The sequence below is a fragment of the Cajanus cajan genome, chromosome 8, assembly GCF_000230855.2.
Source record: "Cajanus cajan strain Asha chromosome 8, NIPB_CcT2T_4, whole genome shotgun sequence".
Taxonomy (NCBI): domain Eukaryota; kingdom Viridiplantae; phylum Streptophyta; class Magnoliopsida; order Fabales; family Fabaceae; genus Cajanus; species Cajanus cajan.
Window position 1 is genome coordinate 14775795 of NC_138524.1, and position 61816 is coordinate 14837610.

The 61816-nt window shown below is 32.3% G+C and overlaps 1 protein-coding gene across 1 annotated transcript; it reads right to left on the bottom strand.

Moving 5' to 3' along the window:
• Positions 1-25769: 25769 nt before the first annotated feature.
• Positions 25770-28183, bottom strand: LOC145950258 (uncharacterized). The gene is made up of 6 exons (XM_083061326.1): positions 27914-28183; positions 27676-27840; positions 26670-26897; positions 26335-26597; positions 25922-26261; positions 25770-25842 (listed from the first exon to the last, which is right to left on the bottom strand). Exons 1-5 carry the CDS (start codon positions 28169-28171, stop codon positions 26165-26167), a joined length of 1011 nt encoding a protein of 336 aa, XP_082917452.1. The 5' UTR covers positions 28172-28183; the 3' UTR covers positions 25770-25842; positions 25922-26164.
• Between the last annotated feature and the right edge of the window lie 33633 nt (positions 28184-61816).

Here is a 61816-nt window from a genome sequence, read left to right on the forward strand (position 1 = left end):
CTTATTTTCAACCAAAAATTCAAGATGCAATCATCATATGACCAAATCACCAAACTCACCTCAACCTCATTAAGAACACCATATATCATAACTTTCAAATTTCCATCTCAAACCCTAAACTCTAAACAACAATACAACCGCTAATTCAGTGAAAAATCAAGCAAAATACAACATCATAAATCATCAATGAGTTAAGTCTTAGCTTCTCTTAGTTCAAATCACTAAGAAAGAGGAAGAATGGAACCAAGCTCCAAGTTATTTCCTAGAAGCTTCGCACCAACCCTGTTTCTTAGCCTTCAAAGCTTAAAATCTCTACACAAACAACATAAATTCACTTATGAAGGAAATCTGAACACTTTAGGGATCAATATGAAAAGAAAGAACTCTCGAGTTTCAAAGCATTTCTCTCTAACTCTCTTAAGAAACTAAACTTATGAAGTTCACTTCTTAAGAAATACCTTATGTAACTTTTCCCTTTTGTTCAAATTTAACCTCTACTTAGAGACACTCCTAAGTAACTAAAACTCTTAAGAATTCTTAAATTCTTAGAGTTTCTTAACAAATGAAGAATTCAACACAACAACATCTATTTCAATACACTCAACAATAATTAATAAAATGTACAACGGTACATGTTCGAATTCCACCGTGTGTGAAAATTCTTTGGGTTGGTGCATGAAAAAATGATGGTTAATATTGTTAGTTTAATAAAAATATATATATATCTTAGAATATTATTCATAATAAAGTAATAAACTTTAAATTGATATAAACTTTTAATAAATTTAAAATTATATATTTTTCATATTCAAAGGTTAATTGTAGTTACATAGGTTTTATAACTAGTAATTTTGTAAAAGTGGCTTGGTAGATTTTTAATATGTATATATTAAGTCAAAAGACAATCTTAGATCTTACAAGTTTTAATGATAACAAACAAAAGTTTTTTTTTCAAATAAAGTTAAATATCTATAAAGATATACTATATCAAACGAAATATGAAAAATATATATCATCTATAAGATGAAGGAAATCAAACGAAGCATATAGTCTATCTCATTGCATTAAATGTATACTTCCAAATGAAAAAACATTAAATGTCATTGTTCTTACCGGGAATCCGAGGTAGGGATGATTCGCTAGGTAAGATCGGTGAGCCTCATTTTCTTGGTACGCTTGATGTTCCAAGATGGGGGTGGTACCTGCAAAAGAGACTCTGATGCTAAAGTTAGGGTTTGTATGAGTGTATGTCTCGTATAAGTAATGCACGTACCTTAGTGTGGATTAGGATTGCGTTGGGCCTTGGGCCCGAGATCAGTTATGATCTGATTAGGTAACGGATCTCGTCTGGACCGAGATCTCCTAAGATCAGTTATGATTTGGTTGGATTGTGGACCTCGTCTAGGCCGAGATCTCCAAATGCGTGTTCCGAGGTCATCCTAGGCTGTGATATCGAGCTCGAGCTCGGCATGGCAGTACGGATAGTACACTAGCCCCCCGAGCTCCGAAGACCGTGGGTCGAGGAGTTAAGACCGAGCTTGTCAAGTCGATGTGGTCCCTTGCATACGCGTGCCTGTTGAGATGCCATGTGTCATAACTGGTCATTTCCGAAAACGTGCGAGTGGCGCGTTAATGGGAGTGACGGTTATGTAATGATGGTTTGCCTTTGTCATAATGGCTTTCAATTAATGTGCCGTCAGACGTGCCCCTTGGCCAACACGTGGCGTGGCCGTTTTGAATTTGGGAAAAGCCCTTTTCTCTTCCTCGCGCCTCTTCTTTCTTCACTTTACTCACTTTTTGCTCTTTCAACTTCTTGTGCATGTCGTTTCTCTCGTTTCCGTTCACCCTCATTCTCCATTTTTTCGGTTTCCGCCGTCGTTTCCGGTAACCCAGTCATAGTTAGGGTTGTTTTCTGAGGAAGAGTACCAAGTACTTCCTTTCTACAGTTTTCTTTTTCCTTCTTCCCCAATCTTCTTCGAGTCTTTCTTGTTTTTTCCATGGCTAGAGGGAGTGGTGCTGGTTCCTCCGCGCCTGCCAAGGGTAAAGGCAAGGCGCGGGGCAAGGCGGCGGCTACCGGAACGGCCGCCACCGGGAAGAAGAAGGAGGTGGCGCTGCCATCAGACCTCGTTCCAGGCATTCCTGGGTACGACTGGGTTCGGCGCGAGATGGCGGAGGTCCAAAGCATTTTCCGGTCCTTTCTTGAAGTTAATGCGATTCGAAAATCGCATAGAATTTATGATTCTTCCGTCTTTCGAATGATCCGGCTTGAGCCTTGTGAGGCCGGTGAGGGCGTGTAGATGGGGAAGTCTACTGACCCTCCCCATTTCTATGTTTACCAATGCTTCTTCAGGGATTTGGGCGTTTTCCTTCCCTTCACACAGTTCGAGTGTGATTTCTTGAATTTTGTCAACTCGGCTCCTTGCCAGTTGCACCCCAACAATTGGGTTTTTTTTAGGGCTTTTCAAGTCCTGTGTTCGGTCCTAGGAATAGAGGTATCTCTTCGTGTTTTTCTTCATTTTTATCAACTCAAAATAGGCGTTTCGCCTTATGGCGTGCTGTCCCTGAGTGGGAGTAGGGATGAGGGTCTATTTACTCTCTACTCCCAGTCATACAAAAATTATAAGCAAGAGTTCTTCCGGGTGGCTCTTATGGATGTTGATCCTTTAGAGGATGGGGCGTTTTACTTCGGCGGTCTGCCGAAATTCCCTTTCTATTGGTGCTCCAAACCATCTAGGTTTCATGGGGTGGGCCAATTGAAACTGACGGCTTCGGAGGCGGCCGCCGTCGAGAACCTCGCAGCGCTTCCTCGTCCGCTGGATTGCAAGCTCGTTATGTCGCTTGTGAACTCAGCATACAAGGAGAGGGGCCTGGAGAGTGAGTATTTCGTCTTCTTTAGATTGTTAGGGTTTGCAAAACCTTCTTTTGCATATGTGTTTTGCTTTTTGTGTTTGCAGACATAATGGGCAAGAATAAGTGGCGTGAGCTGAAGCACCGCTACAACATTGCCGAGCTTGAGGTTCCCGAGCCTCAGGAGGAGGAGATGTCCCCCTTGAAGGTCAACCGAAAAAGAAAGAGGGGCGAGAAAGAGGTCGGGGGGACCTCTGCCCCTCGCGGAATGGAGGAGGTGACCTCTAAGGCTGCAGATGCTGATGCAGTCAATCTCACTGGGAGCCCTCTGCTTGGGGAGGTTCCCCTAGTGGCTGTTGCGGGGACTGCTGAGCAAGCTGCTCCCTTTGCCGAGGTAGGTGTTTTATTTGCTTTACTTTATTTTCTATGTTGATTTGGCTTGGTTTGTTGAGGTGTTGTCGCTCTTTGCAGGCAGGGATAGCTGCCGAGGTGGAGGCCCAGGTTGTTGAGCAGGTCGCCCAGGCCGCCAAGGTGAGTACCTCGCTTTTCGTCTTTCCCTGTATTTTGTATGTTAGTCTCTTGTTTCTTGACATGAGGCCAGTTTTTGCAGGCAGGGGACGCTGTCGGGACCCCGGTGCCTCCGAGGTCAGAGGTGCCTGACGTGGACCCCCCTGTTGCAGAGCAGGGGACGCCTGCTTCCGCTTTTGTTGAGGCTCGCGGCAAGGGGCCAAGTTCCGAGGTCCCTACGGCTACGCCCACAGCCTCTGCGCCATCGTCAGGTCTGTCATAGAGGGCTTCCCAAAGCTGATATATTGCTCACCGCTTCGGGAAGGGCCGCTCTGATGTGCGCTTGGACCATGTGAGTGCCTCGGCCGATATGAATTCGCTGTGGAGCGTTGGGGTGACTGCCGACAGATTCTTCCCCAAGGGCACGCTGAGCTCGGAGGATCAGGGGATGATCGAAGAGGTCGGGCCTGTGGAAGGTTTTGACGCTGCTCAGGTCTTCCTTCAGAGGACTATGGCCATTGTGGACCACTGGAAGCATAAGTGGTCCAAGCAGCAGGAGGACCTGACCAGGCTGAGGGGCTGAGTTCAGCCCTTGAAGGAGGAAGCCAAGGTCCTAAGGGAGGAGAGCAAAGCGTTGAAGGATGAGAATCGGGCCTTGGCAGGTGCTCTCGGGGAGGCTAAGCTACGTAACGAGGCTGAGCTTCAAGCTGCCCAGAGGGAGGTGGAGAGGCTCTAGAAGTCTCTGGAGATTGCCCTGCGGTTGAACGAGACTTATGCTGCTCAGGTTCGCGACTTGTAGGAGCTCTCCAGTTCCTCCCGAGCTCGTGTGCGTGCCTTGGAGGATGAGGTCACTACGCAGAAGGCCGAGCTGGTGGCGGCGACCGAGAAGCGTCTCTGTGACGAGGTGCTTCTCAGCGGCCAAGTGGAGGAGAATACTGCTTTGAGGGTAGACCTGGCGAAGTTGGAGGAGGCTAAAATGGGGCTAGAGAGAAAACTTGAGGAGATCGAGCACTCTATTGTGGTAGAGCATAAGAGGGGTTTCCTCAAGGCCGCTCACCAGGCCAGGCTCCTTGCGCCGGGGTTTGACTTCTCTGCTTGCATGTGGAGAAGGTCGTCCGCTTCGGGAAGCTGGTAAGGGAGGATGATGTAGAGGATAGCTCCAGTGAGAATGCCTCTACGTAGGCCAATTTTGTAATAGCCTAGTTTGAGCTTCCCTGCTTTATTTTTCTGTTTCGAATTCAAATGTGGAACTCTGGAAACATTGCTTGTATATATATATTTTTATTTGTCTATTTGCGTTTGCGCTTTTCTTTGACTTTGTGTTTAGGCTTGATTTTTGCTGTTTGCGCGTTTTGAGATACACGTTCGATGTCTGTTGTATGCTTTTATACTTGGTGATACTTTACCTTGAGTTGATCATGCCGAGGTTCGAACTCGACCTCAGTTTTTCGTTAAGTGATTTTTGCGGAGGTTCGAATTTGATCTCGAATTGATCATGCCGAGGTTTGAACTTGACCTCAGATTTTCCGTTAAGTAATTTTTTGTGAAGGTTCGAACTTGACCTATATCATACCGAGGTTCGAATTCGACCTCAGATTTTCGTTAATTTTTTGTGAAGGTTCGAACTCGACCTCAATCATGCCGAGGTTCGAACTCGACCTCAGATTTTCGTGAAATAATTTTTTGTGAAGGTTCGAATTCGACCTCAGATTTTTGTTAAGTAATTTTTTGTGAAGGTTTGAACTCGACCTCAATCATGCCGAGGTTCGAACTCGACCTCAGTCATATCCAGGTTCGAACTCGACCTCGGATTAAAGCAGAGTGAATTGTACGAAGGTTCGAATTTGACCTTGTATTTTTGATAAGTAACATGTTGTGAAGGTTCGAACTCGACCTTAAGTGGGGGCAAAATAAGTAGGTTCGAACTCGACCTCTATTTAGCATAACTCATAAAATAATGCGATAAGGATGTGAATTGAACAGAACGAGTCATTTCATTGATTATGTAAATGTGCCTCGTTAAAAACCCTCTCAGCCAAAACCCATTTTTCTGTTTTTTGGGACAAAAGACTGAGGCGGGAAAAGAGTGCACAACTCATTCGTACAAAATTCAACTGAAATAAAACTTGAGATGTGTAGCATTCCAAGTTCGCGGTATAGGTTTCCCGCTGAGTTCTTCCAGTCTATACGCTCCATTTTCCAAGTCTTCTGTAACTCGGAAAGGGCCACCCCAAGTGGGTGCAAGCTTCCCATCTGACGTATCTTTCCATGCTTCGCCTAGCAATCGCCACACCAAGTCGCCAACTCGGAAAGAGCGAGGTCGTACTCGTATGTTGTACCTTCGGGAAGCTCGGAGCTTACATGCTTCTTCGTGGATTTGAGCTTCGTCTCTGAGCTCGTCAACCAAGTCAAGGTCAGCTGCCAACTATTGAGCATTCTGTTCGCTATTGAAAACTCGACGTCGGTGGGATGTCTCTCCGACTTCCACTGGGATCATTGCCTCAGCTTCGTAAGTTAGCCTGTAAGGCGTTTCTTGCGTGGTTGATTGGGGGTGCAATGATACGCCTAGAGGATGCTGGGAAGTTCGTCGGGCCACTGTCCTTTGGTGTTCCCCAGCCGCTTCTTGAGTTCCCGGAGGATGACTTTGTTGGCTGCTTCGGCCTGGCCATTGGTTTGGGGGTGTTCCACTAAGGTTGGAAGATGTTTGATACCGAGCTCGCGGAGGAAGTCCTCGAATCCCTGTGCGATGAATTGTTGGCCGTTGTCAGTGACGAGGGTGTGTGAGGGATTCCGAATCTGCAAATGATATTCCTCCAGGTGAATCTTTGCACGTTCTTAGTGGTGATTTTGGCGAGTGGGCATGCCTCAATCCACTTGGTGAAGTAATCGATTGTCACTAGGAGGAACTTCAGTTGACCTTTCGCAGGGGGGAATGGCCCGAGGATGTCCATTCCCCTCTGGGAGAAAGGCCACGCCGACTTCATGTGGTGGAGAGCTTCGGGCGGTTGCCGGTGTGTGTTGCCGAACTGCTGGCACTCTTTACATTTTTGGATGTAGTCTTGGCAATCCGACTTCAGGGTGGGCCAGTAGTACCCAGCTCGGAGTACTCTGGTCGTCATTGAGCGTGCTCTGGAATGCATGCCACATATGCCCCGATGAATTTCCTCGATGACGTAGGCTGCCTGGGACGCAGTCAAGCACTTGAGCAATGGAGTGGAAACACCACGTTTGAATAGCTCATCCCCGATAATGGCGAACTTAGCCGATCTCATCCTCATTTTCCGAGCTTCATCCTTATTTTCGGGCAAGATCTCTTCCTTCAAGTAGCTCCATATACCTGTCATCCACCCCTGGTCTTCGCTATCACTGACGTTAACGACTTTGTCGTCCAAGCTGGGTGAGTGCAAGGTCTCCTAGATGATAGTTCGGTGCTGTCCAGGCCTTTTGGTGCTGGCGAGCTTTGATAAGAGATCAGCTCAAGTGTTTTGTTCTCGAGGCACATGCTGTATGGTGAACTTGTCAAAGGACGAGATCTGGTGGGATGCGATGTTGAAGTACCGCTGTAGAAGAGTGTCCTTTGCCTGGTATGTCCCACTGAGTTGCTCCACCATGAGCTTCGAGTCGCTGTTGCAACTCACTCTTCGGGCTCCAAGGTCGCGGGCTAGCCTCAGCCTGCGAGAAGTGCCTCATACTCCACCTGGTTGTTGGTCACCTTGAAGCTAAACTTGAGGGATTGCTCCAAGGTGACTTGGTTCGGTCATTCCAATATGATACCTGCACCACCATCCTTAGAGTTGGAGGACCCGTCAACGTGTAAAGTCCATACCTGGGGCTCCTCGGTAGTAGCAGGCATGAGCTCGGCTACGAAGTCGGCCAGACATTGGGCTTTCAAGGGTCCGCGACTTTCGTACTGGATACCAAACTCAAACAATTCTACTGATCACGCAATCATCCGTCCGGCGAGCTCGAGCTTTCGTAGAATTTGCTTGATGGGGTAGTCGGTTTTGACTACCACCTGGTGACTCTAGAAGTAGGGTCGGAGACGCCGAGCTGTGATGACAAGTGCCAGTGCCAGCTTCTCGATCATTTGGTACCGCTTCTCCGCGTCTTGGAGGACTCGGCTGATGAAGTAGATTGGTGTCTGCACTTTTTGGTGCTCTTGTACTATCACTGCGCTAATAGCGCTTTCTGCCACGGCCAAGTAGAGGAGGAGGTCGGTTTTGTGATCCGGCCTCTGTAGGATCGGCGGAGTCGTGAGGAAGGTTTTGAAGTTTCAGAAAGCTTCTTCGCACTGATCCGTCCACTGAAAGTATTTTGGCTTCCGTAGCAGAGTGAAGATCGGCCCTGCCTTCTCTGCAAGTCTGGGGATGAAACGGGACAGTGAGACTAACCGTCCGGCTAGGCGTTGGACCTCTTTCACCGTTTGCGGATACATCTGGATGATTACTTTACACTTCTCGGAATTGGCCTTAATTCCTCTGCTGATGATCATGAAACCGAGGAACTTGCCTCCCTGGACGCCGAAGACGCACTTCTCCGGGTTGAGGCGCATGTTGTGCCTCTTGATCTGGGCGAACACCTCAGCGAGGTCGGTAGCATGATCTGTTGCCGAGGTGGTCTTGACTACCATGTCGTCGACGTAGACCTCCATATTCCGCCCGATCTGCTGGTGGAAAACTTCATCCATCAGCCGCTGATAGGTTGCCCCTACGTTTTTGAGACCGAAGGGCATCACCCGATAGCAATAGTTGGCGTGGTCGGTGATGAAGGATGTATGCACCTCGTCGGGTGGGTACATCATTATCTGGTTGTACCCGGAGTAGGCATCGAGGAAACTGAGGAGGGCGTGCCCAGACGCTCCGTCGACCAGCCTGTCAATGCTCGGCAAGGGGTATGAGTCCTTGGGGCATGCTTTGTTCAAGTCGATGTAGTCGACGCACATGCACCACTTCCCCGAGCTCTTCTTCACCAGGACCACATTTGCCAGCCATGTGGTGTATCTGACCTCACGGATGAAGCCAATGTTCAGTAATTTCTGTGTCTCGGTGATGATGGCCTCCCGCCTTTCACCGTCGACCTTCCTCTTCCTCTGGGCCACTAACCTTGCCTCCTTGTGTATCGCTAGCCTGTGACAGATGAAGTCAGCGTCTATACCTGGCATGTTGGCGCTGGACCAGGCGAAGAGGTCGACGTTCTGGAGAATCTCAGCTTCGAGCTGCTGCCGCAATTCCGGGCTCAGCTGCCTGCTGATTTTTGTGTATTGCCCGGGAAGTTTCCCGATCTGGAGGTCATCCAGCTCGTCAATGGGGCTCGGCCGCTCATCATGGGAGTCAGATCATGGTCGAGATTAGTGATTTCCACGTGGGTGATGTGAGCCACGATAGGAGGATCCTTCTTGCTTGGCTCGCCGGACGAAGAGATCTTCAGACTCTCGGCGTAGCACTGCCGAGCTGTCTTCTGATTTGCTTGGACGGAGATGATTTTGCCGTCACTTCCCGGGAACTTCATAATGAGGTGTGGAGTGGACACCACTGCTCCAAGCTGATTCAACGTGGGTCTCCCAATGATGATGTTATAGGAGGTGTTGGCCTCCACAAGGAGGTATCAGACCATGATTCTCCTTATGTCCGGAGAGGTTCCGAAGGTGGTCAGCAGGTCCACGTATCCCCGAGTGTGCACTCGCTCTCCTGCAAAACCGACTAGGGGCTTTGTGTGAGGTTGGATGAGAGAGTGGGGGATGTCTAACCTGAGGAAGGTCAGCCAATACAGAACATCTTCCGAGCTCCCCTGGTCTATCAGTGTCTTGTGCACCTCCCAATTGGCTACCTCCACGGCTATGACCATGGGGTCATCCTGGTTGGGACTGACGCGACATAATCGTTGTCGGTGAAGTTGATCGGTGGTGAACTTTGGTGCGAAGCCGAGGTAGCGGAATGAACAGTGTTGATATTGCGCAGGTGTCTCTTCCAGGCCGAGCTGGTGGCACCTCCCCCTGCGAAACCACCTGCAATTGTATTGATAACTCCCCGTAGGGGAGCTGATCCTGTTTCTTGGCTTACCTCGGCTTGCATTGCTCCGTCAGCATTCTGTTGAGAGGTAGAGGGTTGGTCCGTGCGAGCGCCTGAACCACGGCCTCTGCCTCATCCTCGTCCACCATAACCTCCTCGGTGACCCTGCTGTCGCTGGACATATTGGCCGAGGTGACCTACCTGGATGAGTTCTTCAATACGGTCCCGGAGTGAGCGACACTCCTCAGTGGTGTGACCGTGATTCCTATGGTACCGACAGTGCTTGGATTGGTTGGCGCTGTTGGGGGTGTGACCTGGCGGTGGCTGCAAATCGCTCCGTGAACGCCCGGAGTGGCTCGTCATCGTTATGTCTGAGGCTGGCCAAGGCGGCTGAAGTGATGTGGTGAGGCCGGCTCGTTGCATACTGCGCCGTGAATCGCCTGACCAGTGTGCTGAAACTGTCGATTGACTCAGCGGGAAGCTGGGTGTACCAGTTGAGCGCGACCCCCTTTAGTGAGGTTGGAAAAACCATGCACAGTATAACATCCTCATTAGTATAGAGGTTTACCTGTGTGGTGTACAGGTCAATGTGATCATCCGGGTCGGTCGTGTCGTCATAACGGTCGATGTGGAGAGGCTTCCGCCCTAATGGGAGAGGTGTCTCCATGATGCCATCCACGAATGGATGACGGCGGAAGGTCGCCTGATGTCCCGTGCCGTGGGCGGGGACGTTGCTGACATCCTGCGCTGACCTGTGCGTCGGTACATGAGATCGATGTGAAGCAGGTCTAGGGGTTGGAACCCTAGTTGCTACTGGTGGTTGAGAAACCGAGTTGCCTTCCTCCTCATGCAGATGACTCGGCTGAGAGGGTTGATCAGAGAGACGCCGAGGGAGTTGAGCGCGAATATGCTCGTTCTCGGCGCACAATGCCGCTAGGTCAGCTTCATTAGCAGTCCGCATCGCCGCTAGGTCAGTTTCATGCTTGGCACGCATGTTGCGTAGATCGGCATCGTGTTATTGCCGCATCTGTTCAACCTGGTCGATCAGTCTCCTCAATGTGGCTTCGTTATCCATGGCAGTTGAGTGATCTGCGTCGTCTGTTGCGCGTCTACTATGGCTTCTGGTGAATACCATAAGCGTGGCCGATAAGAGCTGTCTCGATCGACCCCACGGTGGGCGCCAAATATTCTTACCGGGAATCCGAGGTAGGGATGATCTGCTGGGTAAGATCGGTAAGCCTCCTTCGCTTGGTACGCTTGATGTTCCAAGATGGGGGTGATACCTGCAAAAGAGACTCCGATGCTAAAGTTAGGGTTTGTATGAGTGTATGTCTCGTATAAGTAATGCACGTACCTTAGTGTGGATTAGGGTTGTGTTGAGCCTTAGGCCCGAGATCAGTTATGATCTGATTAGGTAACGGATCTCGTCTAGATCGAGATCTCCTGAGATCAGTTATGATCTGGTTGGATTATGGACCTCGTCTAGGCCGAGATCTCCAAATGCGTGTTCCGAGGTCACCCTAGGCTGTGATGCCGAGCTCGAGCTCGGCATGGCAGTACGGATAGTATAGTCATTAAATGTGTTATTCCTTAACAAATCAAACAAGAAAGAAGCATTAGAAATTCTTGAAATCTGTTAAAGAAGAAAAAGACAAAATATCCATCAGAAGCAAAAAAAAAAAAAAACAAAGTCTGGGATATCATAGAAAAGAATATGCAAAAAAACTATTTTGCATTGACTTCAACTACTCTAAGTTGACATTGCTTCTGCGATGCTCATTTTAGAAGGAAATGATGATAAATAGTCTGCTAGATCAAATAAGAGATACACACCTTACTGAAAGACATTTAATGTTCTCATTAAATGCATAAACAATAATCTTTAAGATTAGGAAAGAAGACAAATGAAGCAACTCGTGAAGCAAATTGAAAGTTCAACTCAAAAGTTGCTATAACGATCATCTTCTTTGAAGCTATATAAAAGGATTAAGCCTTCAAACAATAAGAAGAAGAACAAAGAATCATAGAGTAGAAACTAGCATACAAAATACACAAAGCTAAAAAATTACAAAAAAGCATTCTTTTGTAAATCTTGTACAAATTTCTTTATAGATTACTTGTGCTTTCATTGTTAATTACATCATGCCTAGAAGAGATGAAACAATTTTATAATCACCCACTATCTTGTTGTAAGGGTTCAGCCTGGAGAGACTTATGTAAAAGAATACTTGGTATTAAGTGTGAAAAGGCTTGTTTGAAAGAATACTTGGTATTGAGTCTAGAGAGACTTATTTAAAAGAATACTTGGTGTTGAGTCTGAAAATGCTTGTTGAAAGAATAGTTGGTGTTAAGTCCAAAAAGACTTGTTGTTCAAAGAATAATTGGGTAGTTGCTTGAAGAGGCAGACTACTTAGAATTGAACCATAAGTGGCTTGACAAAAGAATATTTATAACTTTGTAAAAGCTAATGAAACTCAATCTGATTGGATTGAAAACTGGACGTAGTCTCGGTGGTTGAGACAAACCAATATAAAAATATTTGGTGTGTCTTTTCTCCACAATATATTATCAAAAGTGCAAATTTTTGATACACACTATTCAACCCCTCTCCTAGTGTGTCTTTTCTCCACAATATATTATCTTAAGTTTGAATCATATTATTGTCATTGTAATTTTTATTAATTAAAAAAGTTTATAGTTTCTAATTTACAAATCATTTTAATTAATTAGGGCTTTTAAATATTTTCTTCAAATATATATACTTTTAGATTCTAAATGAATTATTTATGCATTTCTAATAATTTAGAATACTTTTTATTAATTTTTTTTGTTTAATATATGTTTAAATTATATCTGAATTTAAAATACACATATGATACGTATGAAATCTACTTGCTATTAATGAAATTAATAAAAGTAGTCATAAACTTGTAAAAAATAAAGTTAGTCATTATTGACAAGTAGGGATGAAAATTGGTCAGATTAAGTCAGACTTTGAATATATAGATTAGGTCTATTCTACGAAATTAAAGCCTAAACCTGACCTATTATTTATCATAGACTTTTTTTATAGGTTTTTCTAGCATGTTTAAAGCCTAATATGATCTAATAGTCTATTTAAAAGCCTATTTTACATTACTAATGTTAAATAGATCAATAAACTTAATTGTTAAAAAAAACTAAAAAATTTATTTTTAAATACGTCATTGCGAATTATTTTTTAGTTTGTATGATAAAATATAATTTACTCAATATTATTAAAACTTAAATTTTGAAATATATACAATGTCGCAAAGAGGATAAAAGTAAATCATTTTCTGTTATAGACAATTCATATGCAATCATATATATTGGTGTACACTCACGCACAGACTGTAACCCTAATCTATAATGAAAAAGGATAATTGTATTAAAAATCATTTTAAATATTTCTTGTATCGAATTTTGTATATTCTAAATAAGCGACTCATATTTTAACAAACTAAAATTAATAGTTATGATAATAATTTATAAATTAAAAAAATACTTATTATACATGAAGTGGTCTCAAGAATACCAAATACATATAATGCCACAAAGAGTGAATAAATGATATTATTTTCTGTTAAAGAGATAATTTATGTACATCCATGTATATTGACGTACACTCACATATAGGCTATGAAAGAAGGTAATCTTATTAAAACAAATTCTAATTATTTCAATTATCTAATTTGACATATTTTCAACAACCAACTTCTATTTTAAAAAAATTAAAATAGTTATGACAATACTCATTCGTATTATTTGTTTAACTATAACAAACTTTAGTAATTTAAAAATATGACATTATTATTCAATACAATCAGTTTAATACTAATACCAAAAACAATAATGTAAAAGTAATTCAATAGAATCAGTATTAATAGTTTAATACTTCCAAAAACAATAATTTAAAAGTTAAACAATTATAATATGACAACAACAAAAAAGTGTATCAAGCAACACCAAAGTTATTAAATCTTCAAAGTGATCTATTCATGTCCTTCATCCACCTCCAAAATTAAAAAAAAAAAAATAGTAAATTAGAAAATACATTAAGAATAACTATTTTATTAAATGTAAGCAAAAATCCACGTAAAAATAAAAACTTTTACCTTTGGCTTTTTCTTTAGATAATATTTGTGTCGAAGACAATCTCTACCATAAGTGAGTGTTTCAATAGACTCTTCATTTAATTTAGAACGAAATTCGTCAATGATTCTCCCACCAACACTAAATGTTGATTATAATGCTACATTTGAGATTGGAATAGCAAGTCTATCAGCAACCATCTTTGACAAAACCTTATATTTCCTTCATCAAGATAAGTTTGTAATTTTGATTTCATTGGAGGAATAGCTTCCTTTTTCAAGCACCGCATGCTCATAAAATGGTCAAATCTAGTCAAGATTGAAGAATTAACTCCAATAGAAGATGCTGAATTATTGTCACCATGACATATTTCTACAGAAGATGATTCTCCCAAACTTAAAGTCATATAATCATCATATAATTGTTCCAATGACTTTCAAACCTTCATTACATTCTCTTTAGCAACATCCTTGGGTTTATATATTAAGGGGAAACATATATCAACAATATGAAATTTGATCCTAAGATCCAAAACACTTGTAATAGCCATAAGTAAATTACATTGTCTCAAATACTTTTTAAACTTCATCTTTAGCTGCACTATCAATTACCATGTTCACTCTCCACTTAGGCAAGATATAAATTTGTAGTAGGATACTCACTTCCTGAAATTATATGTGTAGCTAGATTAAACAATTCCAAAAGCTTACAACTTTCTCAATTTTGTTCCAATCTTCAAGTGAAGGTGCATAATCATAATATGGTTTCCTCTCCTTATAAACTGCAAAAGCAATCTTAAACTTCAAAGCATTTGACAACATTTGATATTTGAAATTCCATCTTGTAGGCAATCAATAATTAGTTTTCTATCTTTCAAATGTTTTTGTTCAACAACATCACAAAAAGCCTTCAATCTAAAATCATTGTGATTGATATACTTAACATTTTCACGTAGATTGAAAATAATAGCCTTAATCTTACCCAGTTCATCTTGCACTAGTAAATCCAATATGTTAGTACAGCATCAAACACATGAAATAATGAACCATCCAAAATTAACTTAGAACTTAATGGTAAGTTCTCCTTTAGAGTTCTCATGCACGAATCATTATAAGATGCATTGTCAACGGATATTGAAAAAACATTATTTTCAGTATCCCAAGCCTTTAAACATTTAAAAACTACATCAACCACTTCAATTCCACATCTTGGAGTAAGAACTTTCATAAAATTCAAAACTTTTTTTTAAGTTTTCATGTCGCATCAATGAAATGACTAGTGATAACCATATATTCAGGTATTTGGTGGCTTGATTTCCACATATATGTTGTTAAACTAATCTTGCTCACATTTTTCAACAAAGTCTTCAATTATTTTTTCTTAGCCTCATATATCGTTAAACAATCACACCTTGCTATTTTATGAGTAACCTTTTGATACTTTAGATTTGCATATTCGAAGCCTCACATCTAGACCTCATCCTTAACTATGCTAAAAGGATGCTCATGAACCATAATAACAATGACAATTATTTCTCTCATCTTTTCATTATTGTATCCAACACCAAAGCTCATAAATGAATTAACATGATTAGAAGGCTAAAATGGAATGAAAAATTACTTCTTTTTTTGTAGTCATGTGTATCCTTATTTACAAGACATTCCGAGTATGTCATATGGCTAGTGCTAGTCCATATCCCATCAATTGCAAATCTACCTTTGCAAATACAAATTTTTTTACACCATTACTAATTTCAACTTCATCAAAATCATTCTAGGTAACTGACTTTTTTTTTTGCCTTTTCCTCTTAATCACAATAATATCACTTTCTTAATCTTTCTCATACGCATTATTTTCCACTTAACTTGAATTTGTTGGTATTGGTTTATTTGCATTTAGCCCATTGATAGTTGGAAGGATAGATGCAATCCCTTCATTGTTCTCAAATAGTGAAGCCATCCAATGACACTATAAAATAATTTAATCATGACTATGAACATGAATTTAAAAAGTCTTTAATATAAAAAAAGAAACATTGAATTTTTATCAATCCAAAATTGTGAAACTAATAAGAAAATTATATCAATGGTGTAATATCCCAAATTTTATACAATAATTAATTATTATTTTATATTTATAAAAATTATTTTCTTATAGTTATTATATATATGTGTGTGTATGTGCTATCTAATTATATTATAAATATTACCTACGAAAAATAACTTATTATAAATTTGCATGATGTTATAGACATATAAAATAAAATGGTTCAGTGGTTCAATTAGTTATGCTTAAGAATTACATGTACTGGGTCATGGGTTTAAATCCTACCATGACCTTATATATTTTTATAAATAATTAAAATTAGGAAAAGATAAATATAACTTTCCCATAGTAAATCAGTATGCAAGCGTGGCCAAGGTAAGGGGGAGGAGAACTTTATCTCTTTAAAATTTTATATACTACTATATTTATTTATTTATGTTATTTTTTTATGTATATTTATTTAGTGGGGTGTCCCTAACCTCATTTATTTGCTTAATCTATGATTATTTTTATCCATAATAATTATTAAGGTGTTCATCTTTTATCTTGTTTAATTATTTTATAATGATTGTCATATTTATTTATATCATTGGTATTCTTAATATATTCTTTTTACATAAATATATTTATTGTAAATATATTTATAATCAACTATAATATAATTGTGATATCTTGGACTCTTGTTGTTATTTCTTCACGTATTTATGAAGATAAATATTGTTCTATGGCCATAGAAGATAAAGTTTGAATTATTTGTAGCTGGAGGTTTGACCTTGGGGATTTAAATGAGTAAGAAATGAAGGTGAAATATCCTTTTATTGGTTGATATTATGATGATACTCATTTATCCTGACTAGTCACTACAAGTATAATTCAAATTTTATTGTATCATGAAAATCTAATATATGATCTATATATATATATATATATATATATATATATATATATATATATAATATTGATTATAAATAATTTTGTGTATTCTTTGAATTATTGTATTTATTGGATATTGTTCTTACTCCTTTCTTTTCTTTGTTTTTTTAAAATTAAATATATTATAAAATAGATGGATCTACCGGCCATACCAGGTCCTTTTACAATTGTTATTATTGCTGTACTACTTGGGAGAAATTGGAATATGGAGGCTATTTGATGGATCTGTTATAATGCCAACCATATTATTTCAGTGGTAATTTTTTTCCACTATCTATGTAAATATTGTAATAGAAGGGGAAGAAAGAAATAATGTGTAAAATAGTACGTTATTATAACTATTTTAGAACGATATGTCATCTAATAATTTTACAAAATATTCTTTTTCTTTATATTTATCTTCATTGAAAAAAAATATTGTTAATGATATAATTGCAAAAATATTATATAAAAAAATATATAATTATTATTATATAAATTGGGTGTTACTATTCCATAAAGGCAACTCTCTCTTCTTGGTTAATCTAGAAAAAAGTAATGCTATTTTAAAATTTTCCTCAATAAACCTCCTATATTAATAAGTTAATGCAAGAAAACTCTTAACCACACTAATTGACTTAGGTATCTCCTCCTTAAACACAATTTCTACCATAAATAGATATACATTATATCTCCATTAGAAATCATAGGACTTAGAAAATTCACTTCATACAATAAAAATTCATTCTTAGATAACTTAGCATAAAGCTGTCTTGAATATATTTTCACCCTCAACTCCAATATGATGATATCACATCCTAAGGTCAATCTCACTAAACACACAAATATTCATTAATGGATCTCTAAGGTCATCTATCCACATATCAACATACATGCATATCAGATCATATTAGAATGCCTACTTTAAACCTTCATCTATACCACCCTTAAGCATGTATGAATCAATTACCGTTTACTACGTATAACCTGTACATGAATAGCCTTTACCACATAACATCATATAACCTTAAAGAAACTTTTGATCCACAAGACAACACCTCAAAATATCAAAATAAAATCAATTTCCTAATAACTCACAAACATCGTGATAAAATATATATCCTTTTAACAACTATCAAAGAAAATGATACATAGAGAATTATATAGGCTATCACCAAATGATCTTAAACCTATCACCATAAGAAAACTAATAGGATAAGCTATCACTCTTACGAAGACTTGAAATTCTAAAATGATCATATACTTAGCTAAAAATTCCAAGATTTTATTTTTTTCCACTTCACTGCGCGGTTTGCATTCCAAATTCGTAAGCGCTTGCGTAATTTTCTGATGCACGCAAGAATATTTGTTAATAAATCCCTATGGACTTGTTATTGTTAATAAATCCCTATGGACTTGTTATTCTCTGATGCACGCAAGAATATTTGTTAATAAATCCACGTAATTTTCTGATGCACGCAAGAATATTTGTTAATAAATCCCTATGGACTTGTTATTGTTAATAAATCCCTATGGACTTGTTATTCTCTGATGCACGCAAGAATATTTGTTAATAAATCCACCCACATGTTTTTATGATTTACCTCCGCTGACCCAGGTGTAAACATGTTGACGTGGCCACTGACCTGATTTACTATGGGAAAGTTATATTTATCTTTTCCTAATTTTAATTATTTATAAAAATATATAAGGCCATGGTAGGATTTGAACTCATGACCCAGTACATGTAGTTCTTAGGCACAACTAGTTGAACCACTGAACCATTTTATTTTATATGTCTATAACATCATGCAAATTTATAATAAGTTATTTTTCGTAGGTAATATTTATAATATAATTAGATAGCACATACATACACACATATATATATAATAACTATAAGAAAATAATTTTTATAAATATAAAATAATAATTAATTATTGTATAAAATTTGGGATGTTACAATTCTCCCCTCCTTTTAGAAATTTCGTCCTCGAAATTTTTTCTGAAAATAGAAATGGGTAAGTTTCTCGCATCTTGCTTGCTAATTTTCATGTAACATCACTTCCTTATGAATGTACCACTTTATCAATCTCTCCTAAGAATGTCTGATGTTAATAAGTACAAGGTGAGCAAATTTGGTAAACCTATCCATAAGATCAAATTTCTTAAGAATATCATACATAACTACAACTAAGATCATAGATACAGAATCTTATTTCCAAATTAGGACGTCTAAAGATTGCATTAGACCTAAAGGTTTTTGGTGTTCTACCTTAGCTTTCTAACATATTAAGCAAGAATTCATAAATTCCTCCACTTTCTTCTTCATCTTAGGCCACCAAAAACATCTTTTCACCTTAGACCATCATGCTTTCGCTGTGCTACTCTGATACATTTTAGTAACTCCTAAATGAATATTAAAAATACTTTTATGTCCTTCCTCTAAGATCATCTTTCTTAATTCGAGATTACTAAGCACATAGATTCTATCTTTGAACCTCAAAACACCATCAACTTCCAAGCGTAAAGAGTTATCTATACCTCTACCAATCTTTTCCACTTGGCTCACTAAGAAAGGATTTAACTCCTGGGTCCTCTAATCATATCTATTAATCTATTAGTCCTTTCAACATATTCAATTCAATGCTCCTAAGGGTGAGCTCACACATCACGCTTAAGTTTCTAATCTCCTCAATTAAATTCAACCCTTACATTATAAAAAAATGATAGATGAATGATCATCCTACTTAAGGCATTTTTCACCATATTACTTTAATTTTTATGACCCTCTCCAAGGATCAAGTACTTAAGCGTAAGTTTACTAGGTACGTATAATCAATCTCTAAGTGTTACCACCCTATCTATACTCAAGACAACCTCATATCTACTACCTTGTCTTATGGTTTCATGTCTTGCCATCAAAATGAATCAACTAATTATGTTTCTCTAATCTCCTTCAATAGTCCATTCTTTACTCGAGTCATACCTAGTTTCACACTATTAGGAGTAATTTCACAAGTCAAACTTAAATTCCTAATGGGAGCTAAAAGATACATCCCTTTAACCATAAGGGAAGATATATATAGAGGTTTCCTACTCAAAGTATCGACCACCACATTGGCTTTTTCCAAATAACAACTAAGATTAAAATCTTAATCCTCAACAATTTTCAACTATCTCTTCTGTCCCATATTTAACTCTTTTGGATCAAACAGATATGTAAGATTCTTATGATCACTAAATATCTCAAACTTAGAATCATATCAGTAATGTCTCCAAAATCTTAAGTGTAAATATTACAATCTCTAATTCAAGGTTATGGGTAAGGTAATTTTTCTCATGAATTTTCCATACCTAGATGCCTAGAAATATAAGCTACTACCTTTCTTTTTTGCATCAACAATCCACTCAAACTCGTCTTCAAAGCATCACTATATAACATATAAGACTCACTAGAGTCTGGTAATCTTAACACTAGTCAATCTTTCCTTAAGAGATTGAAAACTACTTTCACACTTACTATTCCATAAAGGCAACTCTCTCTTCTTGGTTAATCTAGAAAAAAGTAATGCTATTTTAAAATTTTCCTCAATAAACCTCCTATATTAATAAGTTAATGCAAGAAAACTCTTAACCACACTAATTAACGTAGGTATCTCCTCCTTAAACACAATTTCTACCATAAATAGATATACATTATATCTCCATTAGAAATCATAGGACTTAGAAAATTCACTTCATACAATAAAAATTCATACTTAGATAACTTAGCATAAAGCTGTCTTGAATATATTTTCACCCTCAACTCCAATATGATGATATCACATCCTAAGGTCAATCTCACTAAACACACAAATATTCATTAATGGATCCCTAAGGTCATCTATCCACATATCAACATACATGCATATCAGATCATATTAGAATGCCTACTTTAAACCTTCATATATACCACTCTTAAGCATGTATGAATCAATTACCGTTTACTACGTATAACCTGTACATGAATAGCCTTTACCACATAACATCATATAACCTTAAAGAAACTTTTGATCCACAAGACAACACCTCAGAATATCAAAATAAAATCAATTTCCTAATAACTCACAAACATCATGATAAAATATATATCTTTTTAACAACTATCAAAGAAAATGATACATAGAGAATTATATAGGCTATCACCAAATGATCTTAAACCTATCACCATAAGAAAGCTAATAGGATAAGCTATCACTCTTACGAAGACTTGAAATTCTAAAATGATCATATACTTAGCTAAAAATTCCAAAAATTGTAATAGATATAATCAGCGCTAACAGCTAGATCTTTATTCACTAAAATAATCATATCGGAAGTTCTAGATCTCCTGATTTTGGTTCCCTTAAAAAATAACATTCCAAGACTATAACTCTTATGAAGATCATAAAATCCAACTCTATCAATATAATACTTATACTGGCATAATAAAACTACAGCTAAGACATTTCCTGCATAGATCAGCAAAAGAGCGCACCAAAGTCTAAAGCCCCAAAAATACCTTAAAACACTTCCAAACCATTATTTAAGCTTCTTCCTACAATCCTAAACCAAAATAACTTACATATTTAGCACAAAGAACTTAGAAACTAAAATAAAACCCTCATTCAACCTAACCCATAAAAAAAATCAATATATAAACATCAAATTTAATAAATCATATAATAAGATTTAAAAGTAATAAAGGAAATATAAATTAATTCTAGTAAAGGTGGCAGTGTCTCCTAGTTAAGAATAATTTATAACTTCTAAATCATATAATAAAAATAACAAAGATGCACACTTTTTATCGAGAATATGTAAAACTCCAATTCTTAACATACCTCCTCCTTGGATTCAATTGTTAAAAACTTCATTTATTAATCAAGCATAGTAAACTCATAACTCACGGCCGATTGGATCGACTTGCTCTGATACCACTTAATGTAACGCCCGATTTATATAATAATAATTATATATTTTCTTATATAATATTTTCGCAATTTTATCATTAACAATATTTTTTTTATGAAGATGAAGATAAAGATAAAGAAAAAGAATATTTTGTGAATTTATTACATGACATATCGTTATAAAATATTTACGATAATGTATTATTTTACACAATATTTCTTTCTTTCACTTCTATTACAATATTTACATTGATAGTGAAAAGAAAATTACAATTGAAATAATATTGTTGACAAATAAAATTATAACAAATCTATCAAATAGTCTCCATACTCCAATTTCGTTCAAGTAGGACAGCGGTACTAACAATTGCAAAATGATCTGGAATCCCAAGCAGATCCATCTATTTTATAATATATTTAATTTATAAAAAAACAAAGAAAAGAAAGGAGTGAGAACATTATCCAATCAATACAATAATTCAAAAGAATATACAAGATTATTTATAATCAATATTAAACATATATATATAAATATATATATACAGATCATATATTAGATTTTCATGATACAATAAAATTTGAATTATACTTGTAGTGACTAGTCAGGATAAATGAGCATCATCATAGTATCAACCAATAAAAGGATATTTCACCTTAACCAACAATAGGATATTTCACCTTCATTTCTTACTCATTTAAATTCCCAAGGTCAAACCTCCAGCTACAAACAATTCAAACTTTATCTTCTATGGCCATAGAACAATATTTATCTTCATAAATACGTGAAGAAATAACAACAAGACGAGTCCAAGATATTACAAGTATATCATAGTTGATTATAAATATATATATGTGTGTGTATGTGCTATCTAATTATATTATAAATATTACCTACGAAAAATAACTTATTATAAATTTGCATGATGTTATAGACATATAAAATAAAATGGTTCAGTGGTTCAACTAATTGTGCTTAAGAACTACATGTACTGGTTTATGAGTTCAAATCCTACCATGGCCTTATATATTTTTATAAATAATTAAAATTAGGAAAAGATAAATATAACTTTCCCATAGTAAATCATGGGAAGTAAAATGGGTCAGTGGCCATGTCAGCATGTTTACACCTGGGTCAACATGTTTACACCTGGGTCAGCAAAGAGACATGGTGTTTACACCTGGGTCAGCGGAGAGTCCATGTGGTGGTGCTTACACCTGCACACGTAACAGGTAAATCATAAAAACATGTGGGTGTATTTATTAACAAATATTCTTGCGTGCATCAGAGACTTACGAATTTGAAATGCAAACCGTGCCTATAAATAGTGTGTTTCACCTCAACGGAAATTTGAAAAAAACAAGAAACATTGTAACAGCGGTGAGAAAAGAGAGAAGAGAGAAAGCATCGAAGTGGAAAAAAATAAAATCTTGATAAATCTACATTCCAAGGTAAGGGGAAGAGAACTTTATCTCTTTAAAATTTTATATACTACTATATTTATTTATTTATGTTATTTTTTTTATGTATATTTATTTAGTGGAGTGTCCCTAACCTCATTTATTTGCTTAATCTATGATTATTTTTATCCATAATAATTATTAAGGTGTTCATCTTTTATCTTGTTTAATTATTTTATAATGATTGTCATATTTATTTATATCATTGGTATTCTTAATATATTCTTTTTACGTAAATATATTTATTGTAAATATATTTATAATCAACTATGATATAATTGTGATATCTTGGACTCTTGTTGTTATTTCTTCACGTATTTATGAAGATAAATATTGTTCTATGGCCATAAAAGATAAAGTTTGAATTATTTGTAGCTGGAGGTTTGACCTTGGAGATTTAAATGAGTAAGAAATGAAGGTGAAATATTCTATTGTTGGTTAAGGTGAAATATCCTTTTATTGGTTAATATTATGATGATGCTCATTTATCCTGACTAGTCACTACAAGTATAATTCAAATTTTATTGTATCATGAAAATCTAATATATGATCTGTATATATATTTATATATATATATATATAATATTGATTATAAATAATTTTGTGTATTCTTTTGAATTATTGTATTTATTAGATATTGTTCTTACTCCTTTCTTTTCTTTGTTTTTTTAAAATTAAATATATTATAAAATAGATGGATCTATCGGCCATACCAGGTCCTTTTACAGTTGTTATTATTGCTGTACTACTTGGGAGAAATTGGAATATGGAGGCTATTTGATGGATCTATTATAATGTCAACCATATTATTTCAGTTGTAATTTTTTTCCACTATCTATGTAAATATTGTAATAGAAGGGGAAGAAAGAGATAATGTGTAAAATAGTACGTTATTGTAACTATTTTAGAACGATATGTCATGTAATAATTTTACAAAATATTCTTTTTCTTTATCTTTATCTTCATTGAAAAAAAATATTGTTAATGATATAATTGCAAAAATATTATATAAGAAAATATATAATTATTATTATATAAATTGGGCGTTACATTAAGTCACAAAATGAATGAAGGATTGAAGGTTGAAGCTGAAGTCACAATTCACAAATAAAAGATGGATACACTTAGTCAACCAATGACCATGAAAATGAAGGAAAAAAACAAAGATACGACTAAGATTTTTATTTGTGATTTTTTGATTTTCTATGAATAGGGTACATAAAATGTTTAAGTGGAGTAAAAAAAATATTGATAATTTATTTTTTACTCTATATATAATTATATTATTAATAATATGTATATTAATTTGTTGGTATATTATATAAATATACTATCAAGTCTAACATGCTTTTCTAAACCTAAGTCCGACCTTTTTAAATTAATAGGTTAGACCAGGTCAAATTTTAAAAAAATTAAACTGTAAATTCTACCTATTTTCATGCTTAATTATTTACAAGTTTCTAATAACTTATAACACATATATTGTATTATTTAGTGATCTATAAATTATATTGCATTATTCAACTTAATAGAAAACGATAATGCATTATTCAATAGCGTGTATGCATCAATATATAAGTATGTGAATGTTTTATGGGGTGTGCTGTGAGTCTGTGATCATTAGTCATTACAGGATATCTTATATGCATGATTCCATATAACGTGTGATGCAATAAATTTTCTTACAAGGGTTATTAAAAAAATAATAATAATCTCACTGTTCACTAGCTCATGTGACACGTCATTTGATGTATATTATGGGACTTTTTAATTTTTTTTCAACATCAAAATCTTTATTATGACGCATTGCCAGTGATGATCATAAGTTCATAAATAGAAGATACCTTGAATATGCCAAATTTTCAAGACAAGTCAGACACCACTCATTCGAGGCTTATCTTATGGCACGAGCAATCATTCACTTAATTAGGCTTATTTTATATTTTGACTTTTGGTTTAAACTAGTATGATATTGTACATTTGCATACAAGTGAGATATCTGTTTTTATAATAATATATATTTAATTTAATAATTGTAAATAATATAATGTATATATATATAAAGGGTCTTTTACGTTTTGTATTTTGACTCTTTTACGTCGGAAAAGGGTCCGACGTTAATACGGGAGTCGTAAATTTACGTCGCCTCTGAAAGACGACGTAAATTTACGTCGGAAATTTTTCCAGACCGACGTAAAAAGGGGCAAAATCATGCCACAATTTTACGTCGGACGTGACCTTGTCCGACGTAAATTTACGTCGGTCATTGCAAGGACCGACGTAAATTTACGTCGGACAAGGCCACGTCCGACGTAAATTGTGGCAGTTTTTTTTTAAAAAACGTTTGTAAATTGATATACCCAACACCTGCATATAAATATAATCCAGAATACCAAATCTAAACCAGGCAGTCCAGAATAGAAATTCAAATTGTATTTCAAAATTGAATGACAAAAAGAAAATAATATATAAATCTTAAAAAACATAAATTATGACAATGTAAATCCTATATCCTAAAAAAGCTATAAAACATGTTTGTCAATGCTATCTAACTAACTAAACTAACTAATTATCAAACTATTAACATAATATCTAACTAACTAAACTTAGAAAAAAAGTTGCCCATTGTTCTCTTATCTTGAGCATCTCATCTTCGGGCAATGGAGATGGATCTTGAAAGACCTGAAAGGGTAATTTAAGTGTCATTAATATGCAATGTTAATTATTCTAAAGGTAAATATAGTTAAATAAATTTTGATATGAATTACCTGCGCCCAAGAATCAATAATACCCGCAGAAACTATGAGTTTCATCAAATACATGATGTAATAGCCACATTCAAACGAGTCTTGTTGCTTATTGCACTAAAATGAGAAACAAATAACTATTAATTCCAAAGTCAATAAATTTAAATATTATTGACTGTATGAATTAATTTGCTAACCTTAGGGTATATGAAATGCAATGACTTTGATGATCTGGCTCTTCCACTTAATATATTAGCTCCAGACACGATTCTAATTAATTGAAATAAAAACAAATGTTAGCCAATATATATAATTACAGTTTTAAAACATAATGAAAAAAATTAGTTACCCATGTAATTGGCTTTTAATTTCGTGGCTTGGTTTTCGATGAAGTGAACAAAACCACACCACGGTATATTCCTTAGGAATGATTACCATTAACTGCCAATGGGACCTACATTGTATGACAAACAAATCAGTTAAAAAATTACCATGATTAAAAAACCAATTAAAAAACTAACCCGTCAATGTATGGAGCCATGTATATATGTCTTCTTGAGTCACTCATCCATGTTTGCATATATTGTTGGATCTAAACCTGAGTGTTTCCTGATTTTTGGATGGATTGAGGCTCAATAAATCCATATACTTCTGCTTGTGCTTGCTCCACACTCAATTTGTCCATGTACCTAACACAAATAATTATTATAAGTTAAATGTAATTATTGTAAATTTAGACTCATAAAAGAAAATATGACTTACATGGCCCACAACTGTATGACAGATATATTTAACATGCAGTTTCCCCCAACAATCTCTAATGCATCAGGCAGAGATATGTATAGTGGAACATCAGAGCTATCAACTCCAAAAACTCTAATGTCCCACTGCAATTGAATTGGATGCTTCTTTATTCGTGGTAATTTGATTAGAAGCTTAGATATGAGATCATCCTCAGCTTCTGCGATATTGGCATCATGAACATGAGGTTCTCTCATGACCTCCTTACCACGATTGATAAAATCCTAAAAAAATAATCAAAATTAGTTAAACAATAATAGAATTATAAGAATCTAAAAGAGCAATAATATAATTACCTTTGCCCGTGCTGAAAGCGGCATGACCAAACGTTTTGGCCAAGCTAAGAATGTGCCGGTTGCCTGCCCCACTAGTTGAACCTCTGTATTGGGCAAAGGCACTGGAGCAGCAGCATCTTGAACTTGGTCAACCACAACCCGTGTCCAGTCTGGCTGTAGAGGGACACCATGGATGGTTGAGCCACCCTCAAATACTCGGTCAATAGCCACCAACCGTGGGGGGTCATCCTCAACATATAACTCACACTGGTTTGGTACATCAGTATGAGTCTGATCCGGTGAGGGATCTAGAGCAGCACAACTCCCTTTAGTGCTGACTCGAACACCATCATGAGCAACTGCAGTCTGTTGCTGAGAACGAGCCAAAAGTTCAAACTTCTGTTCAAACTGTTTTTCAATATTCTTCAGTTTCTCTTCAAACTGCATCTCCAATCTCTGCTCCAATTCCTGTATAACCTCTTGACTGCAAGAGTTGACAGTGCTCCTCGATGATCGGCCACCAAAGAAATCTCGGTGGCTCCAAGAACCACCAACACCACGCACACGACCTCCGTGCTCTGGCTTTCCTATGGCCATTGTGAGGATATCATTCCGACCATCGGAAACAAATGAGCCCTGGGTGCTCTACTCAACTAAACCCTCCTGCAACAATAAGGAAGATTAAAAAATATTATGAATTAAATGAGTTGAAATGAAGAGTCTTAATTTGTATATTTTTACTTACTATTTTACTAGCAACGACTCTTGCAGACTCAGAAGTCATTTGCCCATCTGGTTTTGTCCGGGCTGCTATCCACATCTCATGGCGGGGAGGTGACTCCACACGGTCAGCATCCTCAACCCCTGCTGCCTGTGCCTTAGCCTTCTTCATTTGCTTTTTTTTTTTCTTTCATATCCCCCTCTTGACAATAGATAGGGTGCATCATTCTTGGCCTGTCGTTCTTGGGCAGCTATTCTTTTAGCCTGCAATAATACAAAAAAGAAAATGAGATAAATTAAAATATACCTTAAGTATTTGTGTCAATGTAAAAGTTATCAATAAAGTCTCATTTTGGCGCTCTCCAAATACATACTCCCGTGTCAAGAAAGTCTTGAAGTATCTCCACCTGGTGGCAAGGGCAGATAACATCTTCTTCCTCATGCCCTCAGTGTTGGGAATGTCAAAATTTTGCTATGAAAATAACAACAAATAATAAATAATGTATTTAAGTTATATAATATTGAAAGGATGTGAAAGTATATACCTGAATATCCTGCCACATGAGGTTCTTGTCAACCTCCTGAACGTCATCCCATGATGGAATGATAATAGAAACATGTCGTCGAGCTAGGACTCCCAAATAGCTCTTAAACTTGGCAGCATTTGGGCCTGATGCCTTGCCAGAACGAGGATCCACCTCAACCGGTGTCCTCTCCTTGGCAATGCGCCCAGCTGTCAACCCAGACAATCGGGTGACAGATCTACCTTCCCTCCTTCCACTGCCAGACCCAAAATCCTCCATAATCCTGAAAAAATTAAACTATCATTATTAAAACAATGAATTAATTGAATAGACAAATAAAGTAAAAAAGATAATAACAATATAGCAACAAAATAACTAATAAAAAAACAAATAATACATAAACAGAAACCTATTAGGTTGGAATGTTTTCCCATATTCCTTCATCATGATCACTTCGAATAGCATGTATTTCGTCCACTTCATTGTTTGCAATAGGACCAAATGATCTGCTTGAAAAAGATGGTGTCTCATGCATATCTAGAGACTCATCTTCGTGAGTTCCATGCATGGTTCTTCCTTCGAGGACCACTGACCATTTCTCATTACATGGATCTTTTACATAAAAAATTTGTCTTGCTTGATATGCCATAATAAAAGGTTCATCCTTATAGCCGACCTTATTCAAATCAACCAAAGTAAATCCTAAATCATCTGTCCGCACACCTGTATTGCCATCAACCCATTTACACTTGAACACAGGCACTCTAAACGTAACATAATCAATTTTCCATATGTCTTCTATGACTCCGAAATAACTCATGGATGTTGTAATGGGATTTTTATCTTTTGAACTAGCAAAGTGCACAGCCTCAGCCTGAATTGTAACCCCACTATTTTGTACTCTACTTTTGTCATCTTCTGTTTTTGTATAGAAACAATATTTGTTAATGTCATACCCACCAAATGTAATGACATCGTTGTTAGGCCCACGCGCGAGTCTCAAAAGTGTATCAGAAGCATTAACCTCACCATAAACCTTTTTCTTAAACCAAGTTAAAAAACTCTTGTTATGTTCATTCAATACCCATTTCTCAGTCATCCGGGGGTGTGCTATCTTGATTTCATCTATGTGTTCTGATATGTAAGGAATTACTTCATCAGTGTTGTTCAATATGTACAAATGTGCTTGGTCAACTTCTGTTCGACTCACAGTTCTAATCTTTAAACTTCGAGTACCCTTACCAAATTGTTTCCCATCATGTCGAGTCTTGGGAATTCCTATTGGTTCTGATTTCGACATGTACCCTGAACAAAACTCAATGGCTTCTTCTGCAATGTACCTCTCCACAATAGAGGCTTCTGGGCGGTATTGATTCTTGACATATCCTTTTAAGATCTTCATATATCTCTCAACAGGGTACATCCATCTAAGATAAACCGGGCCACACAATCGAATCTCCCTAACCAAATGAACTATCAAATGCACCATGATATCAAAAAATGAAGGTGGAAAATACATTTCCAATTGACACAAGATTGTGATTGCTTCATTTTCTAACTCATCTAACTTTACAGGGTCAATTACTTTGTTGCAAATGGCATTGAAGAATAAACACAATCGAGTAATAGCAACTCTAACAGAAGATGGTAAAATGTTACGAATAGCCACAGGCAAAAGTTGTTGCATTAACACATGACAATCGTGAGACTTTAAACCAATCAACTTCAAATCTTGCATAGACACTAGACTCTTAACATTTGAGGAGTACCCTTGTGGAACTTTCACACTGCTTAAGCACTCACAAAAGCTTTTTTTTTTCTTTCTTTGATAGAGTATGACAAGCTGGAGGCAAGTAAGTGCGTCTTCCAATAGACTGAGGATGCAACTCAGAACGTATACCCATGTCCACCAAATCTTGTCGTGCTTTCACTCCATCTTTAGTCTTTCCTTTGATGTTTAGCAATGTCCCAATTACACTATCACAAACATTTTTCTCCACATGTATCACATCTATGCAGTGTCTAACATCTAACTTGCACCAGTAAGGAAGATTAAAGAATATTGATCGTTTCTTCCAGATATTTCTCTCAGTTGACTTCTTTTGCGTCTTTTCGAACACAATGTTAATGTTCTTCACCCGTTGATATACTTCTTCACCATTGCGCGGTGTCGAGGCAATTTCATCCTCTTGACTTCCATTGAATTCTTTCTTCAATCTACGGTATGGATGACTACGAACAAGAAACTTACGATGCCTAGTGTACGTAGTCTTTTGCCCATGTTTCAATTGGGTATAACTTGTGTTTTCTTCACATATAGGACATGCATAATGACCCTTCACACTATACCCACTCAAGTTACCATATGCTGAAAAATCATTTATTGTGCAAAATAACATTACACGCATGATAAATTTTTCTTCACGATATGCATCAAACACCTCCACTCCTGTGTCCCATAACATTTTCAAGTCATCAATCAATGGACTAAGATACACATCTATGTCATTTCCTGGTTGTCGGGGACCTGATATCATCATAGACAACATAATATATTTTCTCTTCATGCATAGCCAAGGAGGCAAATTATAAATGACCAACAAAACTGGCCATGAACTGTGTTTACTACTTAAGTTCCCATAAGGATTCATGCCATCTGTAGCTAAACCAATTCTCAAGTTTCTTGACTCTGCACCAAATTCTGGAAATGTTTCATCAATCCTCTTCCATTGCGGAGAATCAGTTGGATGTCGAAGAAAGTTGTCACATTTTCTACCATTTTCATGCCATGTGAGGTTTTTTGCATCCTCTTTAATGGCAAACAATCTTTTAAACCTAGGTATTATTGGAAAATACCATAAGACCTTAGCAGGGGGACCCTCTATTTCTTCCTCACCATTACTTCCATCAGTTTTCTTTTTGAACCGCGACAATCCACATGTGGGACACACTTTCAGTGTAGCAAAATCATTTGTATACAATATGCAATCATTAGGGCACGCGTGTATCTTCTTATACTCCAAACCCATTGGACATAGTATCTTTTTTGCCTCATAGTTGCGATTAGGTAACGTGTTATCTTATGGAAGCATCTCCTTCAATAACTCCAACAATTCTGTGAAACTTTTATCAGTCCAGCCATTTCTTGCTTTTAAACTAAACAATTTTAAAGTTGCTGATAATCTTGTAAACATATTGCATCCTGGGTACAATGGTTGCTCAAAATCAGACTTTAAGGTATCATACACATGTGCTCTTTCAAAATTTTCTTCACCAACATCACGTATCATCTCTTATAAGTTATCGTCCATCTCTTCAAAATTTTTAGTTGTTGACACTGTTGGAATGTCTAATATTTCTCCGTGCCATGTCCATACTGTATAACTCTTCACAATACCATATATAAACAGGTGATCACGTATTTCTCCAACTTCTTGACGTATCTGATTCAAACATCGAACACATGGACAATAATATGCCCCTTTGATGGGTTTCCCATTTTCTCTTGCAAATTGTAAGAACTCTTCAACTCCATTCCTGTACTCTTGACTAATGCGACTTGCATTCATCCACGATTCATTATCTATATATTAACACAAATTAACTATTGACTCAGTTATTCATAAATTTTCTAACCTAAACTACAACCCTAAAAAATCGATGGTAAACTAAAGGTCAATGCCTAAAAAAGTCTCTTCTTTAATGCATCTGGAACGGCCCGTACTGAAACTAGAACGGGCCTTTCCAGATCAACAAATTACAACAACAAAAATTCCAGTAGAACGGGCTGTTCTCTTTGCAGAACGGCCCGTACTGCTTGCAGAACGGCCCGTTCTACAAGGAGAACGTCCCGTTCTGCAAGGAGAACGACTCGTTCTCCTTGCAGAACGGGCCGTTCCAGCGGAACAAATAGCAAAAAAAGAACAAAAAAATTACGGGGACAACAAACTAACCTCAAACGACCAACGTGCTGACACTTGAGACTTGGATACGTTGAATGTAGCAGTAAACGCAGTGGGAGACTCAGAAATTCAGAGAAAATGAGAGAGGTTGCTTGTAAACTGTGAGCGCGGGAATGGAAAATGAAAAGCGGGGGAATATAGGGCCATTTTTTACGTCGGATTGTGTTGCTTCGACGTAAATTTACGTCGGACTGGAGGGGGCCCGACGTAAATTTACGTCGGACTAGTGGGGGCCCGATGTAAATTTACGTCGGACTAGTGGGGCCCGACGTAAATTTACGTCGGACTATGAGACTCCGACGTTAATTCCCGCATTTACGTCGGATTGGGGGGGGTCCGACGTAAATTAGTCTCCACTTATTTACGAAACTGCCACCGCGTTTTTACAACGTTGGTGTTTAGTGTTTGCGACGTAAATTAGGTGACGTAAATACCCTTTTTTGCACTAGTGATATATATATATATATATATATATATATATATATATATATATATATATATATATATTTAATATAGTGTATAAAAGCGAGAACAAAAAATCATTTATAACAATTAAAGTAAAATATAAATTCTAGTAATCTAATTTTGATAAATAAGTCAAACAAGCAACATGTTAATAAGAATTAATTTATGGAATAAAAGAGAACTATAATACATTTTAGATGTGTTAGGCTCCTTTATATTTGTGGATGCCAATGCTTTAGTTTTACATGTTTTCAAACTTGAACTCTTTAAATTGTTAATTGAAAATAACCAAAATATTTGATCTTAAAAATATATGAAATATTTGTTAACATCCTTTAAAAACACACTATTAAATAATAACTATGAACAATATTTATGAGAGTATCCACATTAAATTGAGAAAAAGTATTAAAACACATACACTCACATCCCATTATTTAAACTATGCACTAAGAAAAATTCTTTTGCCATGAAATAAGATGAATATTAAAAAAAAATAGAATCATAGCTTTTCTACTGGTGTATGAAATATATATAAAGGCACAATCCAATCTATTTCATAGTTGATGTCAATAGTAAATTTGTTGTTTGCATAGGATACACTATTTTCATGTTTACTTCTCATGTAAGTGTTAAAATATTAATAGATAACTATTATAATCTATTAAGTTATTAACTAAGCGCATGAATAGACAATATTTTAATGTAATTGTTTGAAAATAAATTATAGTAACAAAATAACATAGTATATGTATCAAAATTATGCATATAAATGAGATTAACAATATGTAATTCAATACCTTTGACTTACTAATTCTGCATATTTTTATCTTAGTCTTTGAAATATTTTGGTCATTCTAAATTTAATTTTTTTCGTAAAAAAATAATTAAGGACTAAAAGTAAATTATTCACGTTTATATAGTTAAAAAAATTTAAAATAAATATACTACAAAGACACAATAATCAATCTAAAATTTAGTAGAACTAAAATCAAATTATTTTACATCAATAGTTTTAACGGTATAAAATATCATTTAATTTTACATTGGTTAAAATAAATAGAACTAGTGTAAAAACTTTTTTATTTACAAAAATATGGTACTGCGTTTTCTTTTAATTAATCAGTTATTGATTAAAATTAATAGAACTAAAGTAATTTTTTTTTTTTATTTACAAAAATATGGTACTGCGTTTTCTTTTAATCAGTTATACTACAACTGGTACAAAAAGACTGATGTGTAAAATGTTCTTTTCTTATTATATTACTAGTGTCTATAAGACTATATTTTTTAAAAAGTGAGCGTATAGGAGATACTCTAACTAATATACAATTTAGGAAAATCTATTTTAAACATTATCGTAAAACCAAATAACCAAGAAATAAACACAAAATTAAAATAGTAACAAATAATTAATACTATTGCTTGGTGTATTCTAACACAAAGTCTTAACTAAATAAGAGATATCCCTTATTATTCTTTTAGAAAAACCCAGATTAGAAATGGACATTTACCAAATCCAGTAAAGAAAGAAAATTAATCACATTCTTTGTTTTTACGTACTATATATTACGGTGCAACCAAATAGACCACATCACATTCACATTGTATCACAAAGGCTAGCTAAAGGAAATTTCATCATATATTTACGTATATATATATATACCTCAACTAATTCATAATGTATATTGTAACTATCTAAGCTTATTTGGGGAAAAGTTATTTGATAACCAACCATGAACAAAATCTGTTCATAGTTAAAGAGAAATAGATTCATAATGACAATGATGAAAAATTATGATGAATAATTGAATATTTTCTTGAAAGAAACACAAAAAGACAACAAATGTCCTACACTTTTACATAAATTAACTCGAGTTAATTAACAATATGCCCAAAATAATCCGCCAAGAGTCTAAGACAACGCAAGCACTTTGAGAGGTGCAAAATTCTTTCAAAAGATTTAAAAGATAATAAATCACTCTCATTTCAGCCACACAAGCATTCTTTATCAAGAGAGAATTGAAATAAACAAAGAAAATTAAAAATATTTCTGATTAATTAGCATCAATCAACTCATTAATATTATCTCGTAGTTTTATTATAAGACAATTTTTTTTAAAAAAATAATAATCCTTTTATTATTTTTCTATATTAAAGATAGTGAGAATATATTCGATAATTAAAAAAATTAAGAAATAAATATTCTTTACTTTATTGTAAAACTCACCGAGAATTATTTATCAATTATATTAATACTAGTGCATAAATTTTGATATAAATTCAGTAATATCTTTACATGTATGTGTGATTCAGTTAACTTTGATCGTTGATGTTGTTAATGTGATCATAATTTTTTTTTGTTATATTTCATGCGTCACAACCTGAAAACCAAAATACATGAAAAAAAAAGGTAATCAATTAATATGAATTTATGCAACATTATGAATTATGAATTTTGAGATTGACTATACATATTTCATTTGCTTAGTTACGGAACTTAGTTTATTGGTTCATTTAGAGGCTGTTTCAAGGTCTGTTTTTTTTTTTTTAATCAATTATACATCTTTATAATTTGTAAGGCTTACTTTCATTAATTAATTCATATTGGAACAGTTGAATGCCATTTCATTGAGGTTTGAATTACCTTATGTAATAATATATGACATATATGTTATTTCCTTCAGCATAAAGTTACTACCAATCAACTTTGATAACATAATTGCCAAACTAATATAAAGTTACACTTGTTCTGTATATCGCTATAAACGAATTTATCTTACGCTATTTGTGAAATATCATTATGTTCCTTTAATATATAACTGTTATGCTTCTATCAAGAGACACTTGAAATAAACAAAGAAAAAAAAATGTTTCAGATTAATTAGCATCGTCAATTCAAACGTTATACTAAATAAAATAATTTAATTATACACCAATGTATTTTTTAATATTTGCTTAGGTAATTTTATCGATACAATTGTAAATCTATAACATTCAAATTAAATCTATTAAAATTCATCCTAAGCACGACAATAGAATTCAATCTATATATTATTATTATTATTGTTGTTGGTATAATTTTTCAGGAGTTGCTTTAAAAAAAAATTGTCGGGAGTTATATTTCATAATAATGTATGATTAGATAATAGTATAAACGTTTTCTTTTATATAATGGATCAAAATAAATAATTAACATAGTAATTTAAAAAATATATATTTTGTATTGATAGAAATATTTTAAGAATTAATTAGATTATAAACAAAAACATAAAAGTGGAGAATGTGATTCCCAAACCACTTACACCAATATTTTAACGAAGGGCGTTCGATTTAATTCATTTTACAAGTCGATGCTTAACTTTTGAAAAGGCCTCTCTATCATGAATGATGATTATAAACCAATAATAAGTAAGATCAAGATGATGCTCAAAGCAGTCTTCAAATAATTTTAGCACATGCAACTTTTTGGTATAAAGGAGGATTCATATATATTATGTCCTATAAAATTAAAGGAGAGTAAGAGAAAAATATAAGAGAATAAAAAGAGGTACAACACATTGTAGGAAATCAATTTCGCATGCGGCATGCCTATAATATACGTCGCAACTAAACCAACTAAACTGATTCGAGGAACACGACATAAAGTATTTTTCTTCCATTAACTTTTGAAAAAAATATCTATATATTGTATAATTATCATCACAATGCATTCATAATATGATGTCATTAAATTTTTTTGATACAACATCTCCGATAAAACTTATTTTTGGGTTTTTAATGTATTTTCATGTGAACCTCAATGCTACGTAGGATTTTTTTTAATAGAAGAATCTAACTTGAGTTCTTAATTAATTCATTTTTTATGAGTTTTACAATCAACTCACCTTCGTTTTTTTGTTGCGATAACCCGATTGTTGTGAGTTCTTATAGAAACATCGATTCTATACGTTAAAATTAGGTTACTATACTCTAAGAATAGATTCTTATTCTAAGAACCCACATAAGAGCCTCTCACTAGAGATGACCTTATACTAATAATATAGTTTACCGATAATATTTATTAATTTTTATACCAATGGAAATAATGTATTGTGTTGTGAGATGAGTTGAAAAAGGTATTTTCGATGAATAATTCACGTTACCGGTGGTACTGACTATGACTCCAAGGGTCTTGATGAATTTTTGGCAGTAACAATTGTAAGAACTCTAATGATCTTAAAGTCAGTGTTTGAGCAAGAAATGTGTAAAATGAGGAATATGTACGTACCACAGTGAATGAATCCCTTTATAAATGGGTTATTTGGAAAGAAAAGTCATTAGATTTAATTATGTCACATGGAATGCCAAATGACAAGAAAAAATCAGGTGCCAAGCACTTTAAGTTTATGGAGTATTGGAGTCCATTGCTTTTAGCATACCTTGGCGAGTCTAATATTGCTAGTTAGGTGTCGGTCTAGATATAGTTGTTATAGTGTACATGTCTTTTAGAAGGCCGATTGTTGCTATAGGGGCAACATGTGTCTTAGATGTAACAAATTAGGATAGGTTGAGGCCACCTCCTAAACAATATTACCCCTAAGTTGATTTCACTTGTTAAAAGTAACACTAACTTAAGAGCTTAAAAAGCTAAGATAATCCTCTAAAACATTTAACCCCAAATCTGTTGGGATTCATCCCAAGTCCCACATCGGTAAAATGAAGGAACATTGGCTAGTTTATAAGTGTCCACCATTCCACATAGTATGAGGCCTTTTGGGAAGGAGCCCAAAAACAAAACCGTGCGGGCTTGGGCCCAAAGCGGACAATATCATACTATGGTGGAGGAACAGGTGGACTAGCGGGCCCAACAAGTGGTATCAGAGCCAACGGTTCGTCTGGGTTTGATGCGGGAAGACCCTCAGTGTTGTGCCTCGCGATGGAGATTCGAACTTGGTGCCTTGTGTCGAAAGTCTTCCTGATATTGTGGTGTTCAGGCGGCGTGTCCCGTAGAGTTAACGGCGGTACAAGATGGTGACGGATTATCGCTTGAGGGGAGGAGATAAGATGGTGACGGATTATCGCTTGAGGGGAGGAGATCACGAGACATGTGGTCCTTGGTCTGAGGGGAGGTTTGTTGGGATTCATCCCAAGTCCCACATCGGTAAAATGAAGGAACATTGGCTAGTTTATAAGTGTCCACCATTCCACATAGTATGAGGCCTTTTGGGAAGGAGCCCAAAAACAAAACCGTGCGGGCTTGGGCCCAAAGCGGACAATATCATACTATAGTGGAGGAACAGGTGGACTAGCGGGCCCAACAAAATCAATTTTACATGGAAGAAGAAACACTGACCCAGGAGCTTGAAAGCAAAGATAAACTTTTAAAATTGTGATGTTTCTCCCAAATCAATGTCATTTGTTAGAAGTGAATCTAGTTTAAGAGTTTAAAAGTCGAGATAATGTCTATTTTGAAATAAAAAGTCACCACTTTATACTATACTTTCTTTATTTTTTTTCATAGTCGTTTTGTCATATTTTGTTATTTTTTTTTCATTGTTACTTTTCTAAAATCAATGACTAATTAATTTTTTTTTTCATTTTTACCCTTGATAATTAATGCATGTTTATTCAACAATGTGTCTATTCATTTTTTAATGTACCTATTTCTTCTTCAACCACCTAAAGGGTATATAACAGAAAAATATGTAATAAATACTTTAAAAAATTAAAATATTAATTATTGTCTTAATTCTTGTGCATAACCTTAAAGACAATGAAAAAAACGGAGGGAATAATAGACTCTGGAACACATGTAAACTCTTTAGTGGTGTGTATTTTTCATTTAATTTATAATTGTTAATCATTGGCGCATTAAATGTGGGTAATGGTTTGTAACTCAAAATTTGGAAGGGCTCAAAATTTTCAACTACCCCCATCTTCTTTAAACTTTATAAATACCCAAGGGTGAAAACCCTAAAAATTTTACTATTGTTAATTATTTCTCTCTATTTTCTTTGTGCATGTGTTTCTCATTTCTTTTGAGACTTACACTGACAATTTTCTACATCCCTTTGCATTTCGTACTTTCAACCTTCATTTTACAACTTAGGTTGGTAACTTTCTTTGTTCTTTCTTTCTTTATTTCTTGTAATCATTTTGTTCTTTCTTATTTTTATATCACCATTTTTCTCTTTTTTGTGTGTCATATATGGCATCACATAATCATGATATTGTTTGCGGTGAAATTCGTTTAGGGATTCTTGTTATTCAAACTAGCGAAGTCTTCAATTTAGGTATGTATGTTAAGCAATTTTTCCTATGTTTCTTCTTTTCGTTATTAACGTACAACAGATTTTCCAAAATGAACCTTATACATATCAACTGTAAATAACTAAGCAAGTTAAACTAGTCGAGGCTCAATTTTAGTGATTTAGCATGTAAACATTTCTATATGTTTTTCGATGATTGTCATGAAACGAGATTCATGCATAAAAATATTTAAGTGAATCTAATGAACAACATATATATTGATAACATAAATCATAATATGCTTGCTTCCAATAATTGTTGAATTACAATGCATAAAAATTCTGAGAAGTAACAAAACTAAGATACTACACTATACTAACTAGGCTAGAGCTACTCTAAGAAAAGAAAAGAAAAAAGGGTGAATAAGAAATCATACTTAGCAATCTCGTGCATGGGAGTCATGGATGCAAGCAGTGGACGCATGTGAGCATGTAAGTAGTGTATTTCTGGCCTTTTGAACGAGCTTGCATTCTTAATTTATAAAAGGTAGGGAAAGACGATTATTTTGTGTTAGTTTAATGTTGATATGCAACCGCTCCGCTTTATGTGATGTGGGTATGTGACGTGGATAATCTTTTTAAAACTTCTCGTAACTTCCTTTCGACCTATCGAATAATTCTCTTTACGAGCTTTAGAGATTGTTTTCAAGGGGTAGTTACTATGCGAATCCTACGTGATACCTAACTATTTTGTATTTCCCGAGTGACTCCCTTCAAGTCATTTTATCACTCTCTATTCAATAATTCGAAATTTGTTCTCGAAGGTGTTTGTATTTGTGAGGTAATCAATTTATGTAAAGACCCTACATTCAATGATTATTCCATTTTATGCCACATGTACATCTTGCTCGAATCATCTATAACTATTTTCCTTATTATCGAATCATTTCTTGAAACTATCTTCGAGCACATGTATAAATTTCTTACTAACAAATGCCCCCTAAAAAATATTTGCTTCAAGGTGGAGAAGAACAAATGTTTTTTCATATATGACTCTTTAGTTGTCTTCGATGAAACCCTAGACATGCAATCCTGGAAGCATTAAATGTTTGACACAACGTCAAATCTCCTGATTAATTATTGTGTGTTATTTAGCGACGCATGATCACACTTTTTTAGATATGTAGTTAAGTGCGTAGGGTACATTTTAAATAAACGGCTTAAAATACTTGCAAGCAAGCCCATTCATTTACAACCCATTTATCTTTTATTAAGATTTTCTCATTGTTTGAAATTTTACTTTTACCGCCTTAGTAAACTTTGCTCTTCTCTGTCTTCAAACTTCCTCATCTTCAACTTTCATGTTTTTTGCTTCTGTATTCATGGCTACCTCAACAACTTCCACTTTGGCAATTGTTTCAGGACTATCTCCAACCCTCGTTTCTACTTCTACACCAACTCTTCCCCCTTTGCTAGAGAATGTTGTTATCTCCACCTTAAAAGAAGGGAGTGATCCTCACGTTCCTATCCCTGGCATGGAGGAGGCTAGCCTTAGGATTTATCATTCTCAAGTACTCATTCCATTCTATACCCAAGATGGTTCCTTTCATGCTTTCCTTGGTCCTTTCATAGGCCAAAATAGAAATAAATACGTTAATGATTTACTTCCTGAAGACGATTCTGCCCTACCCTTTGTGTATTCCCCTAAGATAAACTTTTCTCTTTTCTCTGACACCACAAAAATATTTACTTTCCCCCGTTAAGGATAGACATATTCAGTGGCTTGAGCGAGTTGAGAATTCCATGAAGTCCATGTGGCACGATGCTGATATTTTTTTTATTTTATTCAACTGGCTAAGTATGATTTGTATGTTTTCGACCCCCAGATGTTATTGTCTGTTATTTTCTTCTGGAATAGGAAAACTTGAGCTTTCGAATTTCCTTGTGAGTTTGTATGCCCGACTTTGCGTGGATATTGCTGCTATAACAGGTCTAACATTGCTATTGTATCAAACAAAAAGTAAAAAGGAGTCAATCTCTAGCATTTGGGCATGTAAAAAAAGTGAAGGTTCGGGATCTACTTGTTGTTGTATGTGGAACAAAGCAAATCCTTAAGTGAGTTAACAATAAGGTTCCACCTCTTAAGCACATTGTTTTATACTACTACAAAATGGACTTTTAGTGATAGTTAATATAGTTTTTAGTGACAATAAAAATTGCTGCAAAATATTTTACCAACATTTTAACATTAGTCATTATATATAGTGTCGCTAAAACATTTACCGACAATTATTCTGCATGTTGGTAAAGATCCTTATAATGGTCGAGAAGAATATATAAGTTTTTATGGTATTTTTTACTGAAATTTAATATTTTTTACTATTGCTACTAAAAGTTTAAGAAATGATTCATAATACTCTTTAATTACCTTAAATATTCTAATCGATGTGAGACTTGTAAGATAAAGGATGTCCTCTATTTATATATTCTTTAATTTTCTTATTTTTTTTAATTATCTTATCTCCTAATTAATTATTTTATTAATAGTCGATGAGACTTGAGTTTTTCTGATTACACCCTCTCAAGTTTAGCACTATTAAGCTTAATAATAGTGAGTAATTTGATATTAACATAGAATAGTGAGTTATAGGTCTAACTCAACCCTACAAAACAAACTTGTAATAAGATGAGAATTATCATCCACTTATACACTATTTAATTATCTTATCTTTAATCGATGTAGGACTTAAGTTTTTTTCAATAAATAATTATCGTTAATAGTAAATTTGGGTGTGATGTAAATATATTTTTAATGACTATTATATAATAATCATTAATATTTTTATTAGCTAATAAAATAGAAGCAATTAATTTATTATCATTAAATAATTATCGATAATAATAAATTTTGTTATAGTATACGTTTAGTTATTGTAATAGTCAAGAAATTTGTATACGTTCATTATAGTTATCGTTATAAGAAAATTATACTTGTATTTTGATATATGTACAAGATGTATCATTTATTTATAAAAAATAAAAATAAAATAAAATTGTCTTGCATTTATGTTTGTATTTGTTTTTATTTTTATTATTATTATTATTATTATTATATATATATATATAGGAGGGTTCAAACGACACTGGTGTAACTTTTACTAAGTGTTACACCACTCAATAACAACGACACTGGTGTAACTTTGTTATATTAAATGAATTTTGAAAATTCAACCGTTAGATTGAAAGTTCATATATCTTAGATCATATATGTCAAATTTTGTTAAAATTGAATAACAACTTGAAGGTAATCAAAGTGTTCATATTTTAGTATATTTTGAAATGTATATATTACGTCAATTTTGTTTTATGAGAATGAAGTATCAAATCATCTTATATTAATACAAAATTTGACGTATATGATCTAAGAGATATGAACTTTCAATCTAACGGTTGGATTTTCAAAATTTACATTTAATATAAAGTTATTGAGCGGTGTAACACTTAGTAAAAGTTATATCGGTGTCGTTTGAACCCTCCTCATATATATCAAATTTTGTTAAAATTGAACAACAACTTGAAGGTCAAAGTGTTCATATTTTAGTATATTTTAAAATGTATATATTACGTCAATTTTGTTTTATGAGAATGAAGTATCAAATCTAAGATGATTTGAAAGTTCATATCTCTTAGATCATATATATCAAATTTTATATTAATCTAAGATGATTTGATACTTCATTCTCATAAAACAAAATTGACGTAATATATACATTTCAAAATATACTAAAATATGAACACTTTGATTACCTTCAAGTTGTTGTTCAATTTTAACAAAACTTGATATATATGATCTAAGAGATATGAACTTTCAATATAACAGTTAGATTTTCAAAATTTACATTTAATATAAAGTCATTGAACGGTGTAACACTCGTAAAAGTTACACCGGTGTCATTTGAACCCTCATATATATATATATATATATATATATATAATCTAGTCATTGTAATAGTTAGGAAAATTGTATACATTATTTTTAGTTATCGTAATAGGAAAAACACTTGTATTTTGATATTTGTAGAAGATGTATCATTTATATAAATATAATAAAATGAAATTATTTAGCATTTTTTTCCATGTGTTTCCTTTTCTACATTTTTAGTTTTGAAATTGGAATACTTTTTATCACACGGATAAAATATTATATGTGTATTGCTGTTTAATAAAAGTAGAGTTTCATTATGTTGTTATATTATAACTAATTGGTATGTAAATATGAATGAGAATCTCACATTGAATAAACTTAAGTATATTAAATAATATGTATTTAAAAAAAATCATAAATTTAATATCTTAAACTTGTACTTTATATTAAGACATGTATTTGTTCATAGCATATATATCAACTAATTAATGAAATTCTTTCTTGTGTTTAACTTGCTGCTTATATTTCTATAACACTAATGTACAAAGTCACTTTTCAAATCAGTTTTTGTACGTAATCAATTTAAAAATATTTTCTTTCTATATGTAGTGTTTGATTTTTATTTTTCTTTAGCAATATTTAATTATATTGACTTCAAATAACTAATTATCGATTCAATTACACGTAGATATCTTTGTATAGAGACCAAAAATACTCAATAGCGTTGTTTTTATTCTTGTTATCTCTTATTCTTCTGTTTTATATCAGAAGAAAAGTAAAACCAAACCAAATAAAGTGGAGAAAACAAAAGAAAAAGAAGGTTCCAAAAAGAGAGAAAAAAACATGTGAGGATGATATTTAGGTGTGCGTCAAGACGTAAATGCATGCGTCAGCAGATGCCGTGTAGTTCCATGCTTCATGCATGGTGGCCATAAAAGCGACTACCTAAGTATTAAAATTTCATGTAGAATCTAAGTCACTTCAATTTCAATAATATATAATACATAATAAAATGAGTTGAGGGAAGCTTTCATTGTCGCAAAGATCTCTCTCTCTTATTGGACTTTTACAAACCTTTGATTTAGAGAGAGAGAAAAAAGCTATATCTAGATAACAGTCCCTAAGAAAGAATTAGATTCACCACCAACAAAGGTTACGTGCATCATCTTGAAAATAATATTCATGGGTATGTTCTCTACGCAGTTAAATGTATAAATAATTTCACTAAATTTACCCTTCACTGCAAATTAAAAGCACTATTTGTTATATGTATAAAGTATTTAATTACAATATTCAAATATGATAACCTAATTAAATCAGTTGCCGAAGTTTTTGTTTTCTCAATTGTCATTTTTTTTCTTCTTAAACGTAGGAATCAGTATATATATCAAGGAGAGTTTACAACAACTCATACTTCATGCTCAACCAACTTAGTTAGATCTCTATTATATTTTTGTTGTTTTATAATTATTATCTTCATAAAACTGAGGTATTTATACATTTATTAATTTTTTCATTAATTAATTATTTTATTGGGTATGTTTAATTAATTTTTTCATTAATTCAATAAATTTATTGGATATATTTAAATAAGTTTTTATATATTTATGATGACATTTGACAAAACAAGTATTCATTAATTGAACTAATAACTATTTTTTGTACCATATTACAGATGTATTTTCTATTGAATTTGCTAGTGATTAATTTTTGTCAAACAAACTTATCTTTGATGAGATTTCCTTTTAAATTAATTTTTTTTCATCACACAGTTTGAACTTGGAACATTATTTAAAGAATTCGAGTTCAATTCATTAGATAATTTAAGAAAAATGGGATTATTGTTGCCAAAATATAGGTATTGAAATATTTGACTTTTTTTCATTCGATTCAAATATTTAACTTAAAACAGCCACCAAATTAGATTTTTTTTTATACTTTGTATCCTTCAATGTTTTCACTAAGCAAAAAAAAAAAAAACACTAAATTGTGAGTTTGGTAAACAAAATGTAAGCTCCTTAAATTGTTTTTAGCCGGGTTAACTAAACTGGACCTGAAGTCGAGTTCCTTAAACTGTTCAATTAATTCTTTCAGCTGGTAAGTTATATAACCTAGAGTATAGTATTATTTTTATTTGAATTATCAAAGTCGTCTAATTGACATATTATATTAGTTAACACTATTAAATATACTTCTTTTAAAATAATAAAACGTATAAAGTGATAACACAGGGTGTATTCAACCTTAATGAATTTAAAATAAAATTATTCTTAAACATAATTCCAATAAAATCAAGATACATATATTCATATTTTATTGCTTTATACACTTTTTATTGTAGAATACCTAAATCTAAGACTAACTCTAATTTGTTTGACATTTTTTTTCTGAAATAATTTGTTTAAGATTGACCCAAGACGAAATAGTCTTTTTGGGTCCAGCAATAATGCCAAAACCAATAATAGCTCAAATTCATTATAAGTCAATTTAATTTTTTTAGAACCAATCAGCAACAGTGCAGAATAAGACACAAACAGTAGCTATAATAGTGAGCAAAAACATATTAAGCCCAATAGGCTTTCGACTCATTTTATGGGCTTTTAGGGGTCTTTATATGGAGTTTTGCTATATATATATATATAAACTTTATTTCTAACTTATATATAAACTAATTTTAATTTATAAAAAAATTATTTTATTTTATCTTTCTATGTTATTTTTCTATAAGTATTTTGCAGAAATTTATTCAAATAGAGTTTATTCTTATTTTATCTTTTTCTTCAAACTCCACTCATTGTCAGTCCCAATTCACCACCTCAACCCCTTCTTCTCTTTTATTTCACCAATTTTCCACCTATGATTTTATCACACTTCTCCCACTCTAATTTTCTACTCATGAAACCTTTTTTTTTTCTTCTAAAACTACCTCATCAAATTAAAACCATAGAATCACACAACACAAATGACAAAACTAACCAACCCACTCAATGATTAACAAGTCAATATCAGTGAAAAGAAAGACAAATCCAATTAGAAGTTACATGTGGCCTATCTTAGTGAGGCGCAAAAAAAAAAAAAAAAACAAGAAAGCTGGAGTGTAAGGGGATTTGATGGTAATTTGGACATTCATTTTCTTACTATGTCATATATGTGACACATTAAGTGACTTTAGAGATGGTTAATTTTTGTCACAGGACTTGACAAATTATTTTTAGTGAGGTGTTTCTTCATAGTTATATTTTTATTTATTTATAAAATTTGAACTCAAAATTGTGTTTAAAAAACTTGAACTCGATTTCATTTAAATCAATGCAATGTTGATTATTAATTTGGAAATTTAATGATATTTTTCACACTTACATAGACCAAGAAAAAATAATAAATAAATGAAAAATAGAAATTTTATAAAATTAATCTTATCACTATTTTTTTTAACGTAAAATGATGCAGTACAATAATTACTTTCTAAATAATATAACAAGAATATAAATAAAAAATTATAATTAATATTACATTGAAAAGTTAATAATGAATTTATTTTGATAATTATTTTTTCTTCAAATGCAATACTAATTGTGAAACGGAAGAAGTATATAAGTAAAAATGCTTAAATTTTTTAATTAAAAAATACATAAATTTCAATTAATTTAATATTATTTAATACACTTAAATAAAAAATACTCCTAAAGTAATAAGTATAAACACTATCTATTATAGATGTGGTTAAGGATATTTTAGCAAATATAATATATATTTAATATAAAATTATAAAAATTAAATATATTTAATTATTTTTTAAAGTTATATGAAATCAGTTTTTTTTATTTATATATAATTTCAGATAGAGTATTAATTAACTTGAAACTCTAAAAAAAATTCTTTAAATAACCATTTGAATATTTAAAATAATGATAATAATATGATTTAGATATTACATGAAAACTGATGGTATAGATCATTGAGGTTACCTTAAATTTTGAAGTATTGTTTGATGCCACACGAGGTTTTTCAAAAATCAAAGAGGAAACTCTATTTTAGTCCGAGAATTTTGGGAGACTATGTCATAATAATATTTAAAGTTAAAAAAACACCAAATAAATTCTTGAATTTTAAATATTAGTCATTTTAAATATTCTTGAAATGTACAACTTATAATCATTATAATCTCTATTTTTTAAATAATTTATTTTTATTATATTCTTGGCTAAAAACCTATTTTGGTCCCTTATAATAATTGTTTGTTTCAATTTAGTCTCACTTTTATTTTTGGTCTCAATTTGGTCTCTCATAAGTTAATTGGTTTCAATTTGGGACTTCCGTCCAAATTATTTAAACGGAGTTAACTATTGGCCACGTGGATGCCACATAGATGCATACGTGGATACCACGTGGATGCCAAATTTTGTGAAAATACCTGGAATCAGAACGGGCCGTTCTGGTTGTAGAACGGGCCGTTCTGATATTCTTTATTAATTTTATTAAAAAATATAATAATTTTGAAAAATATTTTTTTATGGTAAAAAATTTAAAATTATTTATTTTTATAAAATACAATTGTCTTATAAATAGAGTAATAACTTTTTCTTTTTCTCTTTCTATCTTAAGAAATATTTAAGTGTCACTTTATAATTTTTTTGCAACTTATTTAAAATTAGAGGAATAAAATGATAAAAATTAATAGGATAAATATAATAAAATTATTAATTTATTTTCTTTTAGTGTCCTCTAAATTTTTACATTTATTTAAAACAAAAATATTTTATATGTTAATTTGAATTAATTTAACGAAGTATCATATGATTTTTAATTTTAAAAAACATTTTATAATTTGATCTATACATGAAAAACATTTTAATTTAACAATTAAATTCTTAAAAATTTGATATAGAACATTAATTATTAAATAGAATAAATCTATCAAGACTTACTCTTGAAGTAAGTAAATTTTTTCTTCATTATAAATGAAGATAATTTTACCACAAAATAAAAAACAATTAAACAACAAAATAAAATATAAAAAATATTAATATATTTATTATATTATATATAACAATAAAATTAAAATATAATTAATAATATATATTTTATAAAATTATTAATATTTTATATATAAAAAAAGAATGAAAAAAATTTTAGTGGGGGCAAGTGCCCCACTATGATTAACTTAGATCTGTCCCTGCATATGGTTGTGATGGAATGTTAGTCTTGTGTATCTTCTTCCTTTACTTCAAGTTCTACCTCTTCAAGAACAGGTTGTTGTTGTTGGGTACATCCGTACATCGTTAATGACTTCAAGAAAAAATACTATGTCATTTCATCCTTTACTGTATATAGTATCAATTTGGTAGTAAGTGGTTCACTCCAGTTCCAAATGAAATAAAATCTGCTACCATTGTCTTTAGTGATACATTGCATTGTCCTTAATAATACACTGTATAGCCTAACTGTTTAGCAATTGAAGTTATCAATTTTCATTGACAATATTACCAAATTCAGTGTTTGAAATGCTTTGTACCTTGGGTCTTTTTCCTTCCATGATTCACAACCGTGAATTATAATCATTGATCGTTTATGCTTAGCAGTCTGGAACCAGAACGGCCCGTTTTGGTTGCACTTTTAGTGTGTAAATTTTGCACCTGGAACGGGCCGTTCCGGATACAAAATTAACACACCAAAAGTGTAACCAGAACGCCCCGTTCTGGTTCCAGGTGTTTTCAAAAAAATTGGCATCCACGTGGCATCTACCTATGCATCTATGTGGCATCCACGTGGCCTCACAATTAACTTCGTTTAAATAATTTGGGCGGAAGTCCCAAATTGAAACTAATTAATTTATTAGGGACCAAATTGAGACCAATTAATTTATTAGGGACCAAATTGAGACAAAAAATAAAAGTGGGACTAAATTAAAACAAACAATTATTATAAGGGACCAAAATAGGTTTTTAGCCTATATTCTTTAGTGGAGTTGATTAATGAGAAAGAATAAAATAATGTAACAAATTTCAATTTAAGAAATTTATTTAATATTTTTTCTAATATTATGAAATATTATAACATTGTCTCACAAATTCAGTGACTAAAATAAAAGTATACTCAAAATAAAAATTTGTATATAGAATTCAAAAGATTTGTAATTAGTTTTAACATACTTATCTAAGAGTGTATACAATACGTATTAAGATAGAATAGGTGGAGAACAACACAAAACAAAGTTTCAATCTACTAAAAACTTTTCACTATATATATATTATTTGATCAACAATAGATAAACTAAATAAAATAATGTTAATGAGATGATGCATGATAACAATATTAATAATAATAATAATAATAATGACTATATTAACAATAATAATAATATTAACAATGAAAACAACAATCATGATAAACAACCTTAATTAATGATGATCAATGACTATAATTATAAAACTTAATAATATTCTATTAAAGAATGACAATGTTGATAAAATATTTGGTGATGTTACGATAATAACAATAATAATGATGAATGTTTTTATCTTTTAAATAAAAAATTATCTCATGATATATTAAATAACAAAAAGTAAAACTTTTGTTTTTTTTCTTCTTTTTAATCTCATGTATCATGTACAAAAGTAGTTTTATAAATCATATATACAACATTATATTTGTTAGCATGATTTTTAGCAAATCTAAGGTACCTGCATAGGGCTAAAATTAGGGGTGGGCAAAAAAAACTGAAATGAACTGAACTGGTGGTGAACTGAACTGTACTGTACTATAAAAAACTGAACTGTTTGTAAAAAAACTGAACTGAACTGTTTAAAAAAAAAACTGAACTGAACTGAACTGTTGGATAGTTAACTGTATTGAACTATAAAACTGAACTGAATTATAAAAATTGAACTATTTTTATAAAAGGATAAAAATTAAATGTGTCTAACATGTTATGTCTTAATGGATTAACTCGATAGTTTAATAACCAAAAATTTAAAAAAAAAAGTGATCCAAAAAAAATTGTATCAATTTTGTCGAATCTAACGGATCAATTGAGCTATGTTGGACTACTTATTTTTAGGCTTAAAATTCAATGAGTTTGTTTGACTTAATTATATATATATATATATATATATATATATATATATATATATTGAAAAATTTAAATAAAATGGAAAATAAAGTAATATTGGCAAATGTGTCTTATTTTGATAGATCAATGAGTCAAAATTGTTCAATTCAAAATATCATAACTGTTCAGTGCAGTTTAAACTGCAGTTCAGTTCAAGTTTTTATAGTATAGTTCAGTTCAGTTCAATGATACAAAAAAATAGTTCAGTTCAGTTAGTCTGAACTAATATTTAGTTTAGTTCAGTTCATAAGAACTATTTTTAAGTCCAGTATAGTTTTTATAAGTTCAGTTCAGTTCAGTTCAGTTCATTTTGCCCACCCTAGCTAAAATGTGGTCATCGATTCTCATGAGATATTATGCATTCTCAACAAAAGCATGCGTACACCTTTTGTCAGGAAAGTATCCTTCTGCTAATCCAGCAAGTAGCAGGTCCAATACAACCTGTCAATTGCATTTGAATTCTTATACTTCGTGGCCTCTTTTGTGCCTATCAAATTCAGAATTCAGACAAAAGATTCTGGAGGAGAATCGTTACAACATCAGATTTTAAGTGACGATCAAACTAAGTTTTTAATTTTTAATTTATTTTTTATCTATATATTAATTAATTCATAAAAAAAGTTTGACCTCGAAGATTTTTTTATGAATCATTACATAGTCAAATGTTTTTATAATAATACAACTAAAATTCAAAAAGTAATTTATCAACACATGATTGATTACTATTAATGCATTATTATACGTAAATCATTTTTTTCTCTTTAGAAACTACGTGATATATAAATTTAATAAGAAATGATGTTACAATTAATGTTATACATATATATATATATGGGAGGTTATAATTACACTGGTGTGACTTTTTCTAAGTATTACATTGTTCAATAACTTCATATTAAATGTGAATTTTGTAAATCTAACTGTTAGATTGAAAATTTATATCTCTTGATCATATATACAAAATTGACTTCATTCTTATAAAAAAAAATTGACGTAATATATTTATTTTAAAATATACTAAAATATGAACACTTTGATTACTTTTAAGTTGTTGTTCAATTTTAACAAAATTTGATATACACATATAAAGTGATATAAACTTTCAATCTAACGGTTGGATTTACAAAATTCACAATTAATATAAAATTATTGAGTGGTGTAATACTTAGTAAAAGTTACACATGTATTATTATAACCCTCCTATATATATATATATGTGTGTGTGTGTGTGTGAGTGTGTGTGTGTGGAGGGGGATGGATAAAAAAGACGTATAACTACTTTATCTCAACATTAGTTGATGAATTAAATAACAAAATACAATAAATTTGTAACATAATAATAAATTAAAATGATGATAATATTATAAGAGAAATATTTTTTGTAAAATAAAATGGGGAAAGGTAATTTAAGAGGTTGTGGGTTAGACTATGGTCCAAACTAAAGGCTAATTAAAAAGAAAAAAGAAGGAAAAGATTTGGTTACTATAGGTTTTTGAAAATCTAAAGTGTTCACATGAGAAAACTAAGAGGAGATCACCAGAGGAGGCACAAATTAGCGACTAGAGCTATAAAAAGTCCATTGTTTCAATAAGATTGTCACTCCAGGTAAAAGATAGTGAGATTGTCAAAGTCATGGACACATATATAAGAGATAAGGGTAGAGAGACGATTCCCAAGCCTTTTAGGTTGATGAATTTAAGCTATGTAAAGACATATGAATGAGCTAATGATTAACTCCTATTTTACTCTATGAATTCATTTTTTGATTCATGTTGTATTGATATATTGATGTTGAATTGAAGTGATGATGGCTTAGGGTAATGTGTGCATAAATTAAAGCCTTCGATTTGGTTGAATGTTTTGTATGATTTGATGATAATGAATGGATGTATGAGTGGCAAACAAGTATTTGTCTGATTAAATTGAGAATTAAAGTAAAAGAATGTGTAGTGTGACACCCTCTATCCTGCATGTCATAACACATAATACAATAAAATTGAATAACCTCAATATAATAAATAAATTCAAAGTTCACACAGGTAGAGAGAATCACATTTTAACATAAACTAGACTTAGCAAAAATAATAATTATAACAAAAATAAAAATTAAGCTACTCAAAGTAAATAATAAGAATCAAATCCAAGCTAACTAGTCCTAACTAATTTCTTGGTGCCATGTTTCTTATCAGTGCAAAACCCAATATTAAGGACTAAGTCTCATCACTAATATCCTCAGCACCATGTTTATGATTACATGTAAAAATCACAAGAAGACAATACAAAAGGAAAGAGAGTGAGAAACATCTCACTCTGGATTGTATAGGAATGCAAACCGACTAGCCAAACACAAACTACACATACAACATGATATGACATACACAATTACATAGCATCATATTTAACTTATTCATATCATAGTAAGCAACGATAAATAAGATTATAATCCATATGTAATGGACACAGACCACATGATATCATACATGTGGCGTCAATAAAAATATCACAAATCACACTTGTGCATGGTTGTTAGCATCACATTAGAGTAGTCTAGGAGTACATGTCGAGTCACACCTATACGCATTCTCACTAAAAGGACATATTACTAGGGACTAATCAGGATAACTAAGCCACATAAGATACGTTCCATGCTCATGAGGGCAATACCGAGACTTTCAAATTGAGCTATTACCAAGGTTGACTCCCAAGCTTTTGCACAAGAGACCTTACCTGACAATGTTTACCATATTGTACCCTTAAAAAACACTTTTATGCACATGATGTATATTAAATAGGCTCTATGCATAACATTTCATATGATATCATTAATTCATTGTCAACTGATTCCATATCATAAAATTATCAACTATTCTCAATATAACAATTAAAAATTCACCTATATCAATTAAATATTAGTAATCAATGACATAAAAGATTACATCACTACAACTCATACATAGCACCTTAGCTAGAGTTATATATATGCTATTAAGTTGATCTTAATTTTATTAGAAAGCTTAAACAATTATCTTCAACTTCTATGTTGATCTCAATATCTAAATATGTCATCTACTATTTTAAATAAATACAATACCGCCACATTTCACCCTAAATCTGATAGTCTGACCTTTGGTCACTAATTTGAAAGGCTTACAATGTATGCATGTTACATTTCACACACAAAATATGAGTTTTAACTCACACAACTTGGTCATTCCTTAATATTTTTATGTGATTCTTGACTTTAAATTGTTGCCCCAAATTGGTACTTTCTAACCTAACAATTGGAACTCAATTTCATCAATCACATATAAGGAAATTGCATAAATACCAAAGTATATCCGTATTAGAATTTTTAGAACAAGGCGCAACTTATACCCAAAATTTTTTCTCTTAATCCAATCGATAAGAACACTCCATAGGTCATGTTACACTTCTAAAAGACACAATTTACACATACAACTACTATCCTTTCACTATCATCCCAACAAGTTTACTTAGGGTTTCCCACGAAAACCCACAAGAACCACAAATCATACAATTTTTCATCTAAAACATGAAATTAATCATTCATTCAAACAATCTATGCAATTAATTATGAGTGAGAAGAATAGAGAATAGAACAGAAATATTAGGGGAAACTCATCATACATAGGCACACAACATACATAGGATTAGGGTCAATCTCACTATCCGAAATACAAACCCACACTTAGAGAGAAGTTTCTTACTCCCCCTTACCTAGATAAGCTCTAGATGACAGGTGCATGGCTCTAGAGTGATTTCCTTCCTACTCTTGTTCGCCGAGCTTTGAAGCACGTACGTGAAAATATAAAGGCATAAATTAAAAAGGGTTTGATCATAAAACTCCTCTTTTAAAAATCCTAACCTCCTTTTAACCCTCTAGTTAAACATATTAACCCCAATTATCTTGAAGATCCCTTCCCTTTTTAATAAAATATTATATTATTCTTTAATAAAATATCATATAATATATTCTAAAATATATTACATAATTAAAACAAATATTAAACAACCCTAATTAATAAACACTTAATTAAAATTTTTTTACATGTATGTATATATTGGGGGTTAGAGTTTATATATTATTTGAAAGTTTTTGTGTAGTTTGTTTAATTTGAAATTTTTTATATGAACGTATGTTAATATTTAGGTGATTTCTCTCTATGTCATTAACAAAATAGAGTTTATTTTGGGTTAGAAACTAGACATTTGACATTATTGTTTAGACTCATGAATTACATAAAAATGTTAAGAAACAACTAGATCATACGAGTCACAAGAAGAATTTCACATTTTGTGCATGAAATGAAATATTTGAAATTCGCAAGCATTTCAGGGACCCTTATATGACTGAATTTGGTTTTGTAATATTTATAAGAATTATAGGCTTGGATGTTAGCTTTCCAATTACGCTAAATCACCCCAAAAACGATGTCTATAACTCAAGTTATGATCAAATTAGTAAGTAAAAGTCAAGTTGTCAGAGTTAGACTTAAATACTGTAGTTTTGTAATTTTTAAAAATAATAGATGGTAAAATCAACTCTTTAAGGTCAACATATAAGTTGCAGATAATTATCTTAACTTTTTAATAAAATTAATATCAACTTGATATCATAGGTATAACTCTAGATATTGTGTTTAGATCACACAATGTCATAAAAATTGAAGATAAGAAGAGATAATTTGCGAGTTGTATTATCTTTAAATGCTTGTGAATCTTGTGAAAGCCCTTCTTTATATAGCAATATGAATTTTGTGCATTTCTTATGAGCATGAGATGATATATGTGAATTGTATGTATGATTGACTATGTATTAAGTATAATGATTATGAATCTTAGTACTTATAAATTTTGTGAAAATCCTTATTTATTAAGCAATATGAATTTTGCATGTTTCTTATGAGCATGAGATACTGTGGTCTATGAGTTAGTTGTATGTAGGATTGATTATGTATTAGGATATTATTAAATTGATGTGATGAAGTTATTGGGATGTGATGATGTATGTTGTGATGAAGATAAATTGTTGGGATGTAATGATGTATATTAAGATGAATACTATAATGAGATGAGATGAATAAGTCTAGTAGTGCAGACTATAACACTCGAGGAAATGAGTTATGCATATTGTATTTGTTGTAATGTGTGTATTGAGTCAATGCATTCATACTTTATTTGTAGGATAGTGTGAGTCTATGTAGGTGAGATATGAATATTATATGACTAGCGTAACATTTAAACAAGACCCTGATAGTCATCCTTTAGTTGAGGTGATTCGGGAATTAATAAAGTTAGGGAGAAGGTTTGTGAAATATTTTACAAAATATCAAAAATAAAAGTGATTTATCATTATTTTTATAAGATTTTTGTTATTAAATTATTTGGGATAGAAAGATGTCACAAAAGTAATATTTGTCAATATAAAAGTCAAAGTTAAAAATTGTTTATACCATAAAAATAGAATGACTTGAAAAGCTAGTCAAAAATTGTTTTTTTTTTTAAACAATGTTATATACCAAACCTTGAAATATACTTGAAAAGCATTATTCTTATTGTATCCCAACCAACCAAGTATTTATAACCATTTTATTTCATATATTCTTGTTGGAAATGAAAATAGATCACATCTTAAACAAGAGTTTATGCTCGACCCTATTTAAAATCAAGTCTCACCTAATCTATTTAATAAAAATATCACGTTTAGACTTTTAACAAGACTTATTTATTTAAACAGACCACATGTAAACTTAAAAAAAGTCGTTGAACATAATAAAGCGACATATTTATTTACATAATATAATAAAAATAACAATATACATGTTATATTATTAATAATATAATTAAATAAATAAATAAATTTATAATATAAAAATTAAATTATTAATATTTTTGACATTTTTATTAAATTAAACATTTTACATTCTCTCGTCATATGAAATCAAAAAATAAAAAATCTAGAAGTCACATTTTCACATATTTTTTTTTTATCTTCATGATTATTTATTTATAATATTCTAAATGAGATATAAAAAATATATATTTAATGTTTAACCTAATTTAATCTATTCTCATCTGATTCCAATTATCATTTCATAATTTATAAAATAATCTGGTCAAAATTACTGAAATAGATTTGAACTTTTTTAACAACTTTTTATACGCATAATTAATTAGTAACCATAAACTCTATAAATATACTTCACGTTGCAAGAAATCTTATTTTATTTTCATGTAGCAAACATAGTGGATAAAAAAAAAGATGTTATTTCTTCTCAATATACATTTTCCTTTTGAAGAAAATTCATTGAAATGTACGATTTTCAGTTGTACCTTAGGGCTAAAGTTAATTAAAGATGTACGGTAAGTGGCGGGCAAAGAAGAAAAAGGAGCAGAAGGGCCGAGATCAGTGCTCTCATATTCATGACGCATCTGATAGACAAATAGTGCCATGGCAACAAAAAACATCAATTTTCAGTCTAATCATGTATACACAAAAGATCAAAATGGGTGTGTGAAGTGTGGGGGATGTTATTGTTGGGGTTAAGTATCTTCCCCTTCACTGTCTAACAAAATGGAAAAAGAGATTTGTGGGGTTCAGTATCTTTAGACCAGTTTAGTAGCTAAGTGCCAAGGGAAAATATTCTGAGAGGACAATATGCAGCATCACCATGTTTTAGTGAAAACAGAAGAATTGAAAACGACAAGCTTAGCCTTGTCTGTTTATTTGGGCAAGATAAGAAAATGTACATATATAATCGGTTTGTGTGTCTGAAACTGTCTAATCATTTTAAGAGCTTATGTCTAGTTTGTGTACTAAATAGAAAAAAAATATGATGATCCAGAGACTTCTCAAAAACAAGAAAATGATCTGATATATTTTATAGACTTATAGCAGTATATAGCACAAACCAATAATAAGTTAATTACTAGCCTTTATATACTCTTCACGTATAACAATTTTATGCATGATGGTTCTGGACGCTATATATAGCTTACCGGCTTCATGTCTCTAGTTTAATAACAATTTTCACAGGTAGTGATAAAGCTACTAGAATTTAGTTCTAGTTTTAATTACTATATGATCATGAATAGCTGGGCATAGAATTGGGACTGATAATGCAAAACACTTTCACATTCCACTCTCACAAAGTTTGACAATTAACTGTATTGTCATTTAAGATTCCATTAGATATGAGGGAGGGTGATTTTGTTGCGGGAAAAATGTCAAGAATTTAGTTAGTTATAAGTTAAAATTATTTTTTATACTAAAAATAAAAAGTATTTTTTAATATAAAGATTTTAACAAATAGATTCTAAACTTGTATTCAAATAGACTTAGTGTGTATTTGAATTTTCATGCACACACATCAATCAAAGAAATAACTATTAGCTATTTTTATTACATTTTGACATGAAATTGATAAAATCATGGATCACTTATGAGAATCTTAACAAGCACAAAGTCATCCACAACTTGTAGTGTATGAGGGATGTTTGATGCTATATTACGAACTTAACTAAGTATTTTTTGAGAACTTCTAGTTACTATCCTTTTAAATAAATTCTTTTTAGCTGATTAAAAAAGGGAGGGAGTGGGGTGAGTAGAGTAAGAAGAGCCATTGCAATATATATCTCTGTAACTTTCTGCACTTACTATAAAGAGAATTAATCATAGATGTATATGGGGAATCTTTAAATTAGATAAGCTATCATTATATCTGTGTGCACGTTTCTCTGTCACCTAACAGCAAACAGGGTCTCTCATCATTTAAGATTTGCTAAAGACCTCTGTTAATGTGAGACAACTAATGGTCTAGTTTTGCTTTAATTTTTTTTTATAAGCAAAATTTTATTAAAAAAAATAGAGTACGAGAAGTATCCGAATAGAAAGATCTGAGAGTCATAACAAATAAAAAGAAACAAATTATAGAATTAATACACTAATGAAAAAACAATGAGCACTATATTTTTTTTTTCTTAATTGAAGTTTAAATTTTACTCACCCTTAAGTTGAAAGGAATACCCTAAAAACAATTGTTACCGTAGTAGCTTTGTTTTAATTAATGAGAATAATAAGCTAATTTTTAACGGATATTCAAAAATAAATTTTGAATTATAATGGGTTAGCCTTCACATATTGTTTGGTTGCCTAATCTAAGCCATTTTTAGGCAAGTCTTTAATACTTAGGTTTTACTTTCAAGTCTTTGTCCTCGTGTGTGGTTTAGTTTTTTATTATTAATTTTTCGGGAGTATTCGTTAATGATGATACTTATTATTCATTTTTATAATAAATTTAGCTTACTCGGCACGCATATAAATGTTATTATCAGATATCCATCCAAAGTTAAATTACCATAAAGTTTAGATGAAATTAATAGGTAATGACAGACACTAATAATTTTCTAAGATGATTGCTTTTAAATGATTTGATCTGTGAGAACGACGCAAAAATTATAACTCTCAACAAGGTATCAAAAGATTACAAGACAATAATAATGATCATTATTTAACATAAAATTTCTACAAAAAACAAAAAAAAAAAATCATGTTGCGATTTCCATGCATATCATACAATATATTTAACATATTATTTTTATGAAGTATATGTCAAAACTCAAAACTTTGATTCATCCTCAATTCACAATATATGCTCAAATTTCGCCAGCAAAAATTCAGGGTAAAGAAAACAGAAGAAGATAGACGAAACTTTATGGATTGGACTTTGATTTGAAAGATGAACAACTTAGAGAAGGGTGAAAGCACCAATAAGCTCACAGTTATGTGCATTTCCCGCAATAAGGAAAGAAAGGTTAACTTTAAGGCCTGAAAAAGGGTGAAGAAAGATTAGTGTGTAATGCGTAAAGTAGTGAAACAGTGTGGCGGCAACGAGCTATACACTTTGAAATAAAGAGTAGTGACAATTAACAGTAAATTAAGAATCAGCGGCACGAATCAATTTGCTGTCAACTCTGATCCTTTATGATGCATAATAACCATACTGATCATGATGAGACTTCAATGAGACTAACATGAGTAGTTTATGCAACAATTGAAGGAAGAACTTGATCTGAACAGGTTTTTTTTTAACCAAAGTATTACCCCCATTTCATAACAAGTACAGCATTAGAAGGAAAAAAAAAAACCTTTAAAATAAGTTGTTTTTTTTTTAACAAAAAATTTCAATAATAAAAGAGGATAAAAATATAAGGGGTACCTTCCCTTATAAGTCTATGATTGAGATAAGTTACCATAATTCTATCATCTTTGACAAAAGTTAACTTACAGATTGAGATAAATATGTAATTGAAATAAGTGTTTTAATAACATTTCGATACATCATTTCAAACAAAAAAAAAAAAACTTATAAGATTAATTTTTAAAATCATCATTTTTTTTATCTATTTATTATTATTTTTAATATATGTAAAATAATTTTGTTGGACAACAGTTATTATAGAGTAGAAGAAATATAGTAAGAATCGTTAAAAAATTGTAATTGATTTATGTTGAAAATTATAAATACACATAAGATAAATATTTTTTTAATATAATTTATTTCATATTTAATATTAAGATTTAAATTCTATTAATTAAAAGACATTACTGTTCGATCACTAATACTTATACCAACATATATATACTTGATGTGAACAGCTACAAACTAGAGAGGAAACTCACGTTTAAGTTTTTTCACTCAAAGGCAATTGTTAGCAAGAAATTATTACCTCGTTTGGAATTATATGTGGTGACAGTCAATATTTCTGTGTACTCACAATTTATAATTTATAAAAAATAATTAATATGTAATATAGAGCAAGGCTAACTCTGAAAGAGGCAAAATAATAAATAGGATTCTCATAAAAAGAAAATTGTATATAATACGTTTTTTAGGTTATACAAATATTATAGTTTTAATAACTCAAAACACATGCAACGTGTATTATGTTGTTAATAAAAAGAAAGATTTTTTTCCCACAGTAACTAATAACATTGGAACCAAAAACATTGGAGCTAGCCTTAGTTATGCATTGTTGTTTGCTAGCTGTTCCCTAGAGATTGGAAAGATAAGTTAGTCTTGCGTATATATGACGATGGTTGGCTCACAATGTAGAGAAATATTATGTCTCATTACGCAAAATCTTGAATTAACAATCATTACTTATTTAGGTAATTAATGAGCCGTTGACTGAAAAACAAGAAAACATGCTACTCGATTGTTTAAGAGTGATTAGCTGTATTAGATTTACTTTTCTCACTGAACCCTTAACCAACTCTATATACTAGAGGAAAGTTCACCAAACCCATCAAGTGTTGAAATGACCAAGCTAGGATTAGAACCTAACGAAGAAGATCATTACTTTTTGCAGAAGTATTACCTTATCTTAACCATTGTCGACTACCAAAGTTGGCACTTTTTTAACTGATCCTTCAATCTAGGCAAAAGAAAATCATATATGCATTAGTTGAAAACGTACAGAGAGGAAAATACAGACTTAGTAATGATGAACATGTTAGATTTTACCTCCAAACTCTTTTTAATTTGATTTCTATACTTTGTTTGTACACACAGTCCCCATTTTCAGCAAGTACTAAGTAGAAGCATACTTCAAAAGACATTCCGGGTTATTATTGTATATATATTATTTTTTAAGAATATTTTATAGTAATTATTTTTTCTTTATTTTTCTCTATCACATGAATTGTCTTTATTATTGTTTTGGAGAACTATTATATTTCAACTCACATGGTTAAACTAAAATTAATTTAATTATATGACTTGACATAAAACTAACTCAAATACATGAGTTATATGTTGGAATATTCTGAATGATTTGTCTCAATTCTCTAAATGTCAATATATATATTTGTTAGATACAACTTCTTCAAGACGAAATTTAATATAGTATTAGAGCTTATAATCCATCTTCGTGGTTCGTCTATTTTGATGGCATCACCTAGTTCAACAAATATTTATGGTGGAGGAGGTCCTAAGGCCAAATAGTTTTAATAAATAATCTAAACATGATATCAGAACCTAGAGTTCATCTTCTTTATTTGTCTATTTTGATAGACATCTCCTAGTTAGAAAAGTGGGTATTGGAAAGTCCTACATCACATGCCTCAATTCTTTGGATGCATCTTATATATCTTATGGACAATAACACTTAACACCAATTGATTTTAAGATGAAATCTAACAATAACAAACTTTTACCTTTATCATCCCTTATACAAGTTAACTTCATATCACAAGTGATTAGTAGAAGTCAAGTTCAAAATTAAGTAGCTTGTCTATTTGCTTTATGTTTATTTTTAATTTTTAATTTTTTACTTTTAAATTACATGTAAAAATATTATAAATAAATAAAGTGGCTGGATTTGATCCAATCTATAAGTCAATGGGCTAGGTCAGTAAAAGTCAAGTTCAGCTGATCCATTTTCCACACTTCGATAATTCTACAAGCGAGATACCTTTTTCCCTACTTACATATAGTGATTTTACTTATAAAAAAATTAGTAACTTGAGCAATGAAATACTTACATGTGATCTTCATCATCAACCCTTGTTGCTTGGGCACACCGTCGCCAAAGTTGAACTCATGAATCCTACTCTTTTATTTCAATTAGAATAATTATCATATATACTCTCTCTATATTCTTTTATAAGCAAAAGAAAATATTTTCTTCTCAAATATATACAAAATTTAATTACTTTTTTCTCATTTAATGATACTTTTTTTATAAAAAAAATATCATTCTTCATAACTCTTTAGATGTACCACTTTTTTGGACATTTAGAATAAAGGCAATTTAAAAAGAATATTATATAATTAGTAAAATTTAATACATTTAACTAATTTTGTTAATATATGTAAAAACAATTTTTTGTTTTTTGTTTACTTATAATAAAGTATAAAGGGAATACTTCTTTTTCATCTTTTTTATTTACCTCAATTTGTTATATGTTTTGTTGTATAAAAAATTATTTAAATACAATTTCTCTTATTCATATATGTGCCTCAATAGACAATAGGAAGATGTTTAAGTGCATCTAAGGAAGAAAAAAATAGTAAACAGTTGTATTACTACTAGGAAGTTTAAAAAAAAACTATTTTCTTTTGAAAATATAATTAAATTCGATCGAACAGTACTGAACCAAAAAATGAATAAAAGACGGTAATTGATAATTATTAAATAGTCAAAAAT

Coding starts and splice junctions, on each gene's coding strand:
- LOC145950258 (XM_083061326.1), bottom strand. CDS start 28,171: ATGGAGGATTTTGGGTCTGGCAGTGGAAGGAGGGAAGGTAGATCTGTC. Junction 27,841..27,913: donor TCATGTGGCAGGATATTCAG/GTATATACTTTC, acceptor TTATTTTCATAG/CAAAATTTTGACATTCCCAA. Junction 26,262..26,334: donor GTCATACAGTTGTGGGCCAT/GTAAGTCATATT, acceptor TATTTGTGTTAG/GTACATGGACAAATTGAGTG.